This window comes from Vombatus ursinus, unplaced genomic scaffold (genome assembly GCF_900497805.2).
Source record: "Vombatus ursinus unplaced genomic scaffold, bare-nosed wombat genome assembly UNPS02009918.1, whole genome shotgun sequence".
In the NCBI taxonomy this organism is placed as follows: domain Eukaryota; kingdom Metazoa; phylum Chordata; class Mammalia; order Diprotodontia; family Vombatidae; genus Vombatus; species Vombatus ursinus.
In genome coordinates this window covers 2,673,034-2,735,831 of record NW_020949696.1, presented here as the reverse complement: position 1 = coordinate 2,735,831, position 62,798 = coordinate 2,673,034, and the positions used below count along the sequence as shown (strand labels likewise).

The window sequence follows — 62,798 nt, the reverse complement described above, 5'->3', positions numbered from 1 at the left end:
TTCTTCTTCTTCTTCTTCTTCTTCTTCTTCTTCTTCTTCTTCTTCTTAGGTGAGGCAATTGGGGTTAAGTGACTTACCCAGGGTCACACAGCTAGTAAATATTATGTGTCTGAGGCTGCATTTAAACTCAGGTCCTCCTGAGTCCAGGGCCAGTGCTCTTCGCCACTTAGCTGCCCTATTAGTCCTTCATTCTTGAAGAGGACCGTGACATCATGGAGGTGATGCTCTGAAATGCAAGTGAATTGGATTTAAGTGAGAGAGGGCTGTGTAAAGTTACCAGCCCCACTTTCTCCCTGCCAGGCAGTAAGGAATTCAATAGGGGCAGGAACTGGGCTCCATCTATTTATGACAGCATAACCCAGGACAATCTCTATGCAGAGTTAGCTCTGATAAATATCTTTCTAAAATGTGACTCATGCAGACTCCCCCGGTGCCCGAGTTGGAAGGGCCTTCCGAGGGCATGATGTCCAATCTAAGCAGGGATCCTCTCCACAACATCCAGAGAAGTGAGGAACAAGTCCCCAGGAATCCCGTCCTACTTCTGGATAGCTTGGAATCGAGCAAGTTTAGTTTCTTTATGTGATTGCCTCTCTGTCTCTCAACTCTTCCTCCTCATCCTCCCCTCTGGGCCAAGCAGAAAACCCATGGAGAGCCCTCAGAGCCAGGCATCACGTGCCTCCTCTTCAGGCTGGATCCTCCCTGGTTCAGTCAATTCACCAGCACAAGTTTTCTGAGATCTTTCTATGTGCATTCTAACATGAGAGACAGCACGTAAATAAACAGACACATACAAAGTACAGAGTAGACGGAAGGCAACCTTGGAAGGAAAAGCTCTAGCAACTGGGGAAGACATTCAACCCCATCTTTGAATGGCACAATAACCCAGGCCTCCCAAAGGCCCAATGACAAGATGATTTTCCAAGGTCTGTCTCAACTCTAAATAGTTCCATGATTTCATTAAGCATAACTTGGACGTTTCTCTGTACGTGAGACCTTTCTAGAGCCCTCAGATGTATTAGTGCTCTCCTCTCTCTCTCTTTCTCTCTCTCCCTCTCTTCTCTTTTTCTCTCTCTTCTCTCTTTCTCCTTCTCTCTCCTCTTCCCTCCCTCCTCCCTCCCTTCCTTTTTCTTTCTCTCTGCCTCCCCTTCCTTTCTCCCTCCTCTTTCTTTCTTTTTCTCTCTCCTCTTTCTCTTTCTCTCCCTTTTTCTCTCCTCCTTTCTCCCCCCTCCTTTATATTATTCTGTTTGCTGATCTGTGCTCATGTTGTATTTCACACAGACACAGACACAGACACAGACACACACAACATAGACTGTATGCTCCTTGAAGACCAGGATTCTTTTGGGTTTTTGTATCTTTAGAATTTAGCAGAGCAGCTGGCACATAAATTCTCCTCTTACCTGTCTGATCCTTCCTTTTTGGTTTCCTTTGCTGGACTTCCTCTAGGTCATGCCTATTAACTTTGGGTGTCCCCTAAAGATCTTTCCTGGACCCTCTTTGCTTCTCCTAATATATTCTTTCTTTTACTGATCTCTCCCCAAAATTCAATCGTCCTCTCTGAAGATGATTCTCAGATCTCTTCACCATGGGGTCATATAGAGTCAGACACAACTCAATAACTACAAAAAACAGCTTTTCTTCTGACTGGATGCCTACTGGACATGTCTAGAACAGAACTCAGAGTTATTGATTTTCTCCCCAAATGCTTTCCTCTTCCAAACTTCCCTGTTTCTTTGACTTTTCACTTATACTCATGCCACATAGCCTATCTGTTACAAATCCTATCATTTCTGCCTTCATAACTTTCTTTCTTTCTTTTTTTTGGTGAGGCAATTGGGGTTAAGTGACTTGCCCAAGGTCACATAGCTAGTAAGTGTCAAGTGTCTGAGGCTGGATTTGAATTCAGGTCCTCTTGACTCCAAGGCCGGAGTTTTATCCACTGCGCCATCTAGCTGACTTAACATTTTTTGTAAAAAGCCCCTTCTCTCCTATGATGCTGATATCACCCTGGTACAGGCTCTCATCCCCTCACACCTGGATGATTGCGGTTGTCTTTTGGTTGGTTTCCCAGTCACAAAACTTTCCCATCTCCAATGTGTCTCCACTCAGATGTCAAAGTGGTCTTCCTAAAGCATAGATCACCCCCACCACACCCCAGCCAGCAAACTCCAGCGGTTCCCTGTTATTTCCAGGATCAAATGTAAAATCCTGTTTGGCTTTTAAAGCCTTTCATAACCTGGTCTCTTCCTACCTTTCCAGTCTTTTTATACCTCCCTCCTCTCTCAATAGTCTACCATTCAGTGACCCTGGACTCCTCTCTGTTCCTAGGACGACCCCCTGTCCATCCCCTTATTCTTATTGTCTCTTCACTGTCCCTGGAATAGACCTCTTCTTCCTCATCTTATCCATCTTGGCTTTCTTCTGAAATCTTTTTTATTTTTTTATTTATTAAAATAATATTTTATCCCTCCCCAGTTACATGTAAGACATTTTTTAACATTCATTAAAAAAAATTTTTTGACCCTTCTGGCTTTCTTCAAGACTCATCTCAAGTCCTATTTTTTGTAAGAAGCCTTTCCTTATCCACCCCCAACTAAAAACAAAACAAAACAAAACCCACCACCACCACCCACCACCAAAACCTTCAATGCCAGTGACTTCCTTCCAAGATTATCTCCAATTTATCCTGTACACATCTTGCATGTTTACTGTTGCCTGCACCTTGTCTCCCCCATCATCTTGAGAGCTTCTTGAGCACAGGGTCTGGTTTTGTCTTTCTTTGTATTGTCAGTGCTTAGCACAGTGCCTGGCATATAGTAAGCTGAGTAAGTAATATAGTATCTAACATGTAATATATGCCTGGCATATAGCAAGCTGAATAAATGCTGACTGACCTAGTAGGTTAATATGTGCTTATTGTATTGAAATTGACTTGAACTGAATTGAAATGTCAGTAGCAGGGCAGGAACAATAGAAGTAATGTGATCATCATGCACATTTCCATGAGATGACAATTTATGAAGAAATCCCTTTTTCTGAATAAAAATTTATCTTATATCTATTTTATATATAAATATTACATAAAATGTATTTCCTATATTTATATTTTATATTCAAATGCAGATCTGCCTTCTTTCCCTCCCATCTCCCCTTCCTGGCCCCCCCCCACTGAGAGAGCAAGAAAAAGAAGACACGTTACAAATGTGTCTAGTCAAGCTAAACATATTCCTGCATTGACAATGTCCCCCCAAAAATGTCTCTGAATATTTCTGAAGAACGAGTATATTATTATCCCTACTTTATAGATGAGAAAATAGAAACACCGAGGAGGGAAATGATTTGTCCAGAGTCACACAGAGGGAAGGCTCAAGTCCATGTGGCCTCTCACCATTCCATCTCTCTCTGTGTCTTTGTAGGAGCTTGTCTGTCCCTCACTCCTGGAATGCTGTCCTTCTCTCCCTCTGCTTCTGCAAATCCTCACTTTCCTTCAAGTCTCAATGCAAATGCCTCCTTCCTGATCTCCCTAGCTTCTAGTGTTTCCCTACTGCCTCTAAAATGTTTTCTTACATTTATTTTATTGATTAAATATGTATCCTATTAAATATATAGCTTTCTATCTATTTTAATAGCTTGAAACTGTACTAAGACTTTTGGGACACCCATATATGCCTGTCTCCCCAAGCTTTCCCTTTTGTCTTTGTATCCCCAGTATTTTGCTCTATGGCTGTCACCTAGTAGGGGCTTATTAATGCTTATTGATTGACTAATTGATTAGCCTTCAGTCCAGAGCTTTTCCCATTTTCTCTGATAACAATAATAAAAAAGAGCTGGCATTGATTTCTATTAGGTTTTAGATTTATGAGGTCTCAAGCACACTGCACCATTTAATCCTTTCGTTAGCTCTGTGAAGTAAAATAGAAACACGTATGATTAGCCCCATTTAACCGATAGGGAAACTGTGGCCAGAAGGATAAATGGATTCATCCATGATTGTATTTCTAGTAAATGTCAGAGGTTGGAGTTGAATCCAGACTTCTCTTGACCCCCCAGTCCCAGGCTCTTTGCAAGCTGCTGCACCCCCTCTTTGTAGTCTGGAGCCAAAGAGGTCACAGGGTGTCATTTGGTTCTCTCCAACCCTGTTAACCAAAGGGAGCATCCTGGGGTCCTTAAATTCCTCTCCCTTTAACTTTAAAGACAAAGGCGATACTGGACTCCCAAGACCCCAGACTGTCATCTGGGGACATTCCTCCCTGGTTTATTTCATTGGTATGGAATCTCATATCAATAGAGAACCTGGAGGTCCTCCATCTTGCAGTCCATAAGGAAGAAAGGTCATGGAAGAGGGCTGTCCCAGGAAATACTGAGGCGATTCAAAGCAACCTTTGGCTATGAGCCAAAGGGGTCACATCGTACTGTGCCTGGTGGGAAAAAGATTCCAGCCTGGGCTCTCTGGGGTTTAGAGGAGAGACCCTGGATCCCACTTCCATTTCCCTCCTCCTCCTTCTCCAGGGGGCAATTCAAGAGAAGAGGACAAGAGAGAGGATTGGGGAGGAGGTTATGAGGAAAGAACAGAGGCAGGGACAACAGGACAAGCGGGACTAGGAAAAAGATACAAGGGAAAAAGCTTAAGGAGGAAGATGAGTTTGGCTAAAAGGAGAACATTGGGGGAGGAGAAATAGGGAGAAGTGAATGAAAGAAGAGGAAAGTGGGAGGAGGTTGGAAGGGAAAGGAAAAGAGAAAGAAAGGCTAAATGAAAGTAATGGGGTGGGTGAGATGGGGATGAGGGCAAAGAAGACCAGGAAAAGCCATAGCTAGCAAGGGACAAAAAGAGCTTAGTCCCAGGGTACTGCCTGGGAATTGGAGGGATATGCTTCCTTCCTGGATTTATCCTATCCTGTATTTACTGCTAGGCCACAAGGGTTTTTCAGTAGTCTGACCGACACTGTATCTCAGGGTTCCATCCTTGAGCCAACCTTCTCCCAGGTTCATCTCCCCCCACCCCCCAACTCTCTTAGATGTAATAGCCAGCCCACCCCTCTCCTGGCAAAATGCCACCTATGGCTAGACTATCTTCCAAGTCTTTCTCTTTAACTGTTCTTGCCCCCCCCCAAGTGAAAAAGAAAATTCCAACTATCAGCTATGCCTGGGAGACTAGTAGAGGTGGCATAGGGGAAAGTTATGGAAACAAAGGATGGGAGAATCAGGATTGAAGATTTAGAACTGGAAGGGACCTCATACCATAAAGTCCAACCCCTTCATTTTGCAGATGAGAAAACAGAAAAGTTAAGTGACTTACCTAGGGTCAATCATCTAGCAAGAGGGGAGGGGTACTGAAAGGAGTAGAAAGGGACAAAAGAGGGAGAAAAAGGGAGAGGAGAAGGAAATAGAACTGAGAAGGAGGAGGAATGCTGGTGAAGGGAGAAGAAATGGGAGTGGGAGCATCCCCTTTCACTGAAGGCAGAAAAGATTTGGGGTAGTGGGGGGGTTGGAGGTGAGGGTAAAGAAAGTGTGGAGAATCTGTGCTGGGGCCTATTTCCTTACCTAGCCCTTCACAATCAAGTCCCCCAGCTGGTCCCTGGGCCTCTCCATCTGCCGCCCTCATGTAACCAGAGCCTGCGGGTTGCATCAGAGCCCTGAGCTGTGGGAGGTAAACACCGGGGCTCCCTGGGGTCCCCACCCGTTCCCCAGCCCCAACTCCAGCTTCAGCCAGCTTAGCCCAGCTCCCTCTTTCTTCCCTCCCACCCTCAGAATCAGGGACTCTCAGAGCCAGAGGTGAATCTCAGAGGTCATCCTGCCAGTGCAGGAATCCCTTCTCCAGCCTCCCTGACCAGGGGCCATCAGCCTCTGCTGGACCACCTGCCTTAAGGGCGACCTCACTCTCCATTACCGGAAGAGGTTGGGTCAAAGGCTAGAGGACCCGTTAGCAGGGAAACCATGAAGGGGATTTCTGCACTGGTGAGGCTGACTGCTGGTCTACTTCCAGCTCTGAAGACCTAGGATTCTGCGACGAGAATACAGAGATTAGACACAGGTTAAGAACAGATGGAGTTCTAGGAATGTTAGTGAAAACAAGAAGACCAGAAAAGGAAATTAAGGGGCTAAGCTTAGGCAAAGAAGAGGCAAAATCATCTCTGTTTGAAGATGATGTCATGGTTTGCTTAAAAAATCCCAGAGATGCATTTTGTCGATGACGAAACAACCTCAGAGAAGTTAAGTGATTTGCCAAGAGTTACACGGCTAATAAATTTTGAACCTAGATTGAGGAGAGAGTGAAGTATTGGACTTGTCCTAGTTTGGTAGTTTTATCTGAGATTGGGATGAGGATATGATGGAAGGCAGCATAGGAAAAAAAAAATTAGACTAACAAGAAAACTGGGTTGGAGTGCTGATTGTCAAAAACTAGTTTTGTGACCTTGGCTAAGGTCACAAAGTAACTAAGTAATGGTTAAGTAATTCAACCTTTCTGGACCTCAGTTTCCCAATCTGTAAAATGCAGAAGTTGAACTAGACTCTTTCAAAGATCTCATTCTAACCTTGATATTCTATATTTTAAGGTCACTCTCAGCCCTTAACACAGAATTCCAGAAGAGCTAGAAGATCCCTTAGAGCAAAGAGCACAGAATGCCAGAAACTGAAGAGACCTTAGAAATAATTTATTCCAAAAAATAAGTAAATAAATAAATAAGGAAATAATTTATTCCACCCTCTCATTTTCAGATGGAAAAATCAAGCTCCCTAAAGGAGCAGTGACTTGCCCAAGGTCACAAATAAAAGGCAAGATGAGGACATTCAGGATTAGCCTTCCATTCCATTTGTAGTTCAAGTCTTATTTAAGGTTTCAGTTAAAATTAAGGTCGAGACTTTGGGTAGAATCAAGGTTACAGCGAAGGTTAATTTTGACTTGATACTGAAACACGACCTCAAAGTTAACGAGGTTAGGGCTAGTTCTTTCGGGGGAGGTGAGGGTGGACTAAGACTATCGTGGATTTAGCTAGGCATTAACATTAGGACCTGGTAACAGCCCTGTGTCACTTTTATGATTCATTTTAGGGTTTTATTTAAGCATAAAGTAAGAGTAGGGATTAGGGTTAGGAATAAAATCACCTTTTGGATTAAGATTCTATTTTATTCATAGAGTTAACAGGATTTGAGTAAGTGTTCAGTGAAGAGCTTGATTTAGCTTTAGGGATAAGGACAGAGCTATGGTAGGCATTATGGTTAATCCGATGGTTAGTGCTAGAGTGATAAAGAAAGTGAAGGCCAGTGTTAAGATGAGAAATAGGGTCACGTTTAGTTCAAGGGATAGGGCTGGAGTTGAAGTTAGTTGTAGGTTTAGTGACTAGCTTTAGGGTTAGAGTTATAGGAAAATTAAAGATTAAATTAAAAGTTAAAGATTAACCTTAACGGTGTGGGCTGTTTTGGGCTGACCTTAGGGTTAAAAGTCAGAGGTGTGTTTAAGTTTAGCCTTCAGTCAGAATTAGCAGTAAAGATAGTGTTTAAAATAGAGGTGAGTTACAGTAAGGTGGGGGGAGGTGTGTGGTAATGAGAGAGAGGAGTCCTAAACAGTTAGGGAAGCCTTGGGGTGGATAGAGGAATGGTGATTGGAAATCCCACTCTAAGGTCTCTTCAGACTCTTTGCAAGGGAAAGGAGGAGTAAACCAGTGAGGAGAGGAGAGTGGGAAGCATATTTGGAGAAGAGAGGAGTCCTTGCTCCCCAGCCAAGCAAAATCTGGTTACAATGAATACCCAGGGTGACTTTGAACTGAGGAAACACCCAGGGATGTTTCCCAGATGAGTTAGATTGGAGAGAGCCTTGAATATCAGGCTGTTTGGACTTCATTTTGCAGGCAGCCTGGAACTCTTCTAAGGTATCTGAGTAGGGTAAGGATGTGATCAGATCTGAGCCCCAGTAATGTTTGCAGAAGGAATGGAGGAGAGATTGGAGACAGAAAGGCTGGTACAATAGTGCACTCAAGAGATGAAGAGACCTGCTTTACTCCAAGTGGCCTTGGAGTTGGAGGAGGAGGGGAAAGTCAACTGAGTAACTGAATGTGAGGAGAGCTTTCCAAAAGGGGTCACTACGGTAGTGTCATTGTCAGAAGCAGCTTCAATTTCTTCATCCTTTACACAGTAGATTCATATAAAGGGTGATCTCTAAGTTTCCTCCATTAAGTCTAGCTCTGATATTCATAGGATTTACAACTGAATGGGAAATGGTTCCACCCCTTCTCATCTGTTTTACAGATGAGGAAACTGAGGCCCAGAGTGGCGAAGTGACTCACCTAAGCTAAGAAGTAGCTCGTCTTGGCTTTGAACCCACGGCCTTTGACTCCGAGGCCAGGGCTTTTTCCACTACATCCTGTTTACGTCCTTTCCAGCTAAGACATCCTCAGTACAGGTTGGACCCAGCTCCCCTGCTCCAGCTAGACCCTGACTGCTTCCATCCCTTTCTCCTTTTAGTCTAAAGGGTTAGACGCAGTCCCATAGTCCCAAGTTCACTTCCTTCGTATCTCCGCCGCCCTTTTCCCTAAACCACCTCCCCATTAACTCCTAGGCCAAACACCCACCATGCTTCACCTTTCCTACCCTCAAATTTTCCCTAATTCTGAGGCCCTGAGAGTTACAGAAAGGAGTTTTCCAGGCCAGGGCTCTGGCCTCCAGCCGTTCCCTAGACCCTGGGGTCCTGCCCGTGTCCACCCAGGGACAGAGGCCACGGCCCGGGGCATTAACTTCGCAGACACCGCCCCTTTAGAGTGAGTGGGAGGTGGGAGGGCCGAGCTCCGCCCGAACCACCTTGGAGCTGGCCAACCGCAGACCGGAGGAGTAACTCTTATGCAAATCAATTCCGAGGGGGTGTGGCCATGCAAATAGAGGCAGCCTGCTATGAATGCACCTGGCGACGGCCCGCGCCGGCTCCCGGAATCTGGATCGCCCCAAGACTTCGCTGCGCTCCCGGAGCCTTGACGTTGTTCCTGAGCCCTGGCCCTGGACCAGACCTGCGTCTCCGGGAAGCCTGAAGTCGGGGGTTTCCGGACACGGCAACCCTGAGCAGGTGTGTTTGTGTGTGTGTGTGTGTGTGCCGGTGGGGCGCAGGGGAGGGGGGCAGGAAAAGGTCTGGGGGTCTCCCAGCCATTGCCAAAGGGCCTGCCCCTAGAGGGTCAGAGGGCTCCCGGGATAAGTGTGCTTTGAGGTGCTTTAAAGTGGAAAACCCCACACCAGCAAGCAGCTGGGTGGGTCCAAACATGACACCACACGAAACATACCATCCCACCCCAGCCCCAGTCCAGATGGCGCTAGAAAGAGGCTTTCGGCCAGCCACTGGGAAGGGGGTGACTGATAAAAGGGTTAATCACCTCTGTTGATTCAGGGTCGGGGGATGCCTATTAGAAGGAGTACAGGGGAAGATGATAAGGGTCCAGGAGGAGGCAGCCAAGCCAGAACTCAGTCCAGGATGAGTGGTTGAAGAGCCTGGGGAATCCTCCAGGTTGGGTCCTCAGTGATTGAGACTGCAGTTGATTCATAGCCTCTAATGCCCTGGGCCAAGTACAAGGTCCAGTGGGCTGGGGGCGGGGGTCCAAAGCCAACTAGAGTGGGAGCAGAGGAGGGGCTTTTCCTTAGCCACTAACCAAAAGGCACAGGATCTAATGCCCGGTTGTGAGCAGAGTACTGAGGAACTCAGATTGCAGCTGTGCCCGCCTGCCGCCGGGGCCAGTCTCGGGGGGGGGGGGGGGGAGAAGGAGAGGCCAGTTGTAGCGTATGGAGAGGAATTCTAGATTTGAGAATCTCAGAGTTGGAAGGGGCAATCTAGTTGAACCAATGTTTGCTTGTGAAAATACACTCCCCCTGCAACACCAGAACTTGACGGCATCCAGCCTCTGCATGTGAGCCCACCATCTCCTGTGGCAACCATTCCACTTTTGGATGCTGTTAACTGTTTAAAAGCTCATATTGAACTAGAATCTATCCCACTATAACTGACTTCCATTACTCTTAGTTCCAGTTGGGGTCAAGGAGAACACCTCTAACATCTTTGTCTCACAAAGGCCCTTCAGAGACCAAAAGACAGTGACTACGGCAGTCCAGACCTCTCCTATTCCCAAAGCCTCTACCCCTCAATCACCTGGGGAGTAGGTAGGACCTATATCCTGGGTCCACCCATAGGGGAGACCAGGCCAGGGCATGAAATGAGCGTCAGTTGGGATGAGGACAGGGGACTTGGCCTATGCAGCTCCCTGGCCCAGAGTTCTCCAGAGAAGACTGCAGTCAAGTTTGACTCTCTTCTCAGGAAATAGTGTACATTCCTTGGATGTTGACAACTCCTGCTGGGTAATGAGAAGAGTCAGTAGGCTTAGGTTAGTGAAGGCCCTGCTGTGACCATGGGGAAAGTCACTTCCTCACCTTGGTCTCCATCCATAACACAAAGGTGTTAGATTAGATTCGTCAACCATTTATTGAGTGCTTACTGTGTGCATTGCATTTTGCTGGGACCCAGGGATACAAAGACAAAACTGAAACTGCCCCTGTCCTCAAGGAGCTTCCATTCTACTGAAAGGATGCAGTATGCACACGAATAAGGTGATTTGTAGAGGGAGAGGATACATTAGTGGTTTCAAGGATCAGAGGGAGCTTCGTGGAGGAGGTAGCAGCTAAACTGAGCCTTGTAGGAAGAAAAGGATTCTGAAAGGTTGAGATGAGGAAGAAGGGCATCCTAGGCACGGGGGCCAGCTTGTGCAAATGCCCAGAGGAGGGCATTTACCAGATGGAATGTCCTGTTCAGGAAACGGCTAGTGGTCTACCTTGGTTTGAACATGGAGTACATCAAAGAGAGTGAGGTAAAATAAGACAGTTTGAAGGCAGTCTAGCGACCTTTAAATGCCAGGCTTAAGAGTTTGTATTTCGATCTCAAAACAATAGGTGACTAGTAAAGGCTCTGGAGCAGGGGAGAAACTCGGCCGGAAGCAGGACGTGGCAGCTGTGCGGAGGATGGGTTGGAAAGGATCAGTGGAGACCAGTTAGGGGGCAAATGTAGTAGTCCAGGTGAGAGGCGAGGAGGACTGTGCCTAGAGGAGTGGCCAGGAGGATCCAGAAAGGGATGAACTCAAGAGCTGCTGTGCTGACAGAAGGGGTAAGATCTGGCAATTAATTGTGATGTTAGGGGGCAGGGGCAAGGGAGAGGGAAGAAGCCAGGGTAACGAGGGTTTTGAACCTGACGGACTGGGAGAATAGTGCTGCCCTCAGCAGGAATAGGGAAGTTGGGAGGAGGAACACGTTTAGAGGAAAAGACGATGTCTTCCAATGTAGACACGTTAACTTTTAGATGATGTTGGTCTTTGAGGTTCTTTCAACTCTGACGCTGTGTTCTAAGGGCCCTCCCGGCCCTGACAGTCTCTGTTCTTAGGGCCCTTCTACATCTGACATCCTATGTTCTGAGGGCCCTCTTAGGTCTGACATTCTGTGTTCTAAGGGCCCTCCTAGGTCTGACATCCTGTGTTCTAAGGGCCCTCTTGACTCTAACATCCTGTGTTCTAGGGGCCTTCCTAGCTCTGACATCCTATGGTTCTTTGGCTTGGTCCAGATTGCAAAATTATGCTGGACTAGGATAAGAACAGATTAAGAAAGGTGGTACTCCTCATCCATGCCCAAGGTCTCAGTCAGTGGAAGGGGCTATGCTGTGCTTGGGCAGCATGTTGTGATGGATGGAGTGACCCTCCACTAGAAGGCCACCAGGCCAAGCTTGTGAGGGCCAAGGCTGTGATTATAGTCACAGCCCACAGACTTTTGTCAAAGGAATTTCTTTCTGCCTCCAGCCAACCCCATTATACAAATGGGATAAAGTGATACAGAGGAAAGAGCCCCGGGCATGGTGCAAGGGTGCCATGGTTCCAGATCCAGTTCAAACACTTACTAGTCAGTGACCAACAGTGAGCCTCAGTGTCTTCATCTGTAAAGTGGTCACAATGATACCTGTATTAAAGATGTCCTAGGGCTCTCAAGAGGAAACTAAGTTGCAAATCATGAAGTCCTATGGAAATGTGGGCTCTAATGGGGTACGAAGGCTCAGAAAGGCAGAGAATCCAGCCTTTAAAGATGAGAGCCAGGCCCTGCCCTCATAGAGTTCACTGCTTAGGGGGGCAGGAGACAGGAGCTATACACAGGAATCAATCAGAGAATAATTAAGTGCTAAGCACGTGGCAGGAACTGGAGGTATTCCAGGAGGCCAGAAGACTCCAGACCAGGGAACTTAGCTGAAAGGACCCCTCATTTTATAGATGAGGAAATGGAGGAGGGCCCACACTGTGAGTTGGAATGATCACAAGGGGCTTGCCAGAGGAAGGGGGGCTTAAGATGAGTAGAGATTTGGAGAGGAGGGGATCATACCTGGTGTTGCCAGTGATGATGGGATCATTGATTCAGATCCAGAAAGGATTCATCTCATCCAACCCCTTCATTTTACAGATGAGGAAACTGAGGCACAAGGAAGGAAAGTGATTTGCCCAAAGTGACTGGCCTGGTGGCAGAGCCAAGATGGAAACTCAGGTCCAAAATCAAATATTCTTTCCACAAGGGTAGTGAGGAACCTGATTTATCTGGGAAAGAGCAGGGTTTAGAATGTCATAGAACGTCAGAGCTTGCAAAGGCTTAGAATCATCCAGTTCAACTTTACAGAATCTAGTTGACTCTGCAAAGGCAACTTTACAGAAAAGGAAACTGAGGCCCAGAGAGGGGAAGGGGCTTCCTCCAGGTCAGTGTCAGTTTCTGGATTAGAAGACTCCTAGCGAAGGGTCTTTTGCACAACTCCAGTGGAACATAAGCTCCGTGAGGTCAGAGACTGCTTCATTTGTGTCTCAGTGAGCCCGGCACCTCGTGGCTGGCACATAGTGGGCACTTTTTGATTGAATGACTATAACTCAGGGAGGGAGAAGTCTAGAGTGCAGTCACCAGAAGGGTGGGAGAAACCAAAAGCAGAGGGGGAAGGACCTGATGATTCTCGGGGTCCTGTCTGGCCCCAAGTTTGGAGTCTGGAGGGAAGGCAATCTTCTGTTGAGGGGAGACATGAGGCGGCACGAGTGGGGACCCTGTTTCCCTTCAGCTGGGGAGACGTAGTCAGCGGCTCATCAGTCCCGAGGTTCCATCCAGAGCCCCAGCACATCTGTTAACTTCTTAGGGCAGCAAGGTGGAGGAGACAGCCTAGGGATTAATTTCTCTGGCCCCATTGGGCCTCCTCTCCTGCCATCTGCAGGAGCATTCTCCAGAACAAAGAGATGGGAGATGCTTGACCCAAATGGTTTTCTATAATAGACTCACCTGCCCAAAGCCAAATCCAGGGACGTCGGGTCCGGGGAGCTGCCTGGTGGATGAGTCCGTCATCTGCAGATTCCTTTTTCTTTTAACCTATGGTTTTATCAGTGTGTAGAACTCTGAGTGTGGAAACTCACTCCATGGGTGCAATTAGTACCTCCTCAGTAATTCAGAGTTTTAGAGAATTGCTTGAGGGCACTAAGAGTCAGTTAAGTGACTTGCTTTGGTTATACCACTAATATATATCAGAGGCAAGAATTAAACCAGGGTCTTCCTGACTAAGGTCAGTCCACCATTTGCTGTATAATAATACCTGACCCTCCAGAAGGTTCCCATAAGGATCTCCCTCCAAATACACACACACACACACACACACACACACACACACACGCACATGCAATGTGTCCTGGGTACCTCATGCATGCCTCATTGCACCCTTGTGCACGAGTGCTTTTATAATCTTCTCACTACAGCTTCCTGTAAGTGATAGAATCATAAAAATCTTCCCAAACAAGAGAGAGGGAACCATTGGTCATTCTTGGATGTACCCAAGAGTGTGTGAGTATTTGGGGAGAGGTTTGTTCGTATAGCGAGGAAAAGAGGCTGGTCCAAATGCCTATATATATTACACTTCGTGCCATCCCTCATCCATGAGTCTATACACGTGTGCCAGGCACTGTGAATGTAGCTTTGTCCTTGGGATAGGGCTAGGTGTGGGGGGTAGGAGGAGGGACCTCTGGTAGCAGAGGTCTTCTTTAGAAAGGGCGGGATGAGGTGGGCAGGAGGATGCTCACTCAGAGCCCTTGCCCCAAAATGCAACCCTACACTGGGAGAGAAAGGAGGGAGGGAGGGAGGAGGAGGAGGAGGAGAGAGAGAGAGAGAGAGAGAGAGAGAGAGAGAGAGAGAGAGAGAGAAGAGAAGGAAATAACCTTCCTGGGCAAGTGAGGCTGGGGCCTCAAGGATTGAGGGACCCCTGAAGATACTGTTGGACGGGGGCTCTTAACCTGGGCTCCATAGATTTCAGTAATCTTTGAACTTGGTTGTTTTAAAAATTATTTTGAGAACTGTATTTCAATATAATTAATTTCTTTTGTAATTCTATATCTTTTACTTTATGCATTTAATAACATTATTCTGAGAATGGGTCCATAAACAGATTGCCCAAATGGTCCATGATCCAGAAAGGGTGAAGAAGCCTTACTCCAGAATCACAGAGTATCATTGCTGGAGAGACCTTAGAACATAAAATATCAGAGCTGGGACGGATTTTCAATCATGGGATGTGTGCTCCAGCCCATGCTGCCTGCTGGAATCTGATGCTTAATATTTGTGTCACCGACCCTGGGTAAATCATTTCATTTCTATGGGCCTCAGTTTCCTCATCTGTAAAATGAGGAGGTTGGACTGGATGATTTTTTCCAACTCTGAATCTATGGGCCTATGAGATCCTCTCCAGCAGCACCTCAAATTCCTCATCTAAAGCTGACCTTAGCATCTTCCTCTCTTGACTCTCTGCTGACCTTGCCTTTCCCATGACTTCCCTGTTTCTGTTAATGGCACGTCTATCCATCTTGGAGATATTTTTGACTTTTCCCTTTCCTTCATTTGCCACATTTGATCAGTCCCATGGCCTTTGCCTGGACATTATCTCTTGTATCCAATTTCCTCCTATTCATTTAGGTGGGTGCTCTTAGTTGGGCCTTCATACCTTTCTTCTGGACTATTGGACTAGCCTCCTCAGTGATGCCCATTCCTCCCATCTTTCTTTTCTGTCACCTATCCTTCACAAACCTGCCAACACAGCCCAAACCTCCTGCCTCCAGCACAAGATGCAATCTCCTTACTCCGGCATGAAAGGCCAGCCCGGGGCTGGTTCTAGGATGCCCTTTCCAGCCTGGTTTCATACTAGGCCCCTTCACTCATTCTACATTCCACCCGCCATTCACGTCCCACCCAGAGAGTCCACCGAGGCCAATTTGCCATTTGCCTTTCTGCCGTCTTACATCTCCCCATCTAGAACTGCATCTTCCAGGAATGATCCCCGTGGCCGTCCGCCCCCCGCCACCCCCGCCAGCCTGAGCTAAGTGAATTCCCTCAGCTTTAGTGCCCCTGCCCTGGGGCTGAGCCGTCTCTACTGGTGAGAGCTCATCTACTCCATTGCCTCTACCCAGCCCCAGATCAGTCCATGCTTCACTCATACCTTTCATATCCAGACACCACCCAGGGCAACATGGCATAGGGGATAGGGCAGTGGACTTGGAGTCAGGAAGACAAGGGCTTAAATCCTGTCTCAGACAATTAGTGACCCTCTGCAAGTCTCTTAGCCGCTCTATGCCTCAGTTTTCTCATCTGTAAAATGAGGGTATTGAACTCAGTGGCCCTTAAGGTCACTTTTATTTCTAAATCTATGATCCTATGATCTTGCCATATGTTCTGCCTCTTACTCTCTGTGGGCCTCAGTTTTCTCATCTGTAAAATGAGGGACCAGATCCTTCTAAAGTCTCTGCCAGCTCTAAGAGTCTATAATTCCAGGTAGAAGGCTGGATGCCTGGCTCCTTGTATGAGCAGGAGATCAGTGGGGACATTTTGAAAGGAACTTAATGCCTATCTGGTGGTCCTTTTCCTGCTTTCCCTCTCCCAATGCTCCTTTTCTGCCTAAGCTCAAACTCCCATCAGAACCTCACTGAGGGACAGCAGAAGCTCCTGGCTGGACCAGTTTACACATCCCTGCTGGGATTCTGCTGAGTCAGAATCTAAGAATCCTTAGAACCTGAAGGGCTAAATGACCCCACCTCCGCCCCCTGAAGCTCAGCAGCACTTGGGAGGTGATGAGGAAGGCATTCATTTGCTCTATGTTCATCCATTTGGTTACTGGGTCCTGATTCCCAGTCCCTACCTGGCTGCTTTCATTAGCTCCCATTAATCATGGAAATGGCCTGCCTCTGCTATGTGACTTCTCTAAGGAATGGTCAAAAGACCCTGCCTGCCCCGAGCTCAAGGATGCTGATGCAGACAGATGGTACAAAGAGGCAGGGGATAAGGACCCTAGGACAAGCCCACTGTCTCCCCCTCTGATCTGTCCTGCCCAGGCCATCTGAGGTATCACCAAAAGGCGCCGTGGTTTGGTAGATAGAGCTCCCAACTTGGAGTTAGGAGGAACTGAGTTCAAATCCCCCTCAAATGCATATTAGCTATATTACTCTAGGAAAGTCCTTTCATCTCTCTCAGCCTCAATTTGCCATCTGAAAAATGAATTAATTAGACTACATGACCTCCAGGGTCCCTTTCAGCTCTAAATCTAAGCCTATGATCAGGAATTCCTAATGTCCAGCTTGGATCAATCATTCCCCTACTTTTAAGGATTTTCAATGGTTCGCCTTTGCCTAGGAAAGTACAAATTCCTTAGCCTCGAATTTGGAGCCTTCCACAATGTAGTGGAATCTACCTACAGGGTAAAGGGAGTGCCATCTCATGCCATCTCCTCCATGTGCTCTACAGTGAAGCTGACTCTGCTCTTTGGGGTTCCCTGTTTTAACCCGGCTCTTTGCCTTTGTTCACCCCAACCCCAGACCAGATCCCCTTCCAAATTCTCTGCCGGTTAAATCCCAGGTACCAGCCTTCTTCATGAAGCCTTCTCCTCAAATTCCTCATCTCCCAAATCTGCCTTGTACTCCCCTCCCTCTTCCTTGTAGCATCCTTATTATCCCTGTCCCATCATTTGTAAACCCCATGAGGGTGGAAGTTTGTGTCTTAGGGCATCTTTGTGTCTGCTCATCAAGGGGCATAGGAACTTGTACAGGATAGGGGCTTCATGATGTTTGTGGAATGAATGAATGAGTTAGTGAGTGAATGACTGAATGAACCACGGGGGAAATACAGAGAGGTGTAACCATGGTTGGGCTTTAGGAATTCCCCCAGCCCAAGACCCATTCCGCTGGCCAGTTTTGGACGGGAAATGAGGGCAAGGGCTGGGGGAAGTACATGCCACTTTGAGGTCAGGTTAGTGTGGGTGGAACAGAATGGGGGAGTAAGATGTGATGTGAAGGTAGAGAAGGGAGGACTTGTCAGAGAAAAGCGTTAGACTCATCTTCCTAAGAACCTCAATTTTCTGAGTCAAGTACCATCAACGTCTCCGTGTTGCCCTCAGTGGAAAGTCTTAATTCCTAAGGCTGGCATTCATTGCCCTCCCTGATCTGGCCCTGACCTCTGTTTCTAGTTTTATCTCCACTGATCCCCCATCAAGGTCATCCAACCTAGGTGACTCCATGGAGCTGGATTTCCCTTGTTCGTGCTATCCTCTTGAGTAGAATGTCCTCTTCCTTTCCCATCTACCTAGTCCTACCCCACCCCATCCTTGGAGGCCCCATTCAGAGGATACCTCCCCCCAAAAGCCTTCCCTGTCCCCTCCAGCTGGCTCTGAGCCTTCCTTCCTTTTAACTCCCATCATTCAGTGTCTGAACCTCTTTTATAGAAGAGGTACACATGGTATAACATGAAAGAACATTTGAGTTCGAATTAGGAGATCTGGGTTCAAACTTCAGCTCTACCAGTTACTAACTGTGTGACCTTAGTAAAATGATGGAGTCTCTCTGGGCCTCAGTTTTCTCAGTTATAAGACAAGGAGATTAAGTGAGATAGTCATTAACATCCATTCTAACTATAAGTCTGTGATCGTAGTATTTATTAAGTACCTACTGTATGCACAATGCTTTGAATCACCAGGGAAGAGACAAAGAGTCAAAGTTTAATCAATCAATCAATAAAGCTTTATTAAGCACTTACTACGTGTCAAGCACTGTACTAAATGCTGGACTTAAATGTAGTTTAGATGTACCCTCGTGGAGCTCACAATCTCGCAGGTGATAAGACAAACACAGATACCGGGAATACACAGTATTACATGCTAAATGCTTTGGACAGGGGCAAAACAAGTGTGTTGTGTGAGATTCAAAGTGGGGGATAGGCACCTAGTGCGGGACATCAGTGAAGCCTTCTTACAGGAAGTAGCATTTCAAGTGGGTTTTAAAAAGATGGCTAGGAAGACAGCTGTCAGAGAATGGGAGGGAGGGCCTTCCAGGCACTGGGAAAGCCCGAGCAAAGCCCAGGAGGTGGCGGAGCACAGGGTGTGTTTAGAAGGAAGAGAGTGATCCGTTTGAGAGAACCTCAAATACCAAGCAGAAGTTTGAACTTTGCCCAGGAAGACATAGGGAGATATCGAAGGGTCTGGAGCAGAGGACTGATGTGCCCAGATTTTTCTTAAGAATAGTGTATCTGGCAGCATGCCAGATTGGGTGAGATTGGAGGGGAAAGAGGATAACAGAAGGAAGCCTTATTGGGAGACTGTCACTAGAGATTGTGGTAAGGTGAGGCAAGAGAAAGGCATGTGGTACAGTGGGAAAAGTGCTAGCTTTGAAGTCAGGACCTGGGTTCAGATCCTGCCTCCATCACTTACTACCTGGGTGATGTTTGAACAGGTTATTTCACTTTCCTGAGTCTCAGTTTCCTCATCGGCAAAAATTTATGGGTTGGAGAGGATGTTGTCTCTGAATAGCTCTTAGGGCTTGACTTCAAGCACGGACTGAATGCCACCTCCTTCCCCTTCCTGGTACTCAGTAGGGGTAGGAGGATGGGGGAGGAGACAAGAGGAGACAGTATGAATTCTAGGTAGAATGATAGTGATGGAGAAGGAGTGGAAGGGGAAAAAAAGCAGAAGTGAGAGACAGGTTGACTGAGGCTTCTAGGGGAGGTTGGTAGGGGGAGGGCAAGCTCAGGACTGGCCCCCGGGGGGCCCTGGCTGAGGGTATGGGGGGAAGCAGCCCCTCCCCCACTGCTATATCAGCGAATCAGGGTTGCAGGGTTGCCTCATGCAACCCACGCCCCAGTTTCATCAGCCGATCCCTGAGCTGCTCATTAGAGGAGACAGGAAGGGCCACGGGCGGGACCCCCCTCCCCTGCCATTCCTGGGCTCCCTGAAGGGGGGAGGGACCCCAGCTGTTTGAGACTGCCCCCCCTTCAGTGGTTGCTTCTCTCTGGCCCAGTCTTCCAAAGACATCTCCCAGAATGAGATTGAGAAAAGGGTGTTTGGGGTGCAGAGGGAGGGGATAGTACAGATGGTTGCTATTGCATATCATTTGATGCTGACCACAGATAGGATCAGAAGACCTAGAACTGGATGGTTCCTCAGAGATTTTCTCATCTAACCCCCTTCTTTTACAAATGAGCAAACCTGAGATGCTGGCCCAGAGAGGGCAAGCCATTGCCTTAGGTCACACAGATAGTAAGCAACCCTTGGGATTGGAACCTGGGTCTCCCTGGCTGTTTTATATTTGTGAGAAGAAATGATCTTTGTAAAAATCATACTCTGCCTCTGGCTGGGTGTCCATGCTCAGGTGGCCTGAGACTGCTCTGCCCCAGGACCCTCTCTTTAACTATTAGTCTTCAGAGATGTGGTTCAAGGATGTTCGGCCAGCTCCACCATATATTGACTGTAGGTCCCTGGACAAGTCACCCCCACCTGGGGTCTCAGTTTCCCCATAGAGGTCCTCCCCTCCTATGGGCTGTGAGACTACTTTGAAGCATGTAAGGTTTCTTTCAGCTCTAAAAAACTCTGATTCAATGATCCTTTCTATATAGCATCCCCTCCATCTCACATCTCCTGAGGAAACCAAGGCACAGACTTGAGGAAATGACTTGCCTTAGGTCACATAGGAAAAAAGTGTCAAGAGACCCAGATTCAAACCTGGACTTTCTCTGTCCAGTTTGTTTTCTACTTCCCCAGACCCTTGGAGGGTTACAAGAAGAAGAAGGGAGAATCCCATAGCCTGTGATCAATAATAACTCACCATCTCCTCCCCTTGATTCCCTCTCCCTGGGGTCCTTCCCCAACCCTCCTTCATTCCTACTTCTGGTTCAGCTGCTTGGAACAGCCTAGCCTTCCCCAGGGCAAGGGCCTGCTCTCTGCACCAATTAGGAAACAAAGAGGAAGTTTGCTTTCTCTGTCGGGAGGGAAATGACCCATAAACAGTTTGTGATCTTGTAAAGTGGCAAAAAAAAAAAAATACCTGATTTGGAGTCAGAGGATCAAGGCTCTAATCCTGGCTCTGCCTTGGGATTTTAGATGAGTCCCTTGCCCTCTCTGGACTTAAGGTAAACTAAAGAGGATGAACTAGGTGACTTCTGAGGTCTAACCCTATGATCCTCTGGGCCCCCAAAAGCAGACAGGTCGGCAAGGAGGAATGGGTGGGCCCAGCTCCATCTTAGCAGAAAACCAGCCACCTGAGCCTCTGAGCCAATCAGCCCCACAGGATGGGTCTCAGAGAGGAGAATGACAAGGGGCATCATTGTTTCTTAGGTGGATTGAGGGCTTCAACACAGAATCAGGGAGTCCAATATGGTGGAAGAGGGCAACAGGGAGCCTCTGGAGGGAGCTAGCTTCAGTGAAAAAGCTAACAGGATCGTTAATTCACCATTGGAAGAATGTTTTAGGGGCTCAGATTTTACATGTGAGGAAAGGAAAGCCCAGACAGGGGGAATGATTTGTCTAGAGTCACACCTTTAATAAGTGTTTGAGGTGAGATTTGAACCCCATTCTTACAGAATCTATGCCCCATTGCAACAGATCTTTGAGAGAGCTGGGGCAGGATCTGTTGGAGGGAGATGTTGGCTTTGCCTAGTCCAAACTCCCTTATTTTACATGTGAAGACACTGAGGCCCAGAGAAATTCAATTACCTGCCCAAGGTCCCACTGAGTAGGAGCCAGGATCTGAATCCATTTCCTCTGACTCTAAAGTTAGCATTCTTTCCTCTATCAGAGGATAAGTTTCTTGGGGCAGATGAGGATGGGATGAGGGGAAAGAGGACTCCTAAGGGGGACAGAAGATTCACTGGAGTGGGAAGAGGGTCTGTTCCATGGGAAAATAGAGACAAAAATTTAAACTTCCCTTTGGCCCAGGAATGGTTTGGCTCTCAATGGTGGAAGCCTGTGGCAGTTGCTTTGGGATGGATAGGAATTGGGACCCAGGCCCATCAGCTTCTCCATTTTTCACTAAGACTTGACCTTTCCCCAAACGCCTCAGAGGTAAGGCTGTCTCCTTTTCCTAGGACAGGCTGTAATTACATTTGTTGGCCCTGACCTTTGAGGTCAATGACTTCATAATCATGCCTTTGGCCCTAACTTCTATCAAAGATCAGAGCAGATGGTTGTGGCCTGTGTTGGGGAGAAGGAAAAGAAGGGGCAGCCTTAGCTTTGAGGGGCCTGGGCACCTGCTGAATTTCAGTTTCCGGTCCTTCTCCCCTCCCCCACCCTCTCCCTGTCCCCTCTGGTACATGTGGGGCCAGAGCAGGTCCAAAGCTGTCCCTGTCTGTGAGCCACCCGCCTGCCAAACCCAGGTGACCCCACGGTTTGCATGAGGCCAGCTTTCAGATTTGCATTTGTGTCTATAAAGAAGCATAGGCCTCCTGTGGCCTGTGGTCCACATTCCCCCGCAGTCACACCTGGGGCCTCAAAGGGTTAACTCTATTGATTTGCATATGGAATTATTTCTGGTCAGAGGGGACGACCAGGCTGAAGTGCGTGCAGAAAACAATGAGCATTCATTCAGTAAATTCAGTGGCTCTTATGCAGTATGTTGCAATGGAAAGGGCCCCCGGACTGAAAGCCAGGAGACATGGCCTTGATTCCCTTCCAGGACACTGAGCAATCATTTGTTGCTCTGACTGAGTATTTGAAGGCCTGCCATGTGGGAGAGGGTGGAGTTTTTCTGCTTGGTCCCATATGACAGAATGAGGAGCAGACATTGTAGAAAGACCGATTTAGGGTCAATGCTAGATCTTTCTTGATAATTAGATTATCACAAAGTAGAATGGCCTGCCCTCGAAGGCCATGGGCCTTCACTGACCCGGCCTTTAAGCAAGGGCTTTAGCGATGCCTAGGTCTCCCCTATCCTGAATAAACCTTAACTAGATCTTACCATCCCCTCGAGCCAAAGCCTACACATCTCTTCTCTTTCATGGCCAAATTCCCAGAAAAAGCTGTCCATACTCTGCCTCCACTTCCTCTTCCTCTCATCCCTCATCCCCTTGCAATCTAGCTTCCAATCTTGTCACTAAACGGAAACCGTCCTCTTCAGAGTTATCAATGGTCTCTTAACTGGGAAATCTGACAGCCTTTTTCCATCTTTGTTCTTAATAACTCAAACTTTTGACCCTGGGGACCACTCACTTTCTCCTTTCGGGGTGACAGAGCTCTCTCTTGGTCCTCCTACCTAGCTGACCACTTCTCCGTTTCCTTGGCTGGCTCATTGTCCATATCGTGCCCCCACATTCTGTCCTGGGCTCTCTTCTCTCTATACTCACTCACTTGGTGTCCTCGTCGGCTCCCATGGGTTTAATTATCATTATTAGGTTGTTGACTCAGATCTCTATATCTAGCTCCAGTCTTCCTCTTCAGTATCCACATCATCATCCACATGCCTACTAGACCTTTTGAATTGGATGACCTATAGATATCTCAAATTCTGCTTGGTCTAAACACAATTCATGGTCTTTCCTCCCCAAACTCACCCTCCTCTGAACTTCTTTATTTCTGTCGAAGGCCTCAGCATTGTTCCAGTTACCCGAATTTGCAACTCCTCATCTCACCCTCCCCATATATCCAGTCAGTTGCCAGATTTTGTCATTTCTACCTCCAATTTCTGCCTCTTGGATGTTTCCCCTTCTCTCCACTCATTCAGCCACAAACATATTGGCCCTCATCATCTCCTGCCTGGACTTTTGCAATGGACTTCTAATTGGGCTACCTACCTCAAGTTTCTTCCCACTCCCATCCATCCTCCACCCTTCTGAAAAGATGATTTTCTTTAAGCACAGTTCCTACCACGTCACCCCGCCCCCTACTCAATAGCTTCCAGTGACTCTCTATTACTTCTGGGATCAAACATGAAGCCCTTTACATTTAATAAATGGGGACGCCATCCTGCCTTTCCTACCTTATTACATATTATTTCTCTTCAGGCATACTATGCGCCAAACAAACTGGTACACACACACACACACACACACACACACACACACACACTCACTCCTTCTTCCTCTCTTCCATCAGCTGTCTCATATCTAGGATGCTTACTTTCCTTGCCTCTAGCCCTTAGAAGTCACAGTTTCTTTCCACATGAAGCTTTTCCTGATCTCCCCAGATGCTAATGCTTCCCCACCCCTCCCCAAATTTTCTTATATTTATTTTGTATGTATATATGTGTATGTATAGCCATAGCTTACAATGTAGCCAGAGGAGACAATATATGTATATTATATATGTGTACATATATGTCATATTTATGTATGTATTTTGTGTGTATGTTGTGCATGAACTATGTGTATGTGTGTGTATATATACACATATATATGCACACTTAGATAGATAGAGATATAGATGTTGTCCTTCAAGATAAGCATCCTTCTACTTTTTTCTCTGTATTCCCCATGCCTGGCACATAGGAATAAGGGAATAAGGAATCCTTATATAAATTCTGAATAAAAGGATTTGTTCTGTGAAGTTTGGATTCAGCTCAAGGGCCACACTTGAGGACCTAGAGGGCCACATGTGGCCTTGAGGCTACAGGTTCCCCACCCCTGGATTAGACTGTGGTTTTACTAGTTTAGGGAACCCGCAGGTGAGGAGACATCTTCTATTGACACAGGTGAACACCTTCTCTGTAGCTGGTAGTCTAGAACCCTGAGAATAACTTGTCCAGGGTCACCCAGCTGATATGTACCACAGTCAGCATTTAAACAGATTTTCTTGGTTTGGCTCTGAGACCAGCTCTCTGTCCATGACTCCATGCTACCTCTTATCTGGCATACAGTTGGCATTTAATACATGCTTGCTTGCTTGCTTCCTTCCTTCATAATAACAATTAATGTTTCTACAGACTTGAATAACAATTAACATTTATATGGACTTGAAGACTTGCAATGCACTTTACAAATATTATCTCATTTGCTCCTCAGAAGTATTCTGGGAGATAAGTGCTATTATTACCCCCATTTTACCGATGAGGAAACTGAAGCAAGACATCGGCTAAGTGACTTGCCCAAGGTTATGCACCTAGTAACTGTCTGAGGCCAGATTGGGACTCAGATCTCCCTGGTTCTAGAGCCAGTGTTCTATCCAATGTGCCACCTAGGTCCTTATTGATTGATTGGAATGGTGGAAGAGTAAAGGATAGTTCTGAGTTTCAAGACCTGAAGCTTCCTTAGGCTGGTGTGTGTGTGTGTGTGTGTGTGTGTGTGTGTGTGTGTGTGTGTGTGTAAGGGGTGGTGCTGAATTAGTGGGGAAACTGGACTGGTGTCAGGGGCAATAGGTACAAACCCAGGGCCCCCTGCCTCACCATCTTTGGCCAGAGTCTTAGGCAGAGACTTCCTTTCTGGATCCCAGTGGAAGGGAAAGATTCTAAGATCAGGTCCCATTCTTGGGCCTCCCCTTGTGAGCCTGAGGTCCTGAAATATGATGGCTCTTTGACATTGATTTTATCCCTCACCAACAGCCAGGGCTTTTGTGTGAGGGAGTTTGATGCCATTGGAGCCGAAGAAGTAGGAAAGAAAAGGTCCCATTGGCCCCTTTCCCTTTTCCTGCCCCCTCCTTGGAGAACCAGCATGGTGGTTTAGAAAGAACCCTGAAGTCAGAAGACCAGGACCCAAATCCTAGCTACCCTAGTGTGAGAGATTTCACCTCGTGTGCCATAGCTTCCTCATCTCTCTGGAAAGTGAGGGGAATGGAGCAAGTGACCTCCCAAGGCCTTTCCAGCCCTGGATCTCATGGAGTTGGAGGCCGGGCAGGGAATATGGAGCCTGGAGAAGTTAAGGCTGGGGGGTGGGGTGGGTATGGGGTGAGGACATCTATGTAGCCAAAGCCTTTGTACTTAGCTTGGAGCCAGAGATCAGGACAAAGGACAAGGGCCATGGGAGGGAATTATAGAAGATTTCAACTCAAGGAAAAACTTCAGTGAGTCATAGCTCTAAAGTTGGAAGGGACCCTCCAGGCCAACTAGGCCATCCCCTCATTTTACACATGAGAAAACTGAGGTCTATAAGAGGGGAAGCCATTACCCAAGGGCACGCGGGAAGTAAATATCAGAACCTGCGTTCAAGCTGTCCTCTGACTCCAGTGTTCTAACCATTGTAACACCTTGCCCTTCTTAACAATTAGAGCTGCCCTGAAGGGGGATGGTCTACCTGGGGAGGTATGGAGCTGGTCATCCAGAGGCCGGATAACCACTTGTGGCCAGTTTCATGGAAGGGATCATAGTTCCAGTTTGAAGATAGCCCTAAGATCTCCCCCTCTTCCATTTCTGAGATTAGATGAGCAGCCCTGGAAAGGGCTCAGCAAGCCGTCATAGCAGAGGTGCTAGTCCTCCCTGAACACGTCAGACATTGAAAAGGCATCTGGAGCCATCACCAGTCGACTTGACTTTTGTCCTGCTACTGGACTTCATGACTTTGGAAGAGACAGTAAGGCTGACAACTGTGCAACTCTGCCTCACTGAAATCTAATTCATATGCAAGTCAAGACATCACCCCGTGATGACATTGGTCCTCTTCGAAAACAAGAATGAACAGCGACCGTCTTCTGCCTGCAGCCCCACCCCCCCTCTCCATGACTGGGGGTGATGGGCCCCCATGGAGGAAGGGGCCCAGCTGGGAAGCAGGGTTGGCACTTTCCCTTGGGAAGGCAGGGGGCACAGCTCCCCATGTCACCAGGCGCCCCTGGGGGCCAGGCGGGGGTGGAGGGACGAGGCCCGGGCCGTGGGAACTCTGCGGTTTCCGTCCAGAATTAAAATTAGCCCTGATGTTAAATTTAGCACCAGCCCAGAATTGAGACTGGACCCCAGCCTTGTCCCTCCTACTTCCAGGCCCTTGGCTCCCCAGGCGTAGTTCGAAGAGTCCTAGGCTTGGGAACAGGAGGTCCGGGTTCCAATCACAGCTCTGCTGCTTACCTCTTTGTTCATGTTGTCAGCCTATCCCCTAGTAGAGACTTCCAGTGATGGGCAACTCATTACCTTGATTCAGGTCATTCCACAAGAAGGTTCCTTCCAACTCTGAGACACCTGTGTGACCGTAAGAAAGGTCTATGAGCTTGTTTTCTCATCTCTAAAATAAGGGGGGCTGGACTAGATGACCCCAAAGGTCCTTCCCAACTCTAGTATTCCATGACTCTATGACAAGTGGATGGGACATGCTAGGGGGTAAGGAGTCCCTAGGCCTATGTCCCCCAAGAGCCCTTTCCCACCCTTCAAGGCCTCTAGCCTTCTCCTATGCAGAAGGATCTACAAATCCTACCAGTTTCTGGGGCAACCCTTCTTTCCCAAAATACCCAGAACATATCCCAGCCAATTGGTTCCCAAACTGGGCTAAGGCCTGGTGAAGACACAGCCCTCTCCTCTCACCCCTACTGCTTCTCTCACGCTACCAAAGGACTCCATTTAGCGACTGTGGTGGCTGGTCCTGGTTCTGTTTCCGGAGCCTGCCCATAGATTTAGCTTCTGTGGGTGGGAGTTGAGGGGGAGGGAAGGAAGTAAAAAATATAACAGCCCTCCAACCCAAACATCCTAAGGAATTTTTCCCTATGTTATTGGCTACATCACTTCCAGAGACTCAGAAAACTGAATCTGGACGGTGCCTCAAAATCCAATCCTAGTCTGAGCAGGAATGTCCAGACCCATATCCCCAGCAAATAGACAGCCAGCCTATATCTGCCAAGGCAGTACATCCTATTTGGGCAGTCCTAATTTTAGGGATATTTTCTCTGACATCAAACAATCGAGCAGAATGTTTGCTGTTCAGCCATTTCAGTCATGTCTGATTCTTTGTGACCCCATTCAGGGTTTTCTTGGCAAAGATGCTAGAGTGGTTTGTCATTTCCTTCCCCAACTCGTTTTACAGATGAGGAAACTGAGGGTTAAGTGACTTGTCCAGGGCCACACAGCTACTATCTGAGGCTAGATTTGAACTCAGATCTTCCTGACTCCAGGCCCAGGGTTCTATCAGCTGCACCATCTAGCTATCCATGAGCAGAATATAACTTCTCTCTGTTGTTTTAAGTTCAGCTTTCTTGGGGCTAAGGCTAAGTACCGCTTCAAACTTTTCTCTTCTTGCTAAGCATCCTCAGTTCCTTTGGCTAGTCATCCTATAAAAAGGTCCGTTTGTCTTTCTGATTGCCCCCTTTCCCAACATGCTCCAGTTTGTCAATGCTCTTCCTAAAAAGAGGCCCCCATTGCTGATCACAATACTCCAGATGAGGTCTGGCCAGGGTAGAGGACAGCAGAAGTCTCACCTCTATCCTTCTGGGCTCTGGGCCTTTCTAAATGCAACCTTGCACAGCACACCGGAGACTCACCCTGAGCTGGCAGTCTGCCAAAACCCTCGAGCCTTTATCACAAGAACAGGCCAACTAGATCGTTAAAATAAAAGGGCTGGATTCTTTGAGTTTGAAAATCTCTCCCATCTCTGACATTCTATGTTCCACGTTCCAAGAGCCCTCTTGGGTGACATTCTTAGTTCCTTTTTTTTTTTTCAAAGGGGTATGTGTGTGTGTGTGTGTGTGTGTGTGTGTGTGTGTTTGTGTGCGCTCGCGCAAGAAAGAGACAGACAAGACAATTTTGGGATGACCTTGCTAAGCAGATAACAAGGACCTGTGGAAGAATTTGGGGCAGGAGTGGACCCCGGATATATCAGTTTTCCTCCTGGAAATAGGTTTAGACCAACACCTTTACACCATATACCACCCAATAAGTTGCAAATGAACACATAATCTAAATATAAAAAGAAGAATTATTTTTAATTGTTTTTATTGTTAATATTCAGGGGTCCTAAATGTTCTAAATATTTTTTAAAATTTTAAATTAAAATAATATGTTAATGTTCATAATATTCAATATTATATTTGATTTTAAGTTAATATTTATATATTATTAAATGTATAAATAAATATATTTACTACATTAAATATATTTAAATAATTTAATAAATTAATAGAGAAGGCGGCACTTTTCAGTTTTGCTCAGGGCACAGACATGTTATGTAGTGGTGAATGGATCAAAAGGCTTTCAGCTCACCCAGTTTTCTCTTTTCCCCTCTGCAGCCTGTGCCCGGTCCACACCATGGGAAGAAAAAAGATCCAGATCTCCAGAATTCTAGATCAGCGGAACCGTCAGGTGAGAAGGTGGAGGGAGGGAAGGAAGGTGCCTCTGGCCTCCTCTGAGGCTGCAGTTCTCAGCCTCCCCACTACCTCGACTACCACTGTACAATAGCCCTGGGAGGGAGACAGGGAGGGAGGCTCAGCAGGAGAGGGAAAAGAATTTCCCAAGACCATGCTGCAGGTTACCAGATGCCAGGTCTCCTGACTCCTGGGCCATCCTGCCTCTCTGTCACACTCTGGCAATGACAGAGCCTGGACTACCTTTCAAAGAGACGTCTGTCTCATGAAGACACAAAAACAGCCCTTAGGTGCAGGGTTCTTTTTTTTTTTTTTTTTTTGTTAGGCAATGGGGTTAAGTGACTTGCCCAGAGTCACACAGCTAGTTAAGTGTTATGTGTCTGAGGCAGGATTTGAACTCAGGTCCTCCCGACTCCAGGGCTGGTACTCTATCCACTGAACCACCTAACTGCCCTAGGCGCAGGGGCTTTTTAAGGAGATCCAGGACAACACACTCAGAGGATGAGAGAATTGAAACCTGGAGAAACTGAGTCATTTGTCCATGGTCCCAGAGCAAGTTAGTGGCAGGGCCAAGACTAAAACCCAGGGTATGGTCACTGGGGCTCTGGAGCACAGAGGGAGAGGTTAAAGAGCTGGAGGAAGTCATGGGCAGATGGGAGGGGGTGGCACAACCTTTTTTTCATTTTTCATCTTTTTTATTAACACCTTATTTAAAATTTTGTGTTCCAAATTCTATCCCTCCCTCCCTACCCTCCTCCCTGAGATGGTAAGCAGTCAGATACAGGTTATACATGTGCAATTATGTAAAACATTCCCATATTAGTCATTTTGTACGAGAAGACTCAAATAAAAGAAAAAAATGAAAGAAAGTGAAAAATAGCATGCTTCAGTCTGTATTCAATCAGTATCAGTTCTTTCTCTGGAGGTGGATAGTATGCTTTATCATCACACCTTTGGGATTGTCTTGGATCATTGTATCACTGAGAATACCTAAGTCATTCACTGCTGGTCATCGAACAATATTGTTGTTACTGGGTACAGTGTTCTCCTGGTTCTGCTCACCTCATTTTGCATCAGTTCATATAAGTCTTCCCAGTTTTTCTGAAATCTTCCTGCTCATCATTTCTTGTAGCTCAATGATATTCCAATACATATAATCAGCTTGTTCAGCCATTCCCCAACTGATGGGCATCCCCTAGATTTCCAGTTCTTTGCCACCACAAAAAAAGCTGCCACAACCTTCTTATTCCATTATGATCCCCTCATAAAGAGAGCCTCTATGACAAGTCCTTCCTCCTAACCCTGATAGAGTAAAATCAGTTATAGAAAGTTAGGAGGACTTTGGGACTTTCAGGTAACTTGGCTCCCATTCCAAAGCCCAGAGGTTCTTAGAAGGAGCCCAGGCATCTGAGCCAGGGACCCCTCCCCAGCAGTGGAACGAGCTACACAGGTGTGAGCCGGGGGGCCTTCACCTTCCCCCTGCCTCCCCTCCCTCTCTTCATCTGTGTGTCTGGGACCTAGGTGACCTTCACCAAGAGGAAGTTTGGGCTGATGAAGAAGGCCTATGAGCTGAGTGTCCTCTGCGACTGTGAGATTGCCCTCATCATCTTCAACAGTGCCAACCGCCTGTTTCAGTACGCCAGCACCGACATGGACCGAGTTCTGCTCAAGTACACTGAGTACAGTGAACCCCACGAAAGCCGCACCAACACGGACATCCTCGAGGTGACTCAGGGCCTGCCCCTCAGGACCTGGGAGGCAGGAAGAGAAGGTCTCTAATGGCCCCTCAAGCCCTCATGGTCCATGCTCTAAGACCCTTCTCAGCTCTGATGCTGTGTTCTAAGATTCCTCTATGCTCTGACATTCTTTGTACTAAGGTCACTCCTAAGCACTAACATTCTGGGTTATAGGGTCTCATTCAGCCCCAACATTCTCTGTGCTATGATCCCTCCAAACTGTGACATGTGAGGGATGCTAAGATCCCTCCCCATTCTAACACTCCAGGTTCTAAGGTCTTGTTCTGCTTTGACATTCTCTGTTCTAAAGTCCCTCCCGTGACATTTTGGTTCTGATGTTTCTTTTGGCTCCGACATTCTGTGTTCTACGTTTAAAGGCCCCCTCTGAGTTCTAGTTCTATGATTTTTTTTTAACTCATCTGGGCTACTTATTATTCGTACCTCCTATCCCCTAGACAGGTCCTCAGTGGCCACATCTTTCTCCCCATCAGACCAGGGCTCCTCCCTCAGATTAGGGGATACCTTCAGGTAGGAGCTGTGCCTTTCCCCTCAATCCCAAGGCTCCTAGACCCAGTGTCCCAATGAGGGACACTGTCTAGAAGGGGAGATGGGATCTGATGAAACCTTGATCCCAGGAGAGCCCCAGATTGGGCAGGGATGGGAGGCAGGATCTCTCCTCCCAGTGGGGAGATACCCATAATCCATTGCATCCTCTCTCCTCAGACGCTGAAGCGGAAGGGCCTTGGCCTAGAGAGTCAGGAGTTGGAGCTGGATGAGGGGCTGGTGGAGCCAGGGGAGAAGCTGCGGCGTCTTGGGGGTGATGGGGCTGATATAGCCCTGGTTCGACCCAGGTTTTATGTAAGTGTCTTCTCCTACAGTTCAGTCTCCTCTCTCTAAACCCTCCTCCACCTCATTATATCTGGATTCCCCTTCTCTCTCATTCCCACATCTGAGTAAGGGGGAAAAGAACACTGGCTTGGAATTTAGAAAATTGTGTTCAAATGTCAGCTTTACCCAAGTCATTTCATGTCTTAGAGCCTCAATTTCTTTATCTGTAAAATAGGACTAATACTTCTTACCCCAAATCTTAAACTTGACCAATTATTCCCACCTCCTCTTTGCCCTGCAGTCAGCAACTCCTGCTTTGCCTAGCCCTGACCTGGCATATGGGGCAGTGCCTCCCCCAGGGTCTGGGTCTGAACCCTGCGGACTAGGTGAGGCCTCCCCTGGCCAGGGCCGTCCATCCCCCTTCCGTCCTGCTGCATCCAAGGCTGGTCCCCCATCAGGCCGTTCCCCAGGGCCGCTGCCCCCAGGTGAGAGATGAAGGTGGGTGGGCTCCCCTAGCAAGGGAGTAGCAGGGCAGGAAGTGGGCATGAGGAGTAGGCAGAAAATGAGGCGATGGGGCTGCTGTGGGACGAGTCTGGGGTTCCCAGGTTTTTCAGGGTGGGAGAATGGGAGGGTAGATAGTGCTCCCTCTTGTATACTCCCTCCTCTGCCCCTCTCTCCTCTCAGCAGGTCTAGGGCCCCCACTCTTCTCCCCAGGCAACCTTCCTCGGGCTCTGGCCAACAAGACCCCTCCCCCTCTATATGCAGCAGCTGATGGACGGAGGCCAGACCTGCCTAGTAACCTGACAGGGCCCAGGGCGGGCCTGAGTGCCACAGTGAGTGAGGAATGGGAGCTATGGCAGAATCTGGGGAGGACTGGAGGGGTGGGAGAAACCTGGGTATGTGACAGTACCACCACCCTTCCCACAGAGAACTCTCTATGGAAGCCTCCAGAGCCCCAGCCCCATCTCAGCCCCTGGCAGTGGTGGTCTCTCTAGTCATGGACTGGGGGCTTTTCCCTTCCTTTCCTCTAGCCAGGCAGGTAAGACTCTCCCTAAATACACACACATTTCCTGAGCCCCATTCAGAGGAGGCAGCTCTAAGCTGTGCTCCAGCCCTGGGGATAGAATCATCCACACTTACCAATCATTTATGTATTTACCCAACTACAAGTCAAAAAAAGGTTTCAGCAAGGGTCCAAGGCTAAGGGGCCGGGGGGGGGGGGGGGGGAGGGGAAGAGGAAAGTCTAAATGACTCTAAGTAAGGGGAAGAGGGGGAATGAATCCGTGCATGACCTTGGACTCCCGGTGACAAGATTAGAGCTTGGACTGGAATCCAGTTTGTCCCAGGCTTACCTTCCTCCTCCTGTCTTCCTTCCATCAGTCCAGAGTCTCCCCCTAGAACACACAGTTCCAGCTGACTTTATCCCCACTCCCTACAGAGTATGGTCATGGAGACCCCTCCTCTCACCCGGGCCTCCTCCAGCCCATGGCCCTGGTCCCCTGGCAGCCCCCAAAGGGGGACAGATCCCCCAGCTCCCAGTCACACCTTAGGTGAGTATCCCAGCCCTCCGTGACTCCCCATCACCCACCTCATTTTCCTCTTCTTCCCACACCTCATCCTCAGCCCCAACCTAACCTGTCCCTCCAAGACCTCTTCACCGTAACCCGAGCCTTGCCTGTATCCAACCTAATCCCCAGACTTCACTCTGCAGGGCGCCTGCTGGCCCCTACGGGTAGCGCCCTCTGCGCAACTTCCCAAATGTCGAGTCTGGCGCCCTCAGCCCTGCCTAGCTCCCCAGGCTGGGAGAGGGAGGGGAGGATGCACGGACTCCAGGTGCTGCGTGACCCTGGGCAAACTGGACTGGGTGAAGTCGAGGGTGCCTTCCGCTCCAAGTGTCCGGAGAGTCCCCGGGGGCTGGGAGGAGATGCCTACAGCTCAGGTCTCCCCAGAGACAGGGGCCGGGGCTCACTTTTTTCTCTCTCGGCTCCGCAGTGTCCGCCCCGGCTCCGCCTCGGGTCCCGGGGAGGAGGCTCCAGCGGCCCCGGGAGGCTCTCCGCCGGCCCCAGCGCTCAGTATCAAGTCGGAGCGCGTGTCCCCGGGGGCTGCGCCCCCATCGGAGCGCCCAGCATCCCGGGACGACTTCACCAAGAGTTACCAATACCCCACAGTAGGGCTGGCCCGGCCCTGCCAGCCGCTCCGGCGGCTCCACGTGGCGGACGGCTGGCCCAGATAGGGAATGGGCCGGCCCCTCCGCCCTAGGGCGACCCCCTGGCCACTTCTCCACCCTCGGGACTCCTGGCTCTCTGGGCGTCGGTCTCTCCCCGAAGGGGAGAGGAGAAAACTTGTTTCAGGGACCCCCACCCTCCAGCCCACGTGGAAGGGCTTAGCTGCTGCCTTGGCCCGTTCCAGCACAGTCCTAGGCAAAGAGAAGGCAGAGGGGAAGAATGGAAAGGGCAGGCGGTGAAGGTCGGTTGGGCGACCACTTTGGCGTGTCACTGATCCTCCCAGTCAACGTTTAGGGCTGAATGGAAACAGGGGATCCAGAACTGGAGCTTCCCCTTGGTGGCGTTCCTGTTTCCCCCCCTAATTCAAGGGCTTCCAGGTGTAGCCCCTAATTGTCCCCTCCATCCTCACTTTGGGCTGGGCCTCTGTTGGTCTCCCACTTGCCCTGCCCCATCCGCTGTTCCTTCCTGGGGCTGACAAAGTTCCCCTCTTGTAACCAATAAAAAAAAAATGCTTGGGAATAGAGATTGTCCCATTCCTCTGCTCCCAGGCCCCGGGTCTCCTCTGGGAGACCAGATCTCTTGGAGGTGGCCAATTCATGCATGGAAGAGTAAAGAGCCCCCAGGGAACAGGGATTTCTGGGAGCTGCTCTCTGTGGAGGGCCCATTAAACCCCAAACCTCTCTCTCTGGAGTGGAATCCTGAACCAAGGCCTTGGTGAAGCAACTTCTCTTTAGGCCCCAATTTCCTCCTCTATAAATTGGTGTTGGGGTCGGGGTGGCTCCTAAGTGCTCCTCAGAGCACTTGAGAGTTCTAGGCCTCTCAAACCCCTAGGCCCACACCTCTCACTCCCCACCCCCTCCTATATCCTCACTCATCCCAGCCCCCTCAGAATCCCATCTCAGGCCCCAGACCTGCTCCCATAATTGATGACCCTCACCCCCAAGCCCAAGTCAATCCAAGAAACCTTTAAATGCCACCTGTGTGCAGGGCTCAGTGCTGGGAGAGAAATTTAGGGAGGCTCCAAGTTTATACAAGATGGGTTCCCCGGCCTTCTGGATCTCACAGGCTAGTAAGGGGTAATTACATAATCTATGAGCCTTCGTGAGAAGTGCAGTGGAGAGGTACAGAACATAGTGCTATGTGAGATGTGAAGAATAGTCTTTACCAATAGAGAGGAATCACAGAAGGCTTCCAGGAGGAGGTGGCATTGGAAGTAGGACAGGTGGGAAGGAACCAGCAGATTAACAGCACATGCAAAGACACAGAGGCAGGACAAGCTGGGCGTATTTGGAAGACAGGGGGTCATCTGGTTTGACTCACATGAGGAGTTCAAAAATGAGGGCAATGTGAAAGAAGACTGGAAATAGAGAGTGACCCCAGATTGGAGAGAGCCTGGAATGCCAAAGTGAATAGGCTGAACTTTTTGCTCACAAGGCAATAGAGCCCCAGATGATTTTTTGAACAGAGCAGTAGCATGGGCAGATCTTTGCATAAAGGAGAGTATTTTGGCAATGAAATAAAGGATAGATTGGGAGGGAGAGGGCGAATGGAGGCAAGAAAATAGAAAATACAAGAATAGTCTAGCTGGGTGTTAAGGAGGGCTTGCTTGAATTAGAACAATGGTTCTCAAATATTTTGTTCTCAGGACTGCTTTATAGTCTTTTTATTTTTTTTGTGGGGGGGCTAGGCAATGGGATTAAGTGACTTGCCCAGGGTCACACAGTTAGTATCAAATGTCTGAGGCTGGATTTGAACCCAGGTCCTCCTGACTCCAGGGCTGGTGCTCTGCTTTGTCACCTAGCTGCCCCACTGCTTTACATTCTTAAGCATTATTGAGGACCCCGCCCCCTCAAAGAGTTTTTGTTTTTGTGAGCTATAGCAATCAATATTTCCTGAATTAGAAATGAAGATATCTCAGTGTTATTATGAACATAGTTTGGACCTTGTGAACCCCTTGAAAGCGTCTCAGCGCCCCGTAGATGTTCCCAGACCGCACTTGGAGAACTCCTGTATTAGGATGGTGGAAGTAGGAATAGAGACCCGGGGAAGGATACAAGAGAAACTGTGAGCAGTGTTGGAACGAGGGCGGGATCACTAGAGCCTTGTCCAGGACAATGATTTTTACAGGGGGCAAATTTATCACCCACAAAATCATTTACCCAAGGAAAAAGGAGGGGAGAGGAGAGAGATTCCAGGTACCCAGTGCATTCAACTTGAGATAAGGAGCAAACAGGGACATTGAGATTCAGTGATCCTTCCTACCAGCTTCTGCCTGGGCAGAAAGAAAGTCCCATTCCCAGGAAGCCGGGGGGGCGGTCAGTGGAGTGGGAAGCAGTTTCCTCTCATGAACCAACAGCAAAGAGCAAGCCGGTCAGAACCAAGGGCTGGGCTGTTGCTGGGAGAATGCTAAGCTCTCCTAACCATCCTTTTTCCAGTAGAGGATATGCTCGTCAGAGGCTCTGCAGCGCCCTCTACTGGGAGGGAAGGGGCACTTCAGGGCCAGAGCCCTCCAAAGAGCAAGAATCAACCTGGACTTTGGCGCCAACTTCCTCACTGGCATCTCCAGTGTCTCCCCTCTGTCCTCCTCTAGAGAAAGGCGTCTTAACCTTTTTTGTGTCGAAGACCCCTCTGGCACTCTGCTGAAGCCCATGGATCCCTTCTTAGAATAATGTTTTTAAATGCAAAAACTTAAAATACACAGATTACAGAGGAAACTAGTTTAATTTAAATACAGTTATCTATCTATCTATCTATACATATATATGTACATATATGTATATGTATATTTAAATATATATATATACATATATTTAAATCCCAAGTTCATATACCTCAGGTAGAGATCCCTGCTATGGAGTCACCCTCCTAAAGTCCAATCCTGATGGATTCCCTCCCCCTACTCTCCTTGGCTCCCCATTATCCACAGGAAAAAGAACAACCTTCCTAACTTGGCATTGGAAGCTTTCCTCAGTCTGACCCTAGCCTCTCTCTCCCAATTCATCCCACAATGCTCTCTTCATGGACCCTATGATGAATGGCTTTGTCCACTGGGCAGGCCCTTCGTGTTACCGATAGGAAAAATGAGGGCCAGAAATAGTGATTGTCCAAAGTCACATGACAAGTTGCTATCAGAACCAGGCCTAGAACTTGGGTCACCTGCCTGGCAGGGTGGAAACTGGATCAGAAACAGAAATCAAGGAGAAATGTCCAAGGTCTTGGACTTAAGAGAGAAACTAGGAGAACCCATCAATTCCATCTCCCAGTAGGTAGCATAGGGGATAGAGCAACGGACATGGAGTTGGGAAGACCTGAGTTCAAATCTGGCCTCAGACGCTTACTAGCTGTGTGACCCTGGACTAATCACTTAAATCTCTCCAAGTCTCAAATTCCTCATCTGTAAAATGAGAAGGTTGGTTGTTGTTCAGTCGTGCCCAATTCTTTATGACCCCATATGGGGTTTTCTTGGCAAAGATTCTGGAGTGGTTTGCCATTTCCTTCTCCAGCTCATTTTACAGATGAAGAAACTGAGGCAAACAGGGTTAAGTGACTTGCCTGGGTTCACACAGTAAGTGTCTGAGGCCAGATTTGAACTTAGGGCTGAGTCTTCCTGACTCCAGGCCTAGCACTCTATCCACTGTGCTACCTGCTGGGAGATCGGTGCCACTTAGCTGCCCTGAAAAGTGAAAACTATTCTTGTAACAGAGGATGGTTGGACTCTAGTTCTTGATGCATTTTTTTTTTTAAATTTTTAGGCAATTGGGGTTAAGTGACTTGCCCAGGGTCACACAGCTAGTAAGTGTCAAGTGTTTGGTCTGAGGTCAGATTTGAACTCAGGTCCTCCTGACTTCAGGGCCAGCGCTCTATCCACTGCGCCACCTCGCTGCCCCTGGACTCTAGTTCTAAGGTCCCTTCCTGCTCTGACTCTTTGAGCCTATGATCCACCTTACCTCCAATGGGGAGTGGGATAGAGAAAGGACTCCTGGGAAATGGGACATGCAGAGGTTGGAATGTGGATCCAGCCTAAGGTTCATGAAATGTAGATTAAATTCCATTGTGAGGCTAAATGGGTCCTGTGGGTGGTACCCAAGACATAGTATAGACCTCAAAGTTCAAGAGAGCAATTTTGACTCTCACAGACCACTATGGACAACAAATTTCCCTTAGACTTCTCTTCCTCCTTTCATTTCTTTGTGCCCCCAGAAGCCTGGCTCCCCCACCAGTAGAAGACATTGCATCCCTCTCCAGAATTAAATAGACCTTATTTCATGCTCCGTGACACATTGGGCCAAGAGGACAAGCAGTCACTCATTACCGCTTCCAAGCACTCCTTTAGATTCCATCACTCACCATCCCGATATGTTGCTTTGACCTGATACTGGTGTCAGTTGCCTGTTGTCCAATAGGTTCTTTTCTCTCTGTTCTCCCTTCTGACTCAGTCTTCCTCTTTATCCTCACCCTTGCCCTTATACTTGGAGGCTTAAATGCACAGAGTTGATGGCCCCCCAAGCACCCTGGCTTCTTAGCTCATCTACCTCTGATGCTCCCTGGATCCAAACCTTGACTCCACTCTAGTCACACCCAGTCCCACTTTAATCTCTCCATCACCCATAGATGTACGCTTCCATGGTCAAGAACTCTAATTCCTCCGATCTGGCCAGAATTCATCTTTCCATCTTTTCCTATGCCTCAATCCTAAACCTCTTCCTCATCTTCACTGTACCCTACAATCCTTCCACCCCTCAGTATTCCCCCAGACCATCACCGTTGCTCATCTTCACTGTACCCTACAATCCTGCCACCCCTCAGTATTCCCCCAGGCCATCACCATTGCTCTGCATTCATTTTCTTCCCTTGACCCTAAACCAAGAGTTCTTAATCTTTTTCATGTGTCCTGGACTCCTTTGGTGGTCAGTCTGGTGAAGCCTGTGGACCCCTTCTCATAATAATGAATAAATACATAGTATTACAAGGAAAATATTGAAAACCAGTTATCAAAATATTTTTAAAAGTTCACAGACACCCGGGTTAAGAACTGTATAACTGAGTTCAGCTCTACAGTGCCATTAGCTCTTGAATCCCCAACTTTTTTGTCCCTCCCCTGTTCATGCCTTGCTAACCCCCAAAGCCCTACTGTGCACTGTCTCTTCTGCTCAAGTGCTATTGAATGTGACTGAAAAGAGTTGTATTGCTGAACCACAAATTATTTTATCTAATCTCAATGGAGCCCTCAGTGCTGCACACACCACTCCCTCCCTAACTGATTCCTATCTCCACTACCCACAGCAATCAGTCCAAACCTCTTCTTTCCTCAAGCCTCCCACAATGCTTCCTTGTCCCCGACCTCTCAGGAGCGGCAATCATCCCATACTTTCCTAGGAAGATCAAAGCCATTCTCTTTTCTCCCTTACTCTATATCTAAAACCCCCTTCACATCATGCCCTATTTTCTCCTCCTCTGCTCTGATGAAGTGGCCCTTTCCCTCCCCAAGGCCGACCCCTCTTTGCATCCTCCATCCCTTCCCCACCATTTTCTTCCAGCCACTTGCCCCTTCAATTATTCCCTCTGTCTCTCTCATCTTTAATCTCTCCCCATCTCTATTGCATTTCCTGCTATCCAGAAACTTGTCCAGGTCTCCCTGATCTTTAAAAATCTCTCCCCCAATCCCAGGTGACCCCCAAGCTATTGTTCCCCCTTTCCCAGCCAGAGTCTCAGGGGCAAAATAGGCATCAACACTTGTTGCTTCTACTTCCTCATCTTCTCTTCGGCCTTTTGTGGTCTGTCTTCCTGTCTTGCCACTCAACCAAAGCCGCTCTCTTTGTGGTTACAAAACTGCTAACCCCGAGACCTTTTTCTCGTTTCTCATTATTTTTAGTTCCCTGCAGCATCTGACACTATTGACAACACTCTCCCCTTACCGGACATATTCTTTTGGTCCTCTTCTATTTGCCAGACCATTCCATCCCAGTCTTCTTTTTCTGCATCATCCTCCACATACCTCCTTCTAGGTGTGGGGGTCCCTCAAGGGGTCTGACCTGGGACCTTTTATCCTCTCTACATGCTTTCTTGGTGAACTCATCAACCTCCTCCCAGATTCAATTACCATTTCCACGTGGATGACTCCAACATGCCTATATCCAACCCTGAGTCTCTTCTAAATTCCATCAGCAATTGACTATCAGACATTTCCTTCTGGGTGTCCTGTAGGCATCTCTAATTTGGCATGTCCAAAACAAAACTGAAAATCTTTCTTATCTTCTGTCCTAAGCCCACCCATTCTCTGACTTCCCTATTTCTGCTGAGGGTACCACCATCCTTCCAGTCACCCAAGCTGGAAAACAGAGTCATTCTTGACTCGTCTCCTTCGCCACATTCCCTACCCTCATACCTAATCAGATGTCAAGTTTTGCCAATTCTACTTCCATAATATTTCTTTTTTTGTTTTGGAGTTTTTTTTTTGGCTAGGTAATGGGGTTAAGTGACTTGCCCAGGGTCACACAGCAGTCATGTGTCTGAGTCCAGATTTGAACTCAGTTCCTCCTGACTCCAAGGCTGGAGCTCTCTCCACTGCTCCACCTAGCTGCCCCTCTTTTTTTTTTTTTTTCCTGAGGCAATCGGGTTAAGTGATTTGCCGAGGGTCACACAGCTAGTAAGTGTCTGAGGCAGGATTTGAACTCATGTCCTCTGATTCCAGGGCTGGTGTATAATATTTCTCACACAGCTCCTTACCACCTTAGTTCAGGTCCTCACCATCTCTTACTAAGAATATTGCAAAAGCCGTCTAATTAGTCTCCCTGCCTCAAGTTTCTCCCTTCTCCAACCCATCCTCTACACAGCCACCAAATTAATATTCCTAAGACTCAAGTCCCTCCCTTGCTCAAGAAATTTTCGTGGCGCTCTATTACCCCTAGGTTAAAATACAAACTCTTCTGCCTGACATTTAAAGTGTTTTGCCGTTCTGGAGCCCTTTCTTGTAACAATAAGTATAATAAAACAAAACAAAGTAACATATTAGCCACGTCTGAAAATGTATGTCTAATCCATCACCTCTAGTATACTCATCACCTCTCTGCCGGGTCTTCTGAATTCTTCCACTGTTGTTTTGCTTAAAATTATTGTGGGGTTGCGTGAGTTGTGTAAGTAAGCTGCTTTCTATCCATTTGTACAAATCATCCCATTTCTTACATTGCGCTGATTTTCCATTAGATTCATAAGTCACTCATCAGCCACCCCCCAGTAGATAGACACCCACTTCCCTTCCAATTCTTTGCTAATACAAAAAGTGTTGCTAAGACTAATTGTGTATCTGCAAGGCCTTCCCCTCTGTCTTTGACCTCCTTGAGTTGTATGATTAGTGTTGGTAGTGCTGGGTCAAAAGTTCAGTAACTTTTTGAGTATAATTCCAGATTGTTTTCCAGAACAGTTGCATCAATTTACATTTCCACCAACGATGTACTAGTGTGCCTATTTTCCCATAGCTCCTTCATTGTTTACTATTTTCATCCTTTGTCATCTTCGCCAAACTAATAGTCATGAAATAAAACCTTAGAGTTGGTTTAACATGCATGTCCTTTATTATTAGTAATTTGGAGCGTTCTTTTACATGGTTGTAAATTGCTTGCATTTCTTCTTTTGCCTAGTCACATCTTTCGGAGAATGTCCAGACTGCCTTTCCGGGATTCGTGCCTCTTACTTGCCTCCCCTCACTACACATTCCAGCCAAATTAGTCTTCTTGCTGTTCTCTATTCCATATCCTACCTCCCTACCTTTGTCCAGGTTCCCTTGGAATGCATTCTCTACCCAGTGCCACCTCTGAGAATCCCCAGCTGACCTCAGTGGTCTGCTCATGTGCCAGCTCCTATGGGAAGGCATTCCAGTATGGTACAGAAAGAGAATTGAATCTGGAGTCAGACTACCTGTTTTCAAATTTCCCTTCTGTTGCTCCTTGTGTAATCTCAGGCAAGTCACTTAATCTCCCTGAGCTTCAGTTTACTCATCTGTAAAACGAGGACCACTGAATTAGATGTCCTCTGCAGTCCCTTTCTGTGCTACGGTAAATCTCTGAACCTCCCTGGTATTCCTCTCCATGCAGACCACCCATCATCTCCAAGTTCTCCCCAGTAGAACCTTGGCTTCTGACCCTAGAACCAACCTGGACTCAGATTGGTGAGGATCCAGGCCTCCATCATTCTGTACCCTTCACTTTCCAGTTCTCCTTTATGTGTTGGCTTTCCCCATTGGAATGGGAGTTCCTTGAGAGCAGAGACTGTCTTACCTATACTTAGCACAGTGCGTGACACATAGTAAACGCTTTATAAATGCTTTATCTACCTATCACCAATTAGTGTCACCTTGATCCTCAAATTGTCTTACGGTATACTTCACCTTTTATATTTTGTACCTCTACCAGCGTAAATTCCTTAAGGACTAGGATTTTTCTTTGTTTAGTTAATCTTGGAATAGTCTCTTGCTTGTTTTTTTAAAAGTAGGTACTGATAATGAATGTTTGTCAGATAGGATTGGATTAGATTTGGATGTGGTTATAGGAACTTGGGTATTTGGAATCAGAGAACCTGGATTCAAATCCCTGCTAGGATACCTTTTACCCGAGTGACCTTGGGTAGGTGACTTCACCCCTTGGGGTGTTTCCTCCTGTTGGACAGCTTTAAGTGCCGCGGTTGATTTCCCTGATCCCCCGAAGAGAGCTGAAGAGGGCACCAAGCTTTGGCATCTGGCCGCTAGGTGTCAGTCTCCGTTGCTTTTTTTCAGTCTTTGTTGTTTATTTCCCTTAGAGCTGCAACCCGTTGTACTTATAGCCTTCTGCTGCCCCTCTGTCCCTCCATCCCCCACTTGCTCTTAATCATTCCTTCAGTTCTCATGACTCTGATGCCTTAAGATTGTTTGTTTTTTTGGGGGGGAGGTGAGGCAATTGGGGTTAAGTGACTTTCCCAGGGTCACACAGCTAGTGAGTATTATGTGTCTGAGGTCATATTTGAACTCAGGTCCTCCTGACTCCAGGGCCAGTGCTCTATCCACTGTGCCACCTAGCTGTCCCTTGCCTTAAGATACATACAGTGTTTTCCTTACAATACTTCAGTTCGCAAGAGAGTGGGGGGTTAAGAATCCCATCCTACTGAGATGTAGCAGAATGTAGTGGATAAGCATAGGGAGTTGGATCTGGAGTCAGAAGACCTGAACTCAAATCCTGCCTCTGACATTTACCAGCTGTGTGACTTTGAGCAATTGACTTAACCTCTCTGAACCGGTTTCCCCATCTGTAAATCAGGGCAATTATACCTGGCATTCCTCACTTCACCTGATTATTGTGAGGCTCAAATAAAAATACATGTAATTGCAAATTATCATCACAGATGAGAAAAAAGGTTCAGAGACGGCCACTTAATTTTTATTAAAAAATTATATTCATCTTATTGCTACCTTTTGTTTTTACAACACATTTGTTTCAGAATGTGTTCCTCTCCCTACCCTGCAAACCTTCCTTTGCAGGAAAAAAACTTTGGCAGAACTCACCATGCTTGATAATGCATGCCGTGTTCCACACCCGTAGTCACCCACCTCTGCAATGAAGGGAGGAAAGTGCATGAAGAGATTCACTTCACGCACACATGAATTCTGTCCTACATTCCAGGCACTGAGCTGGGTGCTGAAATCACTCCTCAAAAGGAAAACAAAGCTGTGTGACCCTGGGCAAGTTACTTAATCCCGTTGCCTAGCAAAACAAAGCAAAAAAATGAAAACAAAACAGTCCCCACCCTCACCAAATCACAAAATCTTGGAGCTGAAAGGGACCTCATTGGCAATCTAGTCCTACCCATTTCCAAAAAGGAATCCCTACTACAGTATACCAAATCTCTAAACAAAGACCTCAGGTGACGGGGAACTCACTACCTCCTCCTATTTCCCTTCCTTATTGTTTGGGAGCAGCTCCAGCTGCCTGAACCACTTCCCGCTAGTGCTATGGTTCTGCCCTCTGGGGCCAAATAGAACCTTTCTTGCCCCTGACAGGTCTTCAAATACTTGAAGCCAGCTCTCATGCCTTCCCCACCACTCAGTCTTGACTTCAGATGAAGCATCCTCGGTTCCTTTACTCAGTCCTTACGTAATTTGAACTCAGAGCCCGTTGCTGTCCCTTGGGAGCTTCACTAGAACTGAATGGGCAACAAAAAGAGCCATTGGCCCCTGCCTTGGTCTTTCCCTTTCTTTCAATGGGGAGCTCTGAGTGAGGAGGACTTGGAGCTGGGGCAAGGAGGGGCTGGTTAATGTGTCTCTGAACACACAAGTAACCCACTGTGTTTCTTCTGCCTATTCTTTTCTGATTTTAGGTGAATATATTCTTGAGATGAGAGTGCCCAGGTAACCATGGGAGTTTGGGAGAGCCTTAGGTCCCGTCAGAGGTAACTGGAGTTGGAGTAGAATCCACTGGACAGCAGCTCAGCTGGACTGGTTGAGCAGGTCACTATAGCCACCACCCTTTGGTCTCTCCACAGCTTGCAGAGCCCACAAGGCCCTGCCTGGGCACATCCCTGTTTATCTCCAGGCTTACTGGTCCTGGAGCACTCTTTGGGGTCCTGGGAGGCCCCGGGAGGCAGCCTTTGCAGAGAGCAGCACAGGGGATAGAAGTAGCCCCAGGCATCAGGAAAAGTCCACAGAAAAGCCCTCAGCCTCACAAGGCTGGAAATGGGCTTCTGAAGTTCTTCTGAAGTTGGATCTAAACTAGGCAGCTGATGGCTAAGTATGCTCTGCATAAGCCACGAGCAAGGGTAGTTTATACACTGTCAGGAAAGAAGACATGTGGGACATTCCCTAGGAGGCAAGATTGGAGGGACAAGTTTGCTTGAGCACACACACACACACACACACACACACCCTAGTCCCACCCCAAATCTCTTCCCCAAATCTCACTTGTTCTGGGGGCTTGAGCTGGAAGCTTCCCTAAGTGGGCTCATGACACAGCCCCAGACCCACCCCTGCCCCTGCCCCACCCTGCCTGGGCTCCACCCACCATCAGCACCAAGAGGGAGGGATGGGAGAGAAGGGTGGGTGGAAAAGAATGTCAGGCCTCCCCCACATCAATCCTTGATTAGCTGGCATGGAATAGTTAGCACCTAATCAGCAACAATAATGAGTGAAAATAAGACCATTCCCTACATCTCTTCTTCCTTTCACAGCCAAACTCCACATTTGTTTCCACTTCCTTTCTGCCCACTCACTCCTCAATCTCTTCCCATCTGGCTTGCTAACCCACGACTCCACTGAAACCACTCTCTCCATTGCTACCAGGATCTCTTAACTGTTGACTTTAATGGCCTTTTTTCAAGTGTTATCCTTCTTAACTGTTCTGCAGCTTTGGACTGGGGACCACTCTCTCCTCCTGGGTATCTCCCTCCCCTTTCCTGACACTGTTCCCTCATGACGCTCTTCCTGTCCTTAATGCTAGTTCTTCCCCTCTGAGATGATCTCCAATTTGCCGTGTAAACACCTTATTTGCACCTTGTCTTCTCCCCTAGAATGTGAATTCCTCGAAAGCAGACTGTTTTCCCCCTTCTTTGAATTCCAAAAGCTCGGTACGGTGCCTGCATGTAGTAGGTGCTTAATAAATGCTTGTTGACTTGATCAACCTGTTCTTTTGCTGTATCATTATCCATGTTCAGCTCTTAGCCTGGTTGTCCTCCAACATTCTGCTGAGTCCTCTCCTATTCCCCCTTTGTGCTCTCTCTCAATAATTTCAACAGCTCCCATGAGTTCAATTGTCTCTATGCAGGCGAGTCTCAGATCTATATATCCAGCCATAGTCTCTCTCCTGAGCCATAACCATAGATCTCCAGCTGCTAATTGACCATTTCTAACTGGATATGTTTTAGCCATCTTAAACTCAACATGTCCAAAATGGAACTTGTTATATATTTATTCTAAATCTAGCTATCTCCCGAATTTCCATATTTCTGTCAAGGACACCACTATTCTTCCAAACTTCACCTCAGTTCACAACACTAGTGTCACCCTGGATAATTTCCTCCTTCTCACTCACCACCTCCAATCAGCTGCTTATAGTTGTACTTTTCTTTTTTAACCTCCAGAACATCTATCAATCCTGTCCCCTTCTCTTCACCCACATGGTAACCACTCTAGTTCAGACCTTCATCACCTCTCAACTGACTGTTGCCTGACTTCTAGTTTCTCTCCTCTACAATCCATTCTCCACAAAGCTGCCAGAATTAACTTCCTAAAATGTGTGGCTCTGTCACTCAAGGACCTTCAGTGGTTCCCTATTGTCTCTAGGCTCAAATACAAAGTCTTCAACTTGCCACTTAAAACCCTTTTGAGATTTATCCTCAACTCATCATTCTAGGCTTATTTCATGTTATTCCTTTTCATGTATCCTATATTCTAGCTATGCTGGCCTTCTCACCATTCCCTGAAACTTAATTCCATCTCTTGACTCTGTGCCCCCCCCACAGACTATCCCTCATGCCTGGAATGCACTCCCTCCTTACCCCTTATCTCTTAGAATCGCTAACTTCCTTTATGGCTTAACTCAAGTAAAGAGCTTTTCCTGATTGCCCTGGTTGTTAGTGTTTCTCTCCCTTCTCAGTCTATTAAATACGTAGTCTGTTATCTGCTACTATTAGATTGCAAGTTCCTTGAGGGCAGGAACTAGGAGTTTGTTTTGCTTTTGTAGCCCCAGAATCTATCATAGAGCTTTGCATGCAGTGGGCACTTAATAAATGTACTTTGGATTAGACTAGCTTGGATTGGATGGGAAACTATGAAATGATCTCTTAAGGTGAGGTTCTCCCTTCTCCTTTGAACCAGTATCCCTCGGTTTCCCTAGGTCTTTCCCTCTTCTTCAACTTAGTGACTTTGCAGTCTCTCAAACCAGAGCAAAAACTCCAAGTTAGGGGTCTGCTAGAGTCCATTCCATAAGAGAATCACTTGAAGGAACTGGGAATCCTTGAGAAGAAAAGACTGAGGACAGTGGTCAGCCCCCAAATGACAGCTGTCATCGAGTACTCTGAAAGCTGTCATGTGGAAGAGGGATCAGATTTATTTTATTTGGATCTAGAGGACAGAATTTTGCAGCACGATGCAGTGGACAGAGCACTGGGCTTGGAATCAGGAAGAACTGAGTTCAAATCTGGCTTCAGGTTATTACTAGCTGTGTGACTCTGAGCAAGTCACTTAATCTTTCCAGTCTCAAGTTTCTTCCTCAGTAAAATGAGGGAGTTAGACTTGACCTCTATTGTGCCTTCTTCTTGGATATTTTGTATTCAAGGCTAAGGTAGCACCAGGTAATGGTGCCTAGAATCAGATTTAAGGGGAAAATGTTGGCATTTATGTGACTTTCTGTGTGTGTGTGTGTGTGTATGTGTGTGTGTGTGTCTGTCCCTTATAGCTGTGTTCATGGATATGGGGAAGGGGTGATACAAACTACCTGGGTTTAATTGTGTTGTGAGTCAATAGCTTTCATCCTTGACCATCATCCTCACTTTCTCATGGGAACCTTGAGAACCTTGACCATCAATCCTCATCCTCCCATGGAATGTGCTTCCTCTTCACTTCTGCCTCTCAAGAATCCCCTGCTCCCTTCTACGCTCAGCTCAAGTGTCATCTCCTATCTGAAGCCTTTCCTGATCCTCACCCCAACAATATCCACAAATTATTTGCTTTTTACTTTATGTGTATTTTGTATTTGCTTCTCTGTAAAAAAAAAAAAATGCCTCCCCCCTCAGTAGAATGCAAACCCCTTCAGGACAGAGAGGGATCGTTTTTCTTTGTCTTTGGATCTCTGTCACCCAGCACAGCACTAGGCACATAGTAGGAACTTAGTTGGATTTCATTGAGTGTGTAGTTTTCTTGACTGCTGTGTCCTGTCTTCTGCCTTTGCTAGGGCCTTTCTGTCAACTGTGATATCCCTGTCACTCCCTCCAAAGGCAGCTACCACTGTCTATATCTCAGTCTTGAGGAGCCAGACATTGAGCAATTGTTCCAAAAGACTAGAAAAGCATCTCAGATATTGGTTTCGATGCTGACTGAGACTCTCAATATTGAACTTGAACTTGAAATAGCTCCTTCTGATCCCAGGGAAGAGGGAAAATAAATGTGGGAAAGGGAAGAAAGAAAAGAAAAGAAATAGAGGACAGCAAGAGCAGAAGGAAAGGAGAGAGGCGGAAGGAAACAGAAAATGTGCTGTGCACTCTTGTAGTGTCTCAGACTAAGTTTCTTCATCTGTGAAGCGTGGAGGTTAGACTAGATGTACCTAAGGCCCTTTCCACATCTCAGCCCTATGAAATAAGACAGAGGACCCAGGCAGGATCCTTACAAAGGGAATAAAGGAATCTAGTTGCTGACTGTGGTACTGACTATACTCAGGGCACACGTTCCCTGGATGTGTCCTTGAAAAGGCATATGAGGCTGTGGGTTGGGAGCTGCTTCAAGTGGTTTAGAAAAGACAAGAGAAGAGTTTTAAGGAGGAGCTCTGACCATGGTGCTGAACAGGTGGGTGGCCCTAGATGGTGGTCACAGACCACAGCCCCCAACAAGTTAATGGAGCTATAGTGGAGATCTTCTTGCCATGATGCTGCTCAGGAAGATGGAGTACTGAAGTCCATGGCAATGAAAGGTTGGAGTGGAATATTATATGGACACTGGCTGTGCTGCTGAGTGTACAAGATTACAGATTCTGGTTTGGGGACAAGCTGCTGAAGAAATAGGCAGGACTAGGCAGCTAGGTAAGGAGCACCTAAGTTTTAATACCATCTCAGACATTTATTAAATTTCTCTGAGTCTCAGTTTCCTCATCTGTAAAATGGGGATAATAATTACATCTTTCTGTTTACAGGGTAGTTATGAGTATGAGGTGTTCCAAGAGTACTAGTACCTCTGGTGTGAGGGCTGCTGAGCCTTTTTCAGGGCTGTTTATCTATCTTTGGTGTCCACCTTTATGCAACTCTGACCCATGGCTCTAAGAAGCTACAGCAGCTTTACGGTAAAACCCTGATGGAGGGGCTAAAGCTGGTTGAGGATAACTAACAGGCCTGAAACTGGTCGGTGAGTTTGGGGGGTGTCTGCCTCAAGCATGTGAAGACTTCCCCAGGTGGAATGGGCAAATGAGAACAATTTGTTCCAACTGCCATGAAGACAGCCAAAGCAGGCACTGTGGATAGCTTAGAGCTTCTTCAGACATCAAAGACACCAAGGCCATCCACTGCATCCTGGGTCATTACAGCCATCCTGACTTCTGTTTTGCCAGCAGACTTCAATGACTTTGGAAGACAGAGTGAGACTGGTGGCTTTGTGCAACACTGCCTCACTTAGAATCCAATTAGCTCAAAAGTCAAGACATCACCTCATGATGTCATTGATCTTCTTCAAAATGAAGGAACAACAGCTTTGTGACACTAAAAAAGCCACTCCCCTCTATTTCCCCATCTGCAAAATGGGAATGATAGTCTTCATGCTTCCAACATAGCAGAGATGGTGTGAGGGTCAATGAGACAATGTATTAAAGCAATAGAGATGAGAGTTATTATTCAATCAATGTATAAACTTTTATTAAGTGCCCACTAGATACCAGACTCATCTTCCTGAGTTCAAATCTGGCCCCAGAAACCTGCTAGTTGCATGATCCTGGGAAAGTCACTTAACCCTGTTTGCCTCAGTTTCCTCATCTGTAAAATGAGCTGGAGAAGAAAATGGCAAACCACTTCAGTATCTTTGCCAGGAAAACCCCAAACATGCTCACAAAGAGTTGGAAACAACTGAAAAATGATCAATGATGACAAAAATGGCAGGTACTGTTCCAGGGGCTAAAGATACAAAGAAAAAATAGATATAGTCCTTGTCCTCAAAGAGCTTACATTCGATCTACAATCAGGTTCCCACCCAAATGGGATATCTACAACCAGGTTCCCATTCCAAGTGGAGGGACAGTCTGGTGCTGCATATGGAGAGAGATGGATCTTCTGATCACTAGAAAAGATAATGAACTCTATACTTTGTACCTGCATAAGGAATTTGCTGAGCTGGTTCTAGAGCATCTTGGGGGAAATGTATGTTGACAAGAGATGCTCCAGGTAAGAAAGAGAGAATGATTTTGGAATAGTAGACATGCTTGGGAAACCAGTCCCCTCATGTCTCTGAACTTGAAATTCTAGAGATGCTAGAATGGACAGCTTCTGAGTGAGAACATTCATTCTCTTTCCTGATCTGAGCTGAGATTTCTTTTCAATCTTAGATCAAGCTTATTTACATTTGTGTATTCTTTAGTATAATCTAATCTGTATAACTTCTGCAATTTCTGTTTGCTTGGATAAACAGGTTTCTTTGCTGTCTGTGATGATCTTTTGTGTAATCAGTGTCTGGTGGAAAGGAGCTAAACTGGTGAAAGTAAGCTAATGACTATGTTCCCCCTTAAGAGTGACTAGGGATACTGCCTTTTTGGTCCTGAACTTCATACCCCTAGACTAGTGAAATATTTGAGGTGTGGTAGATAGTAGCAACAACAATAATAGCTAATGTGTATTTAGTACTTACAATGTGCCAAGCATTGTACTAAGTGCTTTACAAATATTATCTCATTTGACCCTCATGACACCCCTGGGAGGTAGATGCTATTATAATCCTTATTTTACAGATGAGGAAACTGAGGCAAACAGAGGTTAAGTAACTTGCCCAGGGTCATGGAGCTAATAAATGTCAGAAATCAGATTTGAAGTTATGTCTTTCTGACTCCAGGGCCAGCATGCTATCCACTATACCACCTAGCTGCCCCTGATAGATAGAATTAGATAGCTATAATTCTAACTCAATATTCCTTTTTGGAGTCTGGGTTACTAGCTCTGGGGGGGGAGCTCTTGGGAATTACCTGACCCTTATTCCCTAGCTAACTTGCTGGTGGTTCAAGTTTGGTTCTCCTCCTTTCTTCAGAGGTAAGTCAGCTGTCAAATCACATCTATTCATGAAATACATGAGCCTCATCTATACATTTAGACATTGCATATCAATGTATCTCACCTACATATAATGTTATATAACATAATATTATATATAATTGTGTGTATATGTGTGTGTGTTATATATATAAAATAATACTTGGTCCTCACAGAGGCTCTGCAATGGAGGCAGAACAGGGATTGTGACCTTCTTTTTTAAAGATGAGAAAACTGAGGCCCAGAGAAAGGAAATAACTGCCCAAGTTTCTGCAGTCAGTCAGTCAGTCAACATAAGGGCCAATGGTAGAACCTCAGTCTCCCAAGGTTTTTTTTTTCTCCCTCCAGACTGATCCTGATAGCTTTGGGAGGTCAGATTAGGAGCCAGTTATGGGAAGAGTGACCCTATGATAACCTGACAAGGTTAGGGTCCCCAGGAGCTGCATGTTTCCTAGGGCCCTGGAAGCCAGTGATTCAGGAAGTGATTCCCTCAAGGAACCTGGAGAAGATTCCAGAAAAGTGGGGGTGCCCAGAATGTATACCTTTTCCTTGTGTGACAGCCACCAGGCCAGGAGGGCGGATGCATGGAAAACCAGGAATGTCTGAAGGAAGGCTCTGAGTTCTGAGTGAACCTCTCTAGGGGCTGGGAGACAGTGGTGGCTTTGTGTATTCTCTGAGACTCACTGGAGTCCCTGTCTGGAGCTGAGGATCCCTGAGGGTGCTCCCCGGGAGGAGAAGCGCTAGAACCGGACCATGAAGGACTTCCTGAGCAGGGAAGTGACACGGTCAGAACTGTGCTATGGGAATGTGACTGAGCATCCAAGTGGATGATGCCTGGGAGAGGAGAGAGGCTGCAGGAAAGCCGAGCAAGTTGTAAGGAAAGGGAATCCTGCGGACCCAGGAAGGAACAGCTAGCAGCGGCCCCCACCTGAGGTCTTTACTGTCTAGCTCTGTGTGTGCATGCCCGTTTACCTACCTACATGTGCAGAGAGTTGCTCCCTGTATGCGTGTCTACATCTGTGCATCTGTGTCTGCGTGTGCGCAAGGAGCCAGTGCGCATAAACAGGGAGGGAGGCAGCTCCAGAGTCAGGGACAAGAGCACACAGAGACTGGGGCAGTGTCTGTGTGTGGCCCGGTCGCCAAGAGGCTGTCCTGCGCGGGTGGGCGCTGGGAGAAAACGGGAGAAATTGTGCGTCTGTCCTGGGCAGCCCAAGGCAAGGAGACTGATGGGGCTGGAACCACCCGCGCTACGGGGCAGAAGAGATGGTTTTAGGTGTGAACACGCCGTGTGTGCGAGATACACACCATGGTACGTGCGTCTATGTCGCATATGTCCTCTAGAAATGTATGTGTGTATGTATGTGTCGCGTGAGTCTTGTGAAAGTGCTTTGTCAACAAAGCTCCACAGAAGTGTGAACCGTTTGCTGTGTGAATGTCTTGGGCTCGCGTGTTTGAGAATCCGAGTCAAATGAGAGAGGGTTTCCTCTCGGTTATGTCCATTTATGTTGCGTACGGAGGGGAAGAGGGGTAGTGTATTGGGGAGGAGGTGTGTGCCTGTATGTGCTGTAACTTTGCCTGGGGCCCCCTCCTCCCAGCCCGACCTCCTCTTTTCCCAGGCTGCGGGAAATCTTCGCGCCCTCCAAGCCCGCTTCCAAACCTCTTTGAGAAACCTGTGGAAGCTATTGGGAACTGTCCAAGTTCAAGTTCATCCCCACGCTCCTCGGGCTTGGCCACGACAGCCCAAAGGAAGGAAATTTCCAAATTTCCAAAGAAGGAAATTACTCGGATATTTTCTAATAAGCTCCAGATTAGAGCGAGCATGGCATGTGTGACAGAGTTTGAGGTTTTGTTTGTTTATTTTTTGCTTTTGCTTTGGTAACGGCGTGGAAGTGGAGCCTGGGAGCCGGTGATGCATTTGGACCTTTAACTTGGACGGAATACGCCAAGTATTTGCTCGCCTCCTCGCTGTATCAGTGTAGACGCTGAACAAGCTGGCAGTTGGGAGGCCTTGAAGACACGGACTATGGAGGATGGAACAAGGGGAGCCCTGGTTTAGCGGGTGCGTGCAGGAGCCACTCCACCCTTGCCCCTGTCCCGCTCCCTGCTGGGCGTCTGTCTATTCAACCCAGACGCGCCTGAGCAAAGCTAGGTTCTCCCGGTTCTGCCTGTCTGTTTCTCTGTCTCTATGTGTGTGTGCATATGTGTGTCTCTCCCCCTCCCTCCCTCCTTCTTTCTTTCTGACTCTCTCTCTCTCCTCTGTCTCTCTGTTTCTGTCTCTGTCTGCCTATCTGTCTCTTCTCTGTCTCTGTGTTGGTAATTGTGTAACTCTGGTGTATGGATGCCAATATTTGAGGCTAGTCAGATTGATCACAGAAGGTTTACCACCACTATCACTAACTCCCCCTTTCCTGGACACACACATGGCAGACAGTGGGGTGGGGTGTGGGAGATGCTGAAGAGGTGGGTGCTGAATGAGTTTCTGCAGGACACTGCTTTCTGCCCTCTCTACAAGTATAAGGTGTCAACAGACTTGGGGAGGTGAGGAGAAGGGGTGAAGCTGTGGTTTTAAGTCTAAGAATGTCACATTGGTGAGGAACCCTACAGACATGTAGTCTAGCCCCCTTGTTTATAGGAGAAGTGAGGAAAAAAATTCAGAAAGGGTTGTGATGTGCTTAAAGTCACAAAGTGAGTCATTTTTCTGGAGCCCTGTAAGAGATTTGGGTACTAGAGCCATGGTCTAGAAGCTACCTGGTGATTACTCCCTCTTCAAAGAAAATTACAGAAACCTGATGGCTCTCCCTGGGGTAGTTTCAAGTTCACCATGGATCCCTGTCTCCACTCCCAGGTAAGAAAAAGGGTCCCTATGACATTTTGGGCTGTAGGGGAGCCAGTGTTGAAATCTCTGTGCCATGGTTTATGTGTAAGACTGTCTCTGAGTGTGTGATTGTTTGAGAGTATATACACTACTGCCTGAGTTATAGCTGTGTCGATCCTTCAGTTCAACCATTAGCTTTGTGTATATGACTGTAACTGAGTGAGTTGTGTGACTATGTATGCTTCTTTGAGAGTTGTGTAGAGCATAACTGTAACTATGTAAGTCCAATGAATATGTGGATGTGAATTGTGTCCAATGTGATTGTGACTTAGGATGCTGTGTCTGTCCCTGGGATCTGTGTGCCCATAGGACTGTGGGTGATAGTGTGGCTATGTATAATAACTGTATGTGAGTCATGTGCACATATAATTGTGTAATCTGGTGATGGTTATGGGTACTGTGATGGTGACTATGTGAATTGTGTGCACATGGAATTTTGTGAATTATAGGTACAGTGATGTATGTAACTTGTATTTGACTATAGTTTGTGTGGACCTGTGACTCTGATTGTGCAAGTTTATGTCTGAGCAGAGGCTCTGAGCCTCTGTGTATGCATTCTCATGGGTCCCCAACTGCATTCCCTTCCATCTGGGTGGACAATGGCTAAAGCCAGGACCCGGGGTCTGTACCAGAACCTCCACTTGTGCCCCAACACACCTCAGCCACCCTCCCCCCATCCTTTCCTCATCTGCCCCCACTGATGGCTGAGCCAGTGCTAGGGAAGAAGCGGTTGCTGCCAACTGTCCAGCCACCAATGAAGGATCTGCCTATTCATCTCGTGTAGGTGGCCAAGGAGGGGCTGTTGGGCTGGGAGGACCTGGGGAAGTGGGTGGAGAGTGACTGGCAGGCTTTCTCCCACCCAGCCCTTGAGACAGACCCCTCTCCATCCCACTAACCCAGCAGTCAGCCTGAAGGGAGTGAGGAGAAGAAGGAACTGTGGGCTGAGGGTGGCATGTGGGTTGGGGGGGGCAGGAAGAGGTGTCAGGGCCATGAAGGGGGCCGGCTGCCCTGAGCTGGTTTTGATCTTTGGTTTCCTAGCTGTGTGAGTGTCTCTGAATCATAAAGCTGGAGAACCGAATGTGGAAACCAGCTGCTCCTGCACAGCTGGCTAGCTCTGAGCATCAGACTCTCTGTGTGTGCCCCTGCCCCTGTATGTCTTTGTACCTGTGTGTGTTTCTTTATGTATGATTAGGTATTGGGGCTGGGCATTGGGAGGAGACATTTAAATGTGTTTGGTTTTTTGAGTAAGCCTAAGTCTTGTGTTTCTCTGTGTGTGATAGTGTCTCTACGAGGATGTCTGGGTGTGTGTAGGTTTGTGTCTAGGCTTAGGAAGTCCTAAGCTTGGAGTCCTAGCTCCCTCCAGAGATTCTGGAGGACGAAGAGATGCTGGTCATGGCATAAACACAGGATGCCCGTGGAAACACACATGTATGATGTGATAGCTCACCTTTCTGTGTAGCCTTTTGCTGTTCAGTCATGTCTGACTCTTCGTGACCCCATTTGGGGTTTTCTTGGCAAAGACTGGAGCAGTTTGTTATTTCCTTCTCCAGATCATTTTACAGATGAGGAAATGGAGACAAACAGGGTTAAGCAATTTGCCGAGGGTCACATGGCTAGTAAGTGTCTGAGGATAGATTTGTACTCAAGTCTTCTGGATTCCTGGTCCAGTGCTGTATCTACTGTGCCACCCTAACTGCCCTACTTTTATCCCCATTTTACAAATGTGAAAAGTAAGGCACAGAGAAATGACTTGTTCAAGGTCTCATGGCTCCAGGAGTGGCAGAGTCAAAACTAGAACCCATGTCTTCTAACTTTTAGTTCAGAGCTTTTTTTCTTTTTTTTTTTTGGTGAGGCAATTGGGATTAAGTGACTTTGCCCAGAGTCACACAGTTAGTGAGTGTTATGTGTCTGAGGCTGGATTTGAACTCAGGTCCTCCTGACTCCAGGGTCAGTGGTCTATCCACTAGTTGTCCCTAGCTGTCCCTCAGAGCTCTTTTCTACACATTTTGAGTGAATGGATTCTAAGGGAACTCTCAGTTCTGACATCCTGTATTCTAAGGGCCCTCCCAGTTCTGATATTCTGTGTTCTAAGCGCTCTCCTAGCTCTGACGTTCTGGGTTCCAAGGTTCCTCCCTGTTCTGTGATCCTATGACAGTTTTCCCAGGTGACAGTTTTCACTTTGTATTCCAAGTAGCCTTCTAGCTCCAACATTATGATGAGGACTCCTCCAAGTCTTTAGGAGGCCTCCTTGAGAGGCCTTTCCCTGGTGGGGGTGGGGTGGGAGGATAGCAGGATAGGTGAGTTGCCATGGCTTCAGAGAAATGGCCCTGGGCGGGGTGTGGAGATAAAGCATGACTGTCAGCTTTCATCTGACCTCCACCTTCTGGGTCCGTTTCCCCCCCCCCCTGGGGTCCTCTGGGGAGCAACCCCTTTCTTCCTCATAGTGAGGGCCCAGAGAGGAGAAATGGGGCCTGGAAACTGAGAGCGAAGGCCCCACAGGCAGGGCACCCAAGTGCACCCTTGCCCTAACCGCCTTTCTCACACCAGCTTGGAGCTAGCTCCCCATCCCAGGGTCAGTTCAAAACTGAAGGTTTGAGCTGCAGAAGCCAGTTTCGACTCTATGCCAGGAGAAGCATCCTAGCAAGCAGAACCATCCCAAAGGAGTATGGACTGCCTTCCGGGGTATTGAGACCCTTCTCAGAGGTCTTCATGCAGAGACAGGATGATGACCACTTATGATGTAAGTTATAGGAAGGAATCCTTTCTGCAAGGCAGTGCAATATAGTGGCAAGGTCACTGACTTTGGAGTCAGGAGGCCCTGGGTTCAAATCCTCCCTCAGATATTTACTGAGTGACTCTGGACAAGTCATTTAATTTATCAAAACCTCAGTTTCCTCATCTGTAAAATGAAAATAATAATGGCACCGATCTCACTGGTAGCTAGGTGACTCAGTGGGGATTTGGAGTCAGGAAGATCTGTTTAAATTATTCCTCAGAAATTTTTGTTAACTGTATGATCCTGGACAAGTCACTTAACTTCTGTCAGGCACAGTTTGCTCATCTGCAGAATGGAAATAAAAATAGTGCCTATCTCAGAGAGTCATGAGGATCAAACAGATTAACTTACCTAAAGTGAATTGCAAACCTTAAAACCCTACATAAGCGCTAACTAATATTGCTATTATTAAGAGAGATAATGAAGTTAAATGTGTTATAAACCCTAATGCATAGATTAATGTTGGCACTAGGTATTCATTAGGGTTCCTTTCAGGTCCGGGATTCTGTGCCAGGGAACCCAGATAGATAGGTAGAATGTTTTGTCTTTGCTTCGCTAGCACTTAGCACAGTACCTGACACACAGTAGGCCCTTTACGGAACCCCAGAATTTCAGAGTTGGAAGGGACCTCAATGGTTATCTAGTCCAACCCATGCCCCCAAGGGAAGTCCTACAATAATATATCCAATAAAATCTTGATGCACAACATTGAGCATCAGGGACAAAAGGGAACTGAGGACACGGAGCCCAGGATGTCACAGGGATAAAGAACCTTAGAATATGGAATCTCAGAAATAGAAGGGACCTTAGAACAATAGAACATTTAGTGCTGAATATAGAATATTAGGCTGGAAAGGACCCCGCCTTTGTTTTACAGAAGGGGAAACTGAGGCCCAGTGGAAGAACTCAGTAATAGACCTGCACTTGTTCTCACTTCCCCCTCCTTTCTTTTTGGGAGGGAACTATGGGTGGGGTGCCAGGGAGAGGGGGACAGAAGGACCTGATAGCCCATCAGCCTGGCCACTGCCCCAAGTAACAAAACTTACTGGAGATGTGTCCCCCAGTACATCTTTCTTAGGCTGGGCACTGCCCCCCTCCCCCTCCCCCAACAACATGTGCTGTGTGCTTCTGAATACTTGGCACATCTCATGGGGGGATGGCCTGCAGCCATGGAGCAGCTGGCCGCCCGCTCTTTATTTCACTCACTCTACCTCTTTTTCCCAGGGTCGGTGCCAGTTGTGTTTTGGGCATCCCTTGAGGGTTCTCTCTGAATGTATTTGTCTAAGAGCCTTTGCCTAAGGAAGCAAGACCATTGGGGGAGGGAAGACAAGGGCACCTCCCTATGAAATCCTCCCAGGGCTCCAGTTGGGGGATGTGCCCTCAGTGGTTCCCAGGAGCCTGGCACAGGTGCCTAGATGGGAGAGCTTTGGGCAGGGCAGATGGCAAGTGGAGAGTCAGTGTGGCTTCTCCAGCCCCCTCAGCCTGGCACACAGCAGGGGTGACCCACCTCCTCAGGGCCTTCCAGATGGCAAGGAGCCAGTGCCCCCTGGCAGAACAGCCAGAGCTCTCCCCAGCAGGCAGGAGACATGCCCAGACCAGGGAAGAACAAATGTTTACATACAAATACTGAGACTAGGCAAGCAATTAACAAGTATCCTAAGTACTAGGTGCCAGGCGCTGCGTTAAATGGTCAGAAGACACCTGGACCTGCAATCGAAGACTCGAGCTCCATTCCTGTCTCTGCTATTTAATAGCTATGTGACCTTGAACAACTCTATCTCTCTGAGGCCTCGGGCATTCTGTGTTCTAGGATATTCCTGGTACCCACAGAGCTGAGTAACAGCAACGTGCCTGGGAAAAAAGCATCCCCTCTGTTCCCTCTTCTGTTCCACGTCCTGGAGGACAGAAGATGGGAATTCCACAGGGACAGAGAAAATACGGAGGAATTCCCCTAGGACCTCAGCATTTCTGGGTGGGGTTGACTGCGGGGACACTCCTTCCTTCCCCCAATTCTGCGAATGAGCTTTAAAGTCGCGTGCCCTGGACCCCTGGGGCGGGGCGCGGAAGCCCCCCCTCCCCGCCGTGACTTCGAAAAGGGTGAGAGTGCCGACCGGCTAGGCGGAGGCCAGGAGGGAAGGGGCCCCCTTCTCTTCCCCCAGGACCCAGTCTGGGCCGGTTCCCCCCCCTCCCAGCAGCTGAGCCTTAGCCTCCCAGCCTCCCACACAGACTGCCCTAGACAGCCCCAGGGGGCTTGGCAGGGGAGCGGGCCACCCATATTTGCATAAGTTAAGCAGGTGGGGCTTCCATCATCTGACTGGCCAGGCGCGAGTCTGGCGGCATAATAAGGGGAGAGGGGCGGAGCCTGGAAGACGAGGAACCCCTTCTGCAACCCAGGGAGAAGAGGCCCTGGAGAAGGGGCCAGGAAACTGGGCTGGAAACCTTCGCCAACTTGGGTGGGTGAGGGGTGGACTGGATGACCGGTGGAGTGTGGAAAGAGGCTTCGACTGGAAGGCAGGAAGGATTCCTGACCTCTAGGCCTGCTTTTGTCATTGACTGCCTATGTGACCACGACTCCCCTTATCCCTCTGAGCCTCAGTTTCCCAATCCATGAAAAAGTGTGGAGGGGTGTCATAGCAGATGATCTCCAACGAAAGTTTGTTTTTTTTTTCTAACTCTAACATTCTGTTCTAAGGCCCCTCCCTTCTCGACTCAGACATTCTATGTTTTAAGGTCCACCCAGTCGGAACATTCCTAGTCAGAAAAGTGGCTTGCTCAGTGTCAGCTCTGCAGTAATCCACAGCTGTCATTTGACTCGGGTCCCCTGATTCCAAAGTCTGAGTTCCTTCCACTGCACCTCACAGGTAGCACTTTAGGAGACATGGATATCTGTCTTTACATACACTCTGGATACAGGGATAAATTGCTTGCATGATACAAAGTGACTGTAATGGGCTTGTTTTAAATGTGGCTTCTGTATAACTTAGATGTGACACAGAAAATTCTTCCTAGGTCCCAAGAAATCTTGTAACCTCAGGCACACAGAAGGAGCTCCAGACCACAACAAGCCAAGTCTTGACCCCACTGGTCACTGCCCTGCTCAACCCAAACCTTTTCTGTTTCTTGGTATACCTTTCAGTGCTAGACATCTCACCCCAACTCCCCCAGCCATGACTGCCTCCCAAACCCTCGGTTTCTCCTGGTTGCTGCCATTACCCTTCCCTGGACCCTCAGCTGCCCCATCCCCTTCATGCTGCTTCTCAGGTCTGAGTCCTTCCACACCCATGTACTTCCATCCCCATGCTGGAAGAAGGGAACACTGAGAAAAGCCATTATTTTTATGTCATTCTGGTATCTTTAAAAATCTACTGGTCAATAAAATACTTTGCCATTCCTGGGGGGAAAGCGGAGGGTCGACTATCAACAGGAGTGATCAGACCTTCCATATCTCCCACCCCCCCATCCTTAATCAATGCACCCAAAGTCCTCAGAATGAGCTCCCAATATGACAGCTGCCTTTAGATATTGCAAGACCTCTGACCTGGAAGAGGGCTTAGGTAGATTCTGACGACCCAGGAGAAATGAGGAAGTCGCAAAGCTTGACCTGAGCTGGAACTTCCCAACACTGAGATTGGTCCAAAAGTGGAACGAGTGACCACAGAAGACCATGGCCCCCCCTCCCTGGATGGTCACTTGTCAAGGGTGTCCTGGAAGAAACGTGCAAGCATGGGTCACACTACATGGCCTCTGAGGTCAGCTCTGGGCCTAGGCTGCTGTGTGGTCTCTGACGGCCTTTCCAGAGCTCATTCTGGAGAGGAAGTATCAGGTAGTGGGTAGAGGCCTGGACTTGGAATCAAGAAACCTGAGCTCACAATCCACTTGGGACACTTATTAACTGTGCAACTGTAGGCCCAATCACTTAGCCTCTCTGAGCCTCAGTTTCCTCAACTGTAAAATAGAGATGGTCATAGCACCCACCTTATACAACTGTTGTGAGGAACCAGTGAGAAAATGGAGATAAAAATGGTGCAAATCTTACAGCACTATATGAATGCGTGTGAACAGTGCGCTGCAGTGAGCAGAATGAAAGCTGGATTTGAAATCAGGGGATGAAGATTTGAATCCTGACTGACTCTGCCAGTTACTACCCATGTGACCTTGGCAAGTCAGATAATCTCTCTGGGCCTCAGTTTCTTCAACTGTAAAATGAGGGGGTTGGACTAGAAAACCTCAAAGGACCCTTCAAAAGATGATTATTATCTGCTATGGCATACACATTATCTATCTGCTATGGCATACACATTATCACATTCAGTGGCCTAAGGTCACACAAAGCCAGTCTTGCACACAAGGTAGGGAGGGAGGTGAATAAGCATTCATGTAGGACTTATTATGTGCCAGGCACGGTGCTGAGCATTTTACAAATATTATCTCATTTAATCTTCAACAATCCTGGGAGGTGGGTGCTGTTAATATCCCCATTTTACAAATGAGCAAACTGAGGTAAACAGGGTGAAGTGAATTGCCCAGGGTCACACAGCTAGTAAGTGTCTGAGGCTAGATTTGAACACGTCTTCCTGACTCCAGGCTCAGTGTTCTATCCGTGTGCCACCAGTTGTCACTCAGGCATACAAATTATAGTCCATAGCCCTGTACAGTCACACAGGGGTTTCTCACTCACTGTCATGTTCACTTACAAAAAGACAAACCCAACTGTGCAGACAAGCATACCCATAGCTCCATACTCATCAGAGTCAGAAGCATTCAATTTGGAAGCTGCTTCAGATATTTAGTCACTTAATCTCTCCTAGCCTCAGTTTCCTCATCTGTAAAATGGTGGGATTTGACTAGATGATTTCCAAGGTCTCTTTCCATTTGACATCCATGATCTATGATCCTGCCCTTGCCAGCACTCAGAGTGCTGGTTGGTTACTACCCCCCACTCCTTGCACTGGGAAGCCCAAACAGCTGTCAGTTACCCCATCCCCCAGTGAAAAATGACCAAGCCAGATGGCCCTGGAGGTAAAGCCTGGGCTGCCTAAACTGTGGTGGGGAGGGGAGAGCAGCTGCCTCCTTCTGGCAACAGTATGGATTCCTCCCTGGGACTCAGGGACAGTCCCTGGGGCAAGAACCCAGCTGGAGTGAGGACAGCACAAAATATGCAGGATGCCCTGTCTGGCTCATGGGCCATTTACTGCCCGTCTCCCTCTCTCCCAGCAGACGAAGGACGGGAGAAACTGAAAAGGGCTGCTGGAGGCAGGATTCCATTGATCTAAGAATAGCTGACCTGGGGAGGGAAAACTCAGGGCAGCCACCTATCACCTATCACCCCCAGACACTAAGACATATATAGTCGTGCACTCACAGACACACACACACACAGATTAGCAGACACTTGAAGAAACCCACCAGGATGTAGTGCCCTTCTGCTGCTCATCATAGATTCCAGTTAAATAGTAATTAAAGTTTACACTGCCTTATGGTTTTACAGATGAGGAAAGTGAGGCTTGAAGAAATTTGCTCCAGGTCACAGAACTTGGAAGTCAGGGTAATAAAGAGCCCTGGGTTTGGAATCAGAGCCCAGATCTGCTCCTTACTGCCAGGGGGACTTTGGGTAAGTCCTTTTTCCTCTCTAGACCTCATTTCCCTCATCTGTAAAAGGAGAGGGCTGAAACTGATGAATTTCAAGATTCCGTCCAGCTTTAGAGTTATTAGTCGAGGGCTCTTCTCATCTCATCTGTAAAATTAAGAGATTGGATGAGTTGGTCTCTAAAATCTCTTTGGACTATACTCTCAGATCTTTGCCATGATGCCACCCTCCCTATCTGTAGTAAATAGGTCTGGGAAGGGGTCTTTGAGAAGTTCTATATATAGTCACCCCAGCTCCCCTCATTTCACAGAGCCTGTGGAAAGTTCCTGACTTGTCCCTCATCACACAGCCATAGTCAGTGGCAGAGCCTAGCCTCACATCCAAGGGCCCTTAAGGGCAAGAACGATTTCTTATCCGTTTCTATCTTCCCCACCCCACCCAGCACAGTAAATGTTTGCTGGTTTTATATATTGGGTTAACGGTCCCAAGGTTTCTGTCTAGGTCATGGGAAGCACAATCCTACAGCCAGTCAGACACAAGGTGACTGTGACAGATTCCAAAAGCTCAGAGGTAACGATGGGCTCCTCCCATTGGAGCCCTTAGTTTGTCAATCTGTATAATGAGGAGACAGTTGTTTTTGTACTCTGCAAGCTTCTTGAGGTGACATCAGGCTTTAGGATGTCAGAAATGTGTAGGAAAATTGTGCTAGATAGAGTGGGTTGGGCACCTGATTTCAAGTTCAAGCTTTATTATGGACTAGTTTCATGATTTTATGGCCTTTTCTCAGTCCTCATTCTTCTTGACCTCTCTGGAGCCTCTGACACTATTGATCACCCTCTTCTGGATACTACTCTTTCCTCTAGGCTTCCATGATACTCCTCTCCCCTAGTTCTGCTCCTACCTGTCTGATTCTCCTTCTCTGCCTCTTTTGCTGGATCTTCATTCAGGTCCCAGTTACTAACCATGGGTGTCCCCCAGGCCTCTTTCCTGGGACCTCCTTTCTTTCTCTCCACGTTATCTGAACTGGTAATCTCATTAGCTCCCATCAGATAGTAGCCTACGGCTGACCAGTCCAGTTCCCTGGTAGTTTAGGTTTAAATCTGAAATTAAATGTGACACTCTAAGGTTCTATGATTAGGTCCTTCCCAGATCTGGTTTTTTTTGTTATAAGAATTTTTTATTTTTAATTTCCATATTTTTTAGGTAAATAGGGTTAAGTGACTTACCCAGGGTCACATAGCTAGTAAATGTCTGAGGCTGGATTTGAACTCAGATCCTTCTGACTCCAGGGCTGGTGTTCTATCTACTGCATCA

At 47.5% G+C, this 62,798-nt stretch overlaps 1 protein-coding gene across 6 annotated transcripts; it reads left to right on the top strand.

The window, feature by feature from the left end:
• Positions 1–8,923: 8,923 nt before the first annotated feature.
• MEF2B (myocyte enhancer factor 2B) lies at positions 8,924–43,659 on the top strand. 6 transcript variants are annotated; one of them, XM_027853065.1, is made up of 9 exons: positions 8,924–9,052; positions 28,436–28,508; positions 30,032–30,235; positions 30,970–31,104; positions 31,376–31,559; positions 31,759–31,907; positions 32,002–32,113; positions 32,513–32,624; positions 43,641–43,659. In XM_027853065.1, the coding sequence occupies exons 2-9, from the start codon at positions 28,455–28,457 to the stop codon at positions 43,642–43,644; spliced, it is 954 nt and encodes a 317-aa protein (XP_027708866.1). In that variant the 5' UTR covers positions 8,924–9,052; positions 28,436–28,454; the 3' UTR covers positions 43,645–43,659. The 6 variants fall into 6 exon arrangements, with proteins under 6 accessions (XP_027708866.1, XP_027708865.1, XP_027708863.1 ...); XM_027853064.1 differs by having other exon boundaries at positions 32,455–32,624; XM_027853062.1 differs by lacking the exon at positions 43,641–43,659 and adding an exon at positions 33,067–33,818 and having other exon boundaries at positions 31,762–31,907.
• The last annotated feature ends 19,139 nt before the right edge of the window (positions 43,660–62,798 follow it).

Coding starts and splice junctions, on each gene's coding strand:
- MEF2B (XM_027853060.1), top strand. CDS start 28,455: ATGGGAAGAAAAAAGATCCAGATCTCCAGAATTCTAGATCAGCGGAAC. Junction 30,236..30,969: donor CCAACACGGACATCCTCGAG/GTGACTCAGGGC, acceptor CTCTCTCCTCAG/ACGCTGAAGCGGAAGGGCCT. Junction 31,105..31,375: donor TGGTTCGACCCAGGTTTTAT/GTAAGTGTCTTC, acceptor TTTGCCCTGCAG/TCAGCAACTCCTGCTTTGCC.